The 68,886-nt window shown below is 44.0% G+C and overlaps 2 protein-coding genes across 4 annotated transcripts; one reads left to right on the top strand and one right to left on the bottom strand.

Moving 5' to 3' along the window:
* The first annotated feature begins 8,261 nt into the window (after nucleotides 1-8,261).
* dok7b (docking protein 7b) lies at nucleotides 8,262-34,785 on the top strand. Of its 3 annotated transcripts, none has more exons than XM_018737951.2 (14): nucleotides 8,262-9,131; nucleotides 9,239-9,284; nucleotides 11,742-11,972; nucleotides 13,782-13,982; nucleotides 19,903-20,022; nucleotides 24,105-24,212; nucleotides 24,316-25,124; nucleotides 29,000-29,048; nucleotides 29,925-30,013; nucleotides 30,478-30,547; nucleotides 32,369-32,431; nucleotides 32,878-32,955; nucleotides 33,405-33,560; nucleotides 34,600-34,785. In XM_018737951.2, the coding sequence occupies exons 1-14, from the start codon at nucleotides 9,078-9,080 to the stop codon at nucleotides 34,725-34,727; spliced, it is 2,202 nt and encodes a 733-aa protein (XP_018593467.2). In that variant the 5' UTR covers nucleotides 8,262-9,077; the 3' UTR covers nucleotides 34,728-34,785. The 3 variants fall into 3 exon arrangements, with proteins under 3 accessions (XP_018593467.2, XP_029114765.1, XP_018593466.2); XM_029258932.1 differs by lacking the exon at nucleotides 34,600-34,785 and adding an exon at nucleotides 27,442-27,516 and having other exon boundaries at nucleotides 33,405-33,912; XM_018737950.2 differs by lacking the exon at nucleotides 34,600-34,785 and having other exon boundaries at nucleotides 33,405-33,912.
* An 812-nt stretch (nucleotides 34,786-35,597) lies between these two features.
* lrpap1 (low density lipoprotein receptor-related protein associated protein 1) lies at nucleotides 35,598-42,244 on the bottom strand. The gene is made up of 8 exons (XM_018737952.2): nucleotides 41,968-42,244; nucleotides 40,414-40,558; nucleotides 40,118-40,248; nucleotides 39,030-39,150; nucleotides 38,664-38,819; nucleotides 37,875-37,957; nucleotides 37,054-37,230; nucleotides 35,598-36,947 (listed from the first exon to the last, which is right to left on the bottom strand). Exons 1-8 carry the CDS (start codon nucleotides 42,133-42,135, stop codon nucleotides 36,879-36,881), a joined length of 1,050 nt encoding a protein of 349 aa, XP_018593468.1. The 5' UTR covers nucleotides 42,136-42,244; the 3' UTR covers nucleotides 35,598-36,878.
* Between the last annotated feature and the right edge of the window lie 26,642 nt (nucleotides 42,245-68,886).

Raw genomic sequence — 68,886 nt, 5'->3', positions numbered from 1 at the left:
GCGTTGCGTACGACAGATGAACCCAATTTAACACTCGCCGCAAATATTAGCGCATCTTCATTCATTTGAAATTCCCACAACCGCAGGGCCAGGTGTTGGGCCAGGCTGCTCCTCAGGAATGGGTGATGAGAGAAGGTCAGAAAACAGCGCGGAGGTTAATGCCAGAAAGGCATCACTAAGGGCTGAGCTGCATCCCAGGCCGTGGGCTCCAGACACTTGCGGTGAGTTACGTGGCGTACGACTCTATCGCTTCTTCATCCGTTTTACGCGTGGCTCCGCTGTGGCCTCGTAGCACAGGTGTACGCCGAAATATGCTCGCTGGTATGATGTCGACTTTTGAGAACTTGACGTTCCTCATCGTTGCGTTTCAGACCGATCGTCTGCGCTCCGAGATGCGTCTCTCTCCCGCTCGGACACGGAGGTTAGCGGACTGGGGCTCGTACGATGTCCTTCGCAACGGGGTCACGGGTCTCCCCTCGCTATGACGTAGGAATCGTGCAAAAGTCTCGTGTCAGGCAAGTCAGTTCTTCACGTTTGAAGCGCAGGTTGGAAAATGTCCTAGGTGCAATAAAATTAGCTGCGACGTTTTCTACAAGTTATTGCTGGTATCGCGATGATGAATGCCCCTTTTGCTCGTAGGGAAATTCGAAAGTACACTGCTGAAATTCACATTTGTTTGACAGCGTGTTTATGCAGCAGGTCTGTGACGTTTATTGTATATTGAAAAGTGTACATGGGCCAGGAGTAAAATGGAAAAAAACGCCCACAAAGGGGAGCTTTTACGATTCGACAGGCATTTCTAAACATAGATCGAAATGTAGATACAAGGAAGTAAAATTCATCCGCGGCAGTGCATCTCAAACAATTATACGAGCTGAAAGAGGAAAACGGAGCGCTGCGGAACACAATATACATTTGTACCGGTTCAGTTATGACTCTAACCCAGTTTTCATGTCCAGTAATTGAGTTATTCTGTATAGAGAATTGTTTTATTTATTTATTTTTTCCCTTGGGCTTTACGGCCTTGCTGTGGGCAAAAGCGTGACGAAAACTACAAGGTCCTGAAGAGGTGCATTGCAGTCCTCGGCTGTGTCTCTGTCCTCGATCCGGATGGCAGTAGGTACCAGAACTCTGACTACAGGGACACGCACTGCGGTGCCAAGAATCTCAGTCGTGTCCAAATGCAGCGGGAAATTGAGTGCCGCCGCAGGCCGTATTAATCTGCTCAAACCTCGGCAGATTCCCCTCACAACGAGGGACTGTGGTATATCAGCCCTTGTTTGTGTTACCGATCTGAAATTCGTCCATAATTAACCCTTCGGCTCCAGCGACGACCGTAACGGACCGGTGTCCCTGGAGGGTTATGGAAATCTCTTGGAACGCAAATTCATGTAGAAGTTCCCTTATTATTTATTGTACGTCGTGTCCCCCTCGCTCCCAGGACACCACTCCAACGTTGGTCCACCACCATGTGTGCAGATAGGAACGAGAAGACTTGAGGCGTATTGGAAATAAGTATTTATTTGAAGAAAGCCAATTACAACGTATGAGGCTGAACATGTGGGCTGCATTTTTATTTAATGCCCTGTGAGTCTTCCTGCATTAAATATTACATTCCTGTTCGCTTTGACCCGTGAACTTCCTTGTGCTCAGGTGCTGTAATTCCTCATTACACAGTCCTGCAACGCAAGACTTTGACGTTGAGCAAGTAAACACATGCAAAAATTTCTCATTGTGTGTATTTGTAACAAAGGTTACATATAGATCACAAGAGCAATATTTATTGTTTTCACTTTTTAGGGGAATGAAGTCATATGCATCCTGAATATCAGCTTACTTCACAAGCAGAAATACTTTGTCCCACTGCTGTCAGTAGCTCACTTATTTAGCTGCTCCACGTGGGCTGAAAATCAAACGATAAATTTACCCCATTTACTTCATATGCGACTTCAATAAACACAGAGATGGTATCGCTGCAGAAAAGATGGAACCCATTGAGTTGATGATCACGACTCATAAATATGGTGCACATCAAATCATTTCTCACCACGCCTTTGATAGCTCCTTAGGCGTATACGTAATAGCTTGCAAGAAGACTTTTGCTGTTGCCACAGACACATTCTATTTATTATTTTTGAAGGGTCAGTTTTGATCAAGTTTCGCCCTCCTCCAGTAATGTCTTGGACCAGCAGGAGATGTAAAGCAGGAGCCGCTGGTTATTGCTAAGAAAAAAAAAATTCCGGAGCAGTAATTTGTAGCTGTTGCTATTACTGTTGCTTATGCACGTTGCCAAGTTATCCGGGAGCCAGAAGAGTGAAAAGTGTACAAGTGTTCTGTCCACCACAGTGTAAATCGACATCTAGCCAGGAAAGCTCCAGACTGACACCAGCGAGGCACAAAAATGTTTTGGGTTCGAGAAGCAAACAGTGTATCTGTTCCAAAGTGGACGGTGTGTTGTACAGAATAGCGGCTGTGGAAGTAGAACGACCAGGTAACAGGCAACAGTTGTGCTGTACCGAGTAATAAGCGGCGGTGTGGAAAAGGGAACATGCTTCCATAGGCTGTCGAAGCAGTTTCGGGGCGTACGGGGAGGGGTGTGCAACTCAGCAAGTGTAATGGATATAGAAGCATAGTGGTATGGAAGGATGTTTTAGCACTTAAATGGAAGAACCTTTTAATGGTTACATTTTACATTCTGAAATCCAAGAAAATACAGTTATATTGTTTAGCATTTTATCACAGTGGACTAGAATAGCGACTCGTTTTTGACTGGGGTGGAGTAGCGGGTTTGACCGGGTCCTGCTCTCCGGTGGGTCTGGGGTTCGCATCCTACTTGGGGTGCCTTGCGATGGACTGGCGTCCCGTCCTGGGCGTGTCCCCTCCCCCTCCAACCTTGTGCCCTGTGTTGCCGGGTTAGGCACCAGCTCGCCGCGACCCCACTCGGGACAAGCAGTCTCAGACAGCGTGTGTGTGTTTTTGACCAGGCTGAAGGACAGCTTTAAACTGGAAGATCTGAACGAGAAAAGGCTGTTTTGTGAGTGTCATGAAAGAGTGAAGGTCACAAGACCACGCAGGACATCTTGTTATAGTTGTGATAAGAAAAAGAAGCTTACCTGTATTACTCCATTATAGCTACAGGAGAATATCTGTCAGAACAGAGTATCACACAGTAAAAATCCAGTGTTAAATGAGAATGTAGATGATGGGATCTCGGTAGGGTTTGTAGGGACAGACTGTTCATACTCATCATGAATAAGTTTCTAGCCGTCAAAATGTACACTTCCAGTTAAACCTTTAATTAATGAGCAATAACTGTCACGTCAGACTCCTGCATCTCCAGCGAGCTGAAACTCCAGCTCACAGAGTTAATTAACCAAATTATGGCAAAAAAATTTAAACTGATTTCCAGAAAAATTGCTTCTTACAAAATTTTCCGCTTGCGCCGTCAGCCAAATTACAGTTAATTACAAGACATCTGCATTAATACCTTTCATATTTTAACAGCGACATTATACGTTGAACAGAGGGCGAAGCGGTAAGTAATTTAAGGTAAAGTAATTAGTGCGGCAATTTAAGATAAAAACGGTCGTACTAGTAAAACTGAGAGAAGCCTGTCGAACAGAGAGAAGTCTGTCGGGGGAAGTTAAGTCAGGATTTATCTGGTGGTTTGGCAACGTGAGGCGCGGAATCAGCATGCACAACCACGGGTTCGGCGCAGTGAAGACATCATTGCCGCACGCTGATTGCACCGGCTGCAGCCCATCATTTCTCATAAAGAGAGCGATATAGCAGCCAGGGAAAAGGTGTCCCACTGGGGCAGAAACACAGAGGGCTCACAGGACACGGTATCCCGTGGCTCCTGTGGCTGGGGTTAATCGGACGCACTAGGAACCAACAATACGGAGCATAATTTTGAGCAGGCTGCGCCGGAAGTCACCGAGCACCAATTTAAATCGAGTCAATAAAGAGCATGTCACGCCACTAGACTTGATGTGTATTGATCAGCAAGCAAGAACTGAACATACTCTTTCTCCCAGGTACACATCTAGGAGAACCAGGTGCAGAAAGAGTCCAGTCGGCGTACCTGCCGTTGCCTACAAACCCTAACAACTATGGAGGGACGTGCTTGTTATTTACTTGTTTGTTTCTGAACCGTTCTGCTGGTTCGAGTATCTGATGAAAGATCTCACGGTTACAGAGAAGCGCGTATCTACAGACGTGGTCCGGGGTTTCGCTGAACACCCCAGAGGACGGCGTCGTTCTTTAATCAGTAAGACACATGCTGAGAGAGCGTACTGCAGGGTGTCAGTAATATCCGGCGCAAAACACCTCTTGCTCATTAACTAAAAACTGGCGATGTAACGGGCACGGCTGCTCTCAGACCGATTCTTACATTTCCGAGTAGAAAACGACAAGGTTGGAGGCGTCCGCAAATGGAGAAATAGCGGTTCGGATAAAACGTGGCCTCTCTGTTCCACATTTCATTCCACATTGAAGGCAGATACACTGATCCTTCTAAATCTGGGAAAGTGCTATGAGGTTTGCACAACGTTCCCTCTGAATCATAGTATTAGAACAGAATTAGAGCTTCTGCTATGTGGACCAATTAATAAGTAGCCAACGTGCCAGTCAAGGCGATTCCTACGGCGCGGCTAGGATGCCGGATTTCTATAATTAAGTCGCTGGCACTTGTACCTGACAGTTGACTGACCGCAAGACCCCCATCCACGTGTGTGGTAGGAAGCAGAGTGTGGCGGTTGTGCACATTTCCCTCTTGCAATCCGCTTAGGCGCCCCAATCCTCCCCAACCAATCCGCTTACTGTTCTCGCTCGGAGTCAGGCAGCAGCGTGCTGCAAATTGTGCCCGTTTTTTGTTTCCCGGGAGCACAGGCGTGCCGCTCAACTGAGACACCCTGGCGCGATGAAACGTCACTCCCTTCCCAGGTACGACGAGGCCATCGTGTTATAGGTGATACTGCAGCACCGTCGGACGCCCGATCGCTCCCTGCTGCTCGGTCCGGGGTAAAGTCTGCAGCGCTCGTACTCAGCGGACGTGTTCACCGACGCTGCCAACCGGGGCTTTGCACGAAATGCTAATTCTCACCATTATTCTTGTCTGCGCTCATCTTTGTTTGTGGCTCCAAGGTACAGTTAAGCCAGGTTTTAAAAGGTTAGAGAGAACGGACATTTTCAGCAGCAGTGGGACTTGCTGAGGGGATTTACACATTTAATTATGATTTAGGTGTGCCACAGGAAACATGGTGCAGAATGAAATGCGCTTACGGTTTTCGCATGGTTTCCATCTGGTCCGTTTAAGTAGCCTCATTGCTTGACATATTTTTAGGACTATAGATTGAGAGACTTAAGATTGGTTACCTGTATATCCTTTCAGACATCAATGCAACATCATAATAGAATATTTTAAGAGATTAAATAACATGTTTTACAGGATTTTTGTTACATCTTAGCTGATGTGAGTGTAATTACCTTTTAATCCGGCACATTTGAAGCTGCTTTTTAATCCGTCCGAATCTGCGGCCTTCGCTGGCGTCTTGTCTCACAGTCATTTGCCATGCAGATTAATCACATCAATTACGGGAGCAGCGCTTGCCTGCGGGTGGTTCTCCGCCGGACGACAGCCGCACGTCGCTTGGCTCCGGAAGCGGTGGATGCTGGAACGAGAGAGAGACAGGCTCATTAATGACAGTTTGGAACTTTTCCCCTGTACTTCCGTGCCTAGAGATGAAGAAATCACAGGCTTCATACCTGCTGGAGTCACAGTTGCTGACAGATGAAATCAGCTTTGTTCACTGTGCAGGAAATTTTTCTTGAGACGGGAGACAGCGAGTACAGCGGCAGAACACGTCACAAGGATCTTCTTATCCTGAGCCGATTATACAGTCCATTTCACAAGTACCTCAATGAGTCTTTAGACTTTTTTGAAAAATGCAAAATAATGCAGCATTTTGTTTTTAACACATTTACTATCTTACATGTCCCTGGTGAAATGTATTCGGGGGGGGGGGGGGGGAACTACCATAACTGGATGAGTATTAAAACACTTTGGAGTTAATATTTCGAGGAAACACTTTTGGCAGCAGTTGTAACCACATGTCATTTTAGGTTGGACTCTGCACTCCAGCTTGGTGTGATTTTCCTCCATGCCCTGTGGCACGTTTTCTCAATCCTTCCCAAGTTGTTTGGGGATGATTTATGGCCAGTTTTCGAGTATCCCCACAGACTGTCGGAAGCACTGAAGTCCTGGCTGTCCAAGGATACCTGCTTTTCTTACAAAATACCTTATTGTCGCACCCAAGGAGGCCGATATCTCCCAGCGGGCCATTCAGCTTCTTTGTACGTTGCATTCAGTGAGCGCCAGAGCTTGGGCGGTGGGGTGCTGACCTGCTTATGCTCCATCGCTTTGAATAATACATACCTAGTTGTTAAAGGGCTCGACAAGTCTGCAAGCTGAGCAAAACAAAAACAGCACATGCACAAACGCTATTTTATCTTCCGGCAAACAGCAGTGCAAGGTGGACCCTGAGCTGAAGGAAATGCCATATAAAATACATTGTGGAGTAAGATGTCGTATTTATTTTTTATTAATAGGTTTGCTTTACGTTGGCTTATGAATTGAAGCACTCCTTTTTTCATTCTCCCTACAAGCTATACTTACTGGAAATCAGTGGAAAGCAAAAAAAAAAAAAACTGCTGCTATTTTGTCTTTTGGGGCCTTTTTTTTTTTTTTTTTATAAAGTTTATTGCATGCTATCCTGTCCAGGGACCAGGTATGCTCAGCGTGGTATTTTAATTAAAGCTCAAATTCCCCATGGTTTTTGTCAGTCTGAGCAAGGTAACAAGCCTCAAAAAGCATCGTTGAAGCCTGCGGGCGAGGGATTACACACCGATTTTTGAACAGTTTGCTGCGGTGTGCCCCAAATTTGAAGTAATGAAGAGAACTTGGTGGGAACTCACGCAAGAGAGATTCAGGAGGCACTAACACAGCGAAACATGCAGATCTGCTTCGTCAGCCATGAGGCTGTGCAACGACTACATCGCCTTGGTCTTTCTTCACATTCTACCATTATGTGAGAATACCGGTATTACGGGATCACGTAAACACAGAAAGGAAGCTGAAGTTTAAGAGCTGTGATGATACCTATCAGGAGGTGAGAGGTTGCCAGGCTGATAAATCATGGGACTTCTGGAACAACTTATTGCAATGCAGGGAGATCCTGCCATGCTGTGATGTATGAGAAATAAAAGGGCTTAGATCGTGGAATACTGAATAATCCGATATATACTGCATCGCCTTCACAGTCCCCACATTTCCTCTGCTCTACCAAGTCACTTTGCCACCTTTTAATTTCTGAGAGGCAACACGCCCCCAGTGATGGCCTGTCTTGCACAAAGGCGTGACAATACGGATTTTTAGATCTGCCAGCACTAAAGGGGACACGCTGCTTCAGCATAACAACCAGCCATAGGGACAGCTGGTAGCGTAGTGGTCAGAACTGCTGCTTTTAGACCCAAAGGTCAAAGGTTCAAATCTCCCCCCTGGCTGCAGTACCCTTGAGTAAGATATTAACCCTGAACTGCTCTAGTAAAAACTACCTAGAAGTATAAATGGGTAAGCAATTGTATGTTGCTTTGGAGAAAAGTGTCAGCTAAAAGAATAAATGTACATGTTAAGATGGGATGTGTCCTTCCAAGGTCTCTCACTATTTCAGTTGTGCCATCAGAGCTAAGTGCTGCACTTGTGACCCAGGCATAGCTTTGTCTCCTCTTCTGATGCCTTCAAACCACAGGCCTGTTTGCCAGCCAAAAAAAAGGGGGGGGGGGGAACTTTGGTAATCTTAGTAAAGAATCAATGCTGTTTTTAAGGTAGAAAATCACACTGAGCCAGGCAATGTGGTTTTTACCCCCGTCACAGAATTCTCCTTTGTTGTTTGAGATCAGCTGCCAAGTGCCTCATACTACAGGTATCCAAGACTAATCTTTAGTGGAAACTCTCCAGCTGATACTTTCACGCCCGCTCGTGTTCGGAAACCATGCGAGCGCCGACCGAGTCCCCACAATGTCTTCCACAATGTCCTCACATGTGTCCCTGTGGCAACAGCTGCACCGCTCAACTCACAAGGCAGTCACGGAACGGCATAGCGCCTTGGCGCCGATTCCATCTCAAGCGCTCTTGGACTCAGACATGTGAAAGTACACAATTTAACATTCACTCCCCGTGCTTTCAGGAGCTTCAGCTGGGATACCGTCCGTGTTCGGAACGAAGTGGACTTTCCAATGTTTTTTGTATCGTTGACGCTGGCGAATGACGGCCTCTGTATTGCTTACCTTTATGCGAATGGTGTCTGACCACACTGGGGAGGTCTCCATACATTGATAAGGAGCTTCACAAATTGGCATTGAATTTACATTTATGTATTTGGCAAAAGCTTTTCTCCAAAGCGATGTTACGGGTCAGAGTAAACAAAAGTGCATCAGCAGCAGAGAGCTTAGATATGCGCAGAATTATTGAAGTGCGGCTGTAGTCACGGCACGCGTATTCCAACAGGTAGATATTAAAGTGCCGTACTAGTGTAGGTGGATGAAAAGGAAGGTTTTCAGGAGCTCGGGAGAGAAATGGGTCTGAAAGAGAGGCATTTGGAGAAACTTCCTAAAAACATCGGGCGGGACTCAGCAGTCGTGAGGGACAGAGGGAGTTCAAAATGCAACACATCACTGAGAACTAGTAGGCCTTAGATTGTGGGTTCCTGACCCTGGGATTGAGTAAAAGCCCATGTGCACAGCAGGGCGCCTTTCCCGGAAGCCCCCTTACCACGATTTCTGGCTCCACTTAAGAGGACAAGAGGGTATCTCTATCCGCGCGCCTAGACGCGAGCCCCGTGCTGGCTGCGCCGGACAGCAGTGACCCCGCGAACGGAGCGACCCGGGGCGGGGGCCGCGTGTCCAGCAGCAGCCCAGCAGCGGCGCTCCAAGCCCATAAAGCTATTTTGAACGCGACCCCCCCCCCCCTGCGGCGCGGGGGCAGAGTCCGGAGCAGCTGTCCGTAATCATGACCCAAGATGACGGATACGGTCGTCGTGGAGGGACAAGCCAAGCTGAGGGATGGCAAAAAGGTGCGTTAAACGCATTAAAGTCCGCCGTGGCGCGTCCGCTAAGTGTGCGCGCGGCGACGGCCCCGTGACCCGGTGTGTTTCTCACGCTTTGCCTCTCTCTGTGGCAGTGGAAGAGCAGGTGGGTGGCTCTGCGCAAACCTTCCCCGGTAGCAGGTAAGTGTCCCCCTTCACGCCTGGCTCGGGGTTAAAAAACACACACACACACACAGACAGACAGAGACACACACACACACACACACACACACGTGGTGGCGTTAATGACACGCGGTGCGAAGGAAACGGCGTATTCCTGGACACTCCAGCGATACCGCGCGCAGAAATCTTCGGACTTCGCTCCGGCGTTTGTGAATGAAGCAGACCGCGCGGAGCACGGCCGGCGGCGTGCGCCTCGAGCTCGAGCTCGGGGGACTGTGGCGCGAAAGCTACCACGGCTGACGTAACTAACATAACTAACCGAGTAGCATAACTAATACACACTTTTAATGCTCGTTACATTGCGAACTTTCCGATATGCAGCGCTGGGGGTACTTTTGAAAATAGTCCAGCTTGACTGCGGCTTTTTGGAGGCCGGGGCTCAAATTTCATCTTGCTCATTGAGAATTTTAGCCCTGCTGAGACCCCATGTCCCGTTATACATGTATTTAAAATTACATTTCAGGGAAGACTAAATAATAATATTCATAGTGGGACCGTAATTTTAGATTAAAAAGAGTCGTCATCCCGAGGGACAAATGAAATGTGCATTTACAACCGTTCCAGTATATCTTTGAAAATATTGCAGTTGAAAACCCATTTGTTCATAAGGTAGTTTTCAGTGCTTCCCTTTATCAATCGTTTTTGTACAGTTTCTGAGGTAAAGCAGTCTGTAAAAGAGACTGGGTCCCCTCGAGACATATAGCCAAGTTCATACTTCTACAATGTAGGGTAGTTTTTACTCAGGAATTCTTATATATACCAGTTTTATGTTCTCACCTTTGCCTTTGCTTCCTTGCTGTTCTCCGTATGTCCATGAGCTACAGCTTTCATCTAATTTTCCGCGATGACGCCAAACTCGTGACATGTATTGACATGGCGCATTTGCCTCGCTTGTGCTTCTTACGTGTGGGGGGAACCATCATGTTTGTGAGTTTTGCTGTTTAGTTTTCAAGCACTGCTCCTGGCGGTTGTGCACCTGTCTCTCTCGGCACATATTCCCCTCTCGTACAGCTCCGTTTCCACCTAGTAAGTTTGCCCGATGGCCGTCCGCGTGCTCTGCAGAGGTACAGTTAAGCCGCGAGGCAGAGCCGTGCCCGTGCTTTCTAAGACTGGCTGTCTTTGCCCCGGGAGATTGCTTAATGAGTTAGTCCCCCAGCTGCGGGCCACGGATCGCTCGGCCCTTTGAAGATGCCCCCCGGCCCCCCAACACGTCCTGAGCCGCTCGTGGCTGCGGGACGCTGTTTGTTTAGGTGCTCGGTTGAGACCTCGGACAACTGAAAAAGCAGGAGCGGCGTGGCACTCTTTGCCCCTTTAACAGTAGCGAGAGGTGCCCAACGCGTTGGCGTTATTTATAGGCGACGTTTATAGAGCCTTGCGTACCGCTGTCTGCTCGGCAGCCGTATCTGAGTAAGCGAAGGGGTCTTTGAAACGGACGTCTTGCTGCGATTCTCACGCGTGCCATTGCTTTCGTGCGAACTGGCTAGAGCTTGCAGCCGTAAGATGTTTCCGGAACGGGCCCATGGGTTTGGGTGGTCGGTAGTTGGGCTGGAGCAATGAGCCGTATGCTTATTCCCGCTGTAGTCAGGACTGTAGGAAGCAGGTAACACTGAGGTTAAGGACTCTTGGACTTAGAGCCTGAAGGGGCTCTGTTGTAGTACCCTTGAGCGATGCACTTTACATAAATCGCTCTAGGGAAGTATCTAACTGTATAAATGGGTATACGTGAGTTGCTTATGGAAGTGTATAATGACTAATAAAATAAGGATAGTAACATAGGGCAGGAATTAGCTTTTTTATCAGAAATTAATGTTTTTTGGATAAATGACAACATTCATGTTGAAATTATCATGGAGTATCATTTAAAATGAACTTTCTGACCACCGAAGACGCGATGGCGCAGCGGGCTTCGCTGGGTCCTGCTCTATGGTGGTTCTGGGATTCGAGTCCTGCTTTGGGTGCCTTGTCATGGACTGGCATCCCGTCCTGGCTGTCCTCCCCCCCTCCCCCTCCAGCCTTGCACCCTATGTTGCCGGGTTAGGCTCCGACTCGCCGTGACCCTACTCGGGACAAGCAGTTCAGACGGCGTGTGTGTTTTTGACTACCAGTCCAAACACAGATACACTATTTTGACACGTAGTGTTATAGAACAGAACAGAATATGTATATTTGATGTGTGACCCTTTCATTGAAAAGAAGTATATAATTCTAATATTTATGCAGTTGAATATTTCAGTAAAGCAATACAGGTTAAGTACTGGTTTAAAGGTACTACAAAGGAGTCCTTTTCAACAACTGTAATCACTGTTTATACCACATTTTGCTCTGTTCTGGCCCTATGTGTCAATTAATATTGCACAGGAGGACCAGTTTGTCAGACAAGCCAGTGATTTATATGTGTATTGTCCCTTTTCCCAGATTGCCTTGTACTTTTGGTATACAAAGACAGAACAGAGAAGACCAAGGGCCACAAGGAGCGCTGCAGCATCACGCTGGAGGACATTTGTGGGCTGGACCCGGGCCTCTCCTTCGAGGGGGTCAGCTTTACTCTCACCATCCTCTGCCTCTCCCAGGCTGTCATGCTAGGCTTCGATAACAAGGAGACCCTTCTGGCCTGGGATGTCCGCATCCGCTACAGCCTGGGGGAAGGTAATCCTGAGTGGGCCCAGCCAAACCTTTCCCGTCTTCAACCCTCGTCCACTTCCGACACGAACCTCTAAAGCCTCCTGTCACGGAGAAGAGTGCATTTTGCATGCTGCTCTCGGAAGTTCTGGGGTTTATTCACCCAAACCTGCTGTGTAGTGCAAAAGTAAACTTTGGAAATGAGCACAAAAGTTTGTTTCCACTGAGAGGATAGAGGCATTACATTGTGTCAAATGCGTGGTTGTTTTGCACGCTAAGAAATATACAAAATATTTTTTTAGTTGTTGCAACTTGAATGGTTAAAATTTCAAGGTGGCCAATGTCTCTGGATGTTACCATTTTTTGTAGCTCCTCACTTGTATCACTCCCTACTGCCCCCTCACTTCCCGTAACCAAAAATACTGGGACTGTGCGTGCGTGCGCGCTACAGACTCTCTGCTCCTCTCTCACTCTATAAGATTCTGCATGACTATGGAGTGCGACTGAGCAATCCATCATGGGTGTAGAGTTAAATATAGGGCCAGAGAGGACAGATATCTTGGTGTAAACCACAGACTGGAGTTCCAGCATATCCATAAAAACAAATTAATTTTGTACTGTTATTTTGTTGCTTGGCTGAGACTTTCGTCCACACACAGAAGCTGCAGAATGCAGTAAAACTTAAAATTACTAAGCACTTTTTTTTTTCCCCAGCAGAAACTGTTGATTTTACTTGTGATTAACCTTTGAAGACTGTTTCTGGATGTTCTGGTTAGCTTTGGATTGTCTAGTTCAAGTTGCATTTATTTCATAGCTAAGCAGTGAAAGGTCTATATTTTGAGGCTTTCACTGTTACATCAGCATTTGATAAACAAAGCTGTTCATCCTCTTTGGTGTCTGCCAGTGGTGATGTCACAGTGTGTGCATGTACCACTGGGCTGAGAGAAGCAGAAGCAAGGTACCTGGGCTCCCCTGTGGAGCAGGTGGCTCGTGTGCGGAGGTGTCACCATGCCCTAAGCACAGTTCTCCTCTCTCCATGCATCATCTCGCTGGCACAGTGTTGACAAGCTGTGCCTGGTGCACCGGGAGCCAGTTTTCATTGTTATTATTAACGTCATCAATCTGGCACCTAACAGGAACACGCTACTTCTCCGCTCGTTTGTGTTTGATGAACGACAGGCGCCGGGGCGATATTGTAGTCTAGGGTCTAATTGACATCACCAAGCAGGGTCAGGAGACCCTCTAGCCAAGGCTCATTTTGCAGCGGATATGCTAATTAATTAATTTAGTTGCTTAGCAGATGCTTATCCAAAGTGACTTAAATAACACATGATATATCCAGGTACAGTGTATGTGTGTGTGTGTGTGTGTGTGTGTGTGTGTGTATATATAGCTGCACTTCACCCTGGTATAAAGTCATGCTCAGGTACCTTGTAGACAGCTGATGTAACAACCATTCCTTTTCTCTGCAGTGCTACCAGCTGCCTGTTAAAACGTGTATTCAGACAGTCATCCGAAAACACACAATACAGATTTTCCTGTGGTCTCCATGGTCATGATCTCCTTCTGTAGTTATAAATATCCACGGAACTCAGTAATAACTATAGATGATTACTGGATTGCCCTTGCAATGTTAATAAGTACACATAATGAGTAAAACTGTGGTGAAGCAAATGAAATTCTCTTTGTGTCTGTGAGCCTGTTGGAGCTACCCATCAGAGAATGTGCCAGGGTTTGTGCCCAGCTCTAATGAAATTGATGTTATTGTTTCTGTTTGCTTGAAATCTCTCCGAATGGGAAGCTGAATTCAGCACAACCATCTTTTCTTACCTCAAGTCCACAGGTTTGCAGTGGGAGTGCAGCCAGGCACCAAGCTGGAGAGCGGGCCTGCCATCCTGCACCTGTGCAACAACCTACTGGTGCTGGCGAGGGACGTGCCTCCAGCTGTCATCGGCCAGTGGAGGCTCTCGGACTTGCGACGCTATGGAGCCGTGCCCAATGGCTTTGTCTTTGAGGGGGGCACACGATGTGGCTACTGTGAGTCCTGTTTCACATTGCTCTAGGTTCTCTGATCAAGTTTGAAATTGGTAAAAACCTGAGGTCTGTGAGATGTTATGCTGTCATATGGCCAATGCCACTGTAGATTATTTTGGTTTTTTCCTTGTGGTTTCAATAAACACTATTCGTTAGCGACCACACCCCGCTATAATGGGACACTGCATCAGTATTTCCCAGTTTTATGACCTTTTATGTTTTGTGCTTTTGTGCCCTATGTAATTTGTATGGTTTTTTTTTTTTTTTTTGCTACTGCAAAGGTAGATTTGGTTAAATGTCTAATGTTAATTAGCTCTAAATATTATTTATTATTATTATTATTATTATTATTAGGAGGGGGTGCGATGGTGCAGTGGGCTTGGCTGGGTCTGGGGTTCGAGTCCTGCTTGGGGCGCCTTGTGACAGCCTAGCATCCCAATCTGGGTGTGTCCCCTCCCCCTCCAGTCTTGCGCCCTGTGCTGCTGGGTTAGGCTGCGGTTCGGCGCAACTCTGCTCAGGACAACTGGTTTCAGAGGAAGAGATGGAGGGCTGGTAGCATACTAGTTAGAGCTGCTGCCTTTGGACTCAAAGGTCGCAGGTTCGATTCCCCACCTCTGGCTCTAGTACCCTTGAGTAAGGTACTTGGCCTAAATTGCTGTAGTAAAATTCCTGGCTGTATAACTGGGTTAATAATTGTAACATTAACATTGTTAGTTGCTTTAGGGAGAAGTGTCAGCTAAATGTAATGTGTTTCTTAGATATTCATGCATTATGGTAACTTCACACAGACAGGTATTTTCTGTCATTGGAAGATATCGAAAACTCAGTTGCTGCTGACTTGTTTCAGCAGGCAAGCTTTAACGCATCGTCTGAACTATTTTCCTAATAGTATTTCTCCCCCCCCCCCGTGTTTGAGTAGTGGCTTGTTTAGGGATGCACATCCTTGTGCCATCTGTAGGTTGATAGCCTTACAATGAGCAATTTGAGAAATGCAGAGCCTCAGTGACTTAATGTGGCAGACTCTTGATTGTTGGGTTTTATGGGTTTGGGTACGGGATGCCATGTGCAGAACTCATGCCAACTGGCAGCATGGGAAAGCAACGGACGACTGGGCACTGAGTAAATGACCAGGCCAACTGGTTCATGTGGGCCTGGCCAAGACCTCAGTTGCCCAGAAGCTGTTCTCAGTTCTCAGTGAAGGGAAAATTGTGTGTTCCGTAATATTTTTTTTTTTTTTCCCCCCATTGTTTATATGCTGTACCTTAAATATATATGTACTATTACAAACTGAATTGACTGAAAATCCCTCAACGTGAAATCACAATTGTAATTTAATAAATGAGCCGGGGGTTTCCCAGTGGCACTGCCACCTCACAGGATCCAGACTGTTTGGGCATAGCTTCCAATTCAGATGTGTCTGGGTAGACTTTGTATGTTTTCCCCATTTTGCATGTGCTTCCATCCACATACGTTTCATGTATATTGGCAACGCTAAATTGTCCATAGTATTCATACGTGTCTACCCTGCACATGAACTGGCATGTCGCCCATTGTGTACCCCTCCTAGCCTACTGCCAACTTAACTCTGGGATAGGCTTTGGACTGGCATGACCCTGACAAGGATAAGCGGTTAATAAAACTCATTGAGTAAATGAGTGGAGTTGCTTTGACAGTCACAAAAGCAGATAAGTTAACAGTAGTACTATTCTGAAGAGTAGAGAAAAAGTTACCTATAATGATCTGCAATGAACAACAGCTTCTTATGCAGACAGGTAATTTACTGTAATTTTTTTTATTGACTCGTGTGTCTCCGTAACATTATATATTGCCTGTCTACTTTATCCTGTCCAACATTCAGTGCCCACTGTGACGGTGTTGTACATGTAGGTTTCAGTCATGCAGATGATGAGGACTGTTGCTCTGGAGCAAGGCTGGCCTCCACTGGTCCTGGAGGTGCACAGTGTATGCTGATTTTCTTCTGTACATATATATTCCTTCAAACATTGAAGATGAAGAGCATATCATTGTCTTTTGTGACTCTCCAGTGTCAGGACTCCCAGAGTGTTTTACCAGGACAGGAGCTTGTCATATCTGAACTGTTTTCAAAGCTGGACTGACTCCTGATCTGTTTAAGGATGCCACCTTTAATTTTGAAACTCTTCTGAAAAACAGCCACAGAGGAACTGTTTTTTAAAAAAAAAAAAAAAAAAAAAGAAAAAAATACTTTTGATGACAGCACCCCCAACATTTAAAAAAAAAATCTTGTTTTTTTAATCATGATTGATGATCGGAATTACCTTCCCTCTTATTTTGTACAATTTAAATAGGCCTTAGTAATCTCCCAGTCTATCTTTAAGACACCATGTGATTGAGAAGTAACGCTGGTTTACAGAAATAACTTTTAGACCCGTGGGATTCCATTTCACAATTCAGGAGTATACTGTCTAAATATGCAAGCTACGTTCTCGTTGCGTTTGCTGCGAATAGCAATTAATTTTTCCTGTCCAAACATTTACAAAACGTGACACTCTATACAAAGAGAAGTAAAAGGGTGTTCTGCATGAATAACTATAGTGTGTGGTATGGTGGCACGGCTGCCCAGCTGGTCTTTCGGAGCCAGGCTTTGTTTACGTCTGCTTTGAATTAGCTTGTGGCACAGGTCCTGAGTAAAGGTTCCGGGTAAAGGTCATCCATGGTTCAGTTTGGCATGCTGTCTGTACTCTTCCTTTTTAGCCTGCTCCAAGAGCACTGGTCAGATTCACTTACAATTCATTATATTTGTTTTGACACCAGAACGTATAATCAGATGAACAGGAAAATAAAACTTGTCTTTGTGTGACCTGTATGTAGGAGTAGGGGTGTCCATAGACATGCTGTCTTAACTGAGTAGACTGCAGGGGTGCGCAGTAAATATACAATCTGAGTTGAGCACAAGCAGTTCACCACTACTGGTTTCTCACTATTCAGGGGGAGCTAAAAATCAGGAGCAAATAAATGGAAGTTAACAGAAATCCATGCATCCATAAATCCATCCATGGATGATCAAAAACTGCTTGTCCAAAGCAGGGTTGCAGTGGTCTAAAGCCTGTCCCAGAAGCATAGAGCATACAGCAGGATATAATTACAAATTTGTCACGGGGCAGTCACACACACACCATGGATAGTTTGGATTCCATAATTCACCTAAAACTCAGGTTTTTGGACTGTGGGAGGAAACCAGGGATGCAAACTGCACAGGCTGAGCCCGACTTGAACCTACAACCCAAAATCTGTGTATAGGATAGACGCCAGTGCTAGCCACAGAAATGATATCTCTTTAATGTCTGAAGTGGCTAGACCTAAACATTGATGCGCCATTACTGTGGTATGCTGCTGTGTAAGAATAGCTTTTGAATAGAAAGAGTTCTGGAGACAACAGCTGGGTTGGATGGCTCCAGCTTTGGAATGATGAGAAGGCTTGGGTACTTCAGACTTTGTCTCTGCTGCCTGTGGAAGGCCTTCGTGATTGATGCACTCTCGGCATTGCCATCTCCTCACAGTGGTCGAAGTCAGAGAGAGCTGCCTGGGTGATCTCCAGACCCACGACCCTGGGCAGAAGCAGCTGAGTACCATGAGAAAGCCCCACCCTCAGTGTCTGACACGAAGCCTGTGCTGGCAGGACACCCACTGTGTGAGCTGCATGTCCACTCGATCCTTCACGACCTCTGCCTGGTTTACAGAGGGCTGAGGGCATGGCAGCAGTTAGCATGGGTGGTCTTTTGTCCCACCCGTGTTGTTAAGAGGTGACACTGATGATGGTTTTGAAGTCTCATCCTGCAGGGCGGTAGGGACAACTAGGTTATGGCATACAGCAGGACGTCTCTGTTTTTCAAAGTTTCTTTTCAAAATAACAGTGGAATAAATTTTTGATACTCTTGCCATCTGCACTGTTTTTTTGTGTGTGTGTGTGTGTGTGTGTGTGTGTGTATAAATACATACTGTATGTAATATATACTCATGGGTGTCTGTATATTTTGTTGACAAAAAGATATTGTACTTAGGAAATCTTAACTGTACCGCTGAGGTGAAATATATAAAGGGAACGCCATTATCTATGAAAACCTTTTGACATTTCCAGCAATTTCAGGCCTATAAACATTCAGAAGTGGCTGCAGTGTGTGTAATAAGTCTTCTTTATCAAGCATAAGTCCAGCTGCCAAGTTCAAGTTAAATTAATGACACCGGCTTACAGCTGTAAAGCAGCAGTGTAAACTCCATGAAGGGATCAATAAAACCGTTCTTCACTGATGAATGGCTGCAGTGCTGACTGGGTGCTGGCCATCTCCCACAGGGAGCACTAGTAGAGAGACATTTCTATTTAAATGTGTCACACCTCTGGTGAGCCCTGGGGGCCTGGTTTGGCTTTGCTGGACTAATGGCTCCATAACTGTGAGCAAACTGAATGCAGAGGAAGGTGTCCCTACACTGTTTCTAGGAAGTCGCAGTCACTTGATGTATTTGCTGATGTTGGCCTCCAGTGAAAGCACAGGGGCCGATCCAGCCTCCAGGTGAATGCAGCTCTGTGTCTGCCAAGGCCCCAGGCAGGACAGGATGTGAATGGTAATATGCAAAAGACGCAATGGGGCTGTACTCCCACAAGAAAGCAGAAGATGAATGAATGAGAAGTGATTTTGAGTTGTTTTCCTCAATTTCTTGTTGGGGTTTGGGGTGGTGGTGGTGGAACATGGAACAGGCATCTAGGGTCGAGTGCTGGAGCAGAGAGCACGGATGCCTGCCATTAAAGCTCCCCCATTCTGCATGCTCTGGACTGTCCAGCAAACTGCGAGCAGAGCTGGGCTGGACAGCAGCCATGGGTGTGGGTGGTTGGGGGTGGGCAGGTGGGCTTTGCATAGTTTAGCTTACCAGCAGTGGGAATCTGCCTTTAGCACTCTCATTTTGAACTCAAATGTGGAAGAAGTTTATTTAACCAGAGCAAAGAATGATTTTCATAGTAAAACTGCACTTGTTTCATTGATTTAATAAAAGAATCCCACATGGTTTTATTCTACGTTCATCCCACATCTAAAACAAAAATTCAAATAGAAAAGGAGGCTGATTCATAAAATATTGTTTTGAAAAAAATGGTAGCAGAGATGTTAGTGATGGATGTGGATGCTAATGTTGCAGTTTAAGGTTATGTAAGCTGCAGCTGGGACCTCATCTTGCGTAGGTTTGAAATAGCTGGCCAATGCCGGGGTCATTACCATCTCTCAATCTGAAAACAGACCTCACACTAGTACAGTATGTTTGGACTGTGCAATGTGAAACCCCAGGGCTATTCTGCTTTTGCTGTGTTTGTCAGTTGACTGCAAGAAAACATTTAGAGGCTGTGGTACAGAATTGCGCTGGAAAAAAAAAACAGTTTTGGTTAAAACTCCCCTGGCCTGCATTTCAACTGAATTAGTCATTTAATTTACTTTTGCTTTGTTGGCTAGCTGAATGTTGGGGGGGTGTGCTGGTGCAGCAGGTTCAGCCAGTGCCTGCTGTGTGGCAGGTCTGGCGTTCGTGTCCTGCTTTGGAGTGCCTTGCAATGGACTGGCGTCCTATCCAGGGTGTTTCCCCTCCCCCTTGTGACCTGTGTTTCTGGGATAGGCTCCCCCCACCCGGGACAAATGGTTGTTGACATTGGTTGGCTTAGCTGAATCGCTTATCCATTTGAACATTTTTATCAATTTTTCGAGCTGGACATTTTACTGGAGCGGTTCAGTTTAAGTACACTTCTTGAGGTTACAATAGCAGGGTTTCTTGCGGTACTCGAACCTAGCACCACCAGCATGCGTATCCTACGTCACAGAGTAGACCGTGGTCTGCTTGTCAGTGACGTATGGACAGGTCTCGTGCAGCACGTGCCTCACAGCCTTTTCCTATGTCTCTTCTCTTGCAGGGGCTGGCGTGTTCTTTTTGTCCTGTGTGGAGGGGGAGCAGATCAGCTTTCTGTTCGACTGCATCGTCCGAGGCATCTCTCCGACCCGCGGGCCCTTTGGACTGCGCCCAGTCCTGCCAGGTTAATATAGGAAGTCTAGGGTGTCTGTGCTGGACTCCAGAAGCTGCCATGTCTAGCACTTACTGTTCCAGTTCGAGTTACAATGTGGGCAGTAGGGAGGTGGAGTGCGTAGGTGGGTGGAGGGGGGGGCAGCAGGCTAAGGAACAGCTCCTCTTCTGGGATGTCACCTGACGGCCTTCCTCTCTGCTAAATGAAAGCTGTTTTCCATCCATTCATCAGGCTGTCTCCTGGCTCATTCACAAGAGCTTGCAATGATGCCACCATGGTGTGCAGGGGTGGGGGGTTCACGATAAGAAGCTGCCCTGTTGTGATCATGCCATCGACACATGAATACGCACTAGGGAGGTGTGTATAAAACAGGCCCCTCAGCCAGGCACAAACAGGACTGTGCAATTTTTAAACATATTTGTATATTTAAATAACTGAGAAGCAGTGACTCACTTTGGATCTTCATCCTTGCTGTTATTACATTATTCTTTAACATAATTTGCTGACATCATGATTATGAGATGACATCCACTGTTGTGGTACTTTATTAGTTTGTATTGCTAGGAGAAAAGTCAGGTTAGACTTGAGTGTCACAGCGTGATTAGTGCTGTTTTGTTTGGCTGTTGTGTTTTCCAAAGAACAGTTGTTAAGAAGGTACTCGTGGCTCTGTTATGTTTTATTCCTATGGTGACATCACATAGGAGGAGGAATTAATGGAACCCCATATAAGCAGTGTTCTGCCGCAAGGAAGAAGCCCCCGCTAATTCATCCTGTCCCATTGTGACTCAGATCACAGAACAACACTGAAATATGTGTCAACATGTGCATGTGGATTGATGATTAAGTACCTACATCTTGTCCTCACATTTGCGTAACCTTATGTTTCACAAGCAAATGTGATTCGTGTGGGGGCCACATGCTTAGCGAGCTCAGTGTCTATCATGCGGATTAGCTGGCTCCTTCATCTAAGTGTTGTCATTTAATTTACTTTGCTAAGAACACCTCACACGATGAGATTATGGTTCGGGGGAAAATGACTCCATTTAGGAAAGCTCCAGGAAGGCTGGTGTCCTTAAAACATGGCACCTGGTTACCCGCTGTTAACCATTGTGACTATGATGTGTGGTTATGTGTAAGTACAGCTGCACACCGTTGCACCGGTTTAATTCGCCCATGCAGAATGCATTATGTATTTTTTTTGGTGACGTCAGTACAGGTCTTTTTCCACAGAATTGCAGTGGGAGGTCGATTTTTAAATCCACAATAGTATATTATGGAATAGTAACAGTAATTTACTCAATCGTGGAGGAAAAAAAAAATCCTGTTTGTTGTGTTCTCATATCCAAATTTTGGTTACATATGCACAGAATAATGAATGGCCCTGATGATTTAGCAGTAGAAAATAAAAAGATTGTTTGCCTCTTGGATAATACCAACTGATTAATTTTTGTTGCTGAGCAGCTTGGAGATGGCACAACATTGCCTGTCTAGAAATCCCAGACCTTTCTGTAATGTATATCAGCTATAAACCCTTTAGTACTCCTGCCTTTTTAAACTGAGACATTCATTGCTGTAAATGTACTATAATTAGCATCATGGATCCGCAGCCCAAGTCACACTGCACATAGTGAGCACGCTTCCCCCCTCTTTGAAGGGTGCAAATAGTCGGGACAGTGTCCCACACACATCCACCAGGAAACTCCCCCCCCCAGAAGGTGCCATTTCCCATCAGGATGAAGTTCTAGAGTAGATTTTTTTTTTTTTTTTTTTTTCCCCCCCCCCCAGAAAAACATGTCCTCCATGTTGCTAGTGGGTGCAACAGAGGCATGTGAAACCAGAACCTGGAAGCTGTAAATTCAAGGTCCACTGCAAACCTGACACTGAGGATGACGCGTTGCTAATTTAAAGCGGCCAAACGAGTGGCTCAGTAATATCAACAGTCAGTGGCATTTTACGAAATTTGGAGGGAGGCAACAGTTACAAACCTGCATGTTCAATTGTTATTGCTGGACCTTTTGAAGATTGAGCTGGGTGGAAAAATATGGTCTGTCTGTTCCACTGTGCAAACTTGACACTGATTTTTTGCATGAACCTTCTGTTTGGGTCATTGCTGTGCTGATGAGAAGTAGTTTGCCTGTGTTTGTGGCATGTCACTGCTACTGTTCCAATCAATAGCTCATTTTCACTGTATTCCGCTTTATACAAACATTGTTATGTAATCTCTGGACCCTTTGTTTTTGTTGGGGGAAAAAAAAAAAACTATAATCAAAAGTGCACTGCAGTCTTTTTCAATTCCATGGTACTGAAAATGAGCTAGGGTGTGGTAGCACAGTGGCATGGCAGGTTTGGTCAGTTCCCACTGTCTCATGCATCTGGGGTTTGAGCTCTGCTTATGGTGCCATGTGATGGACTGGCGTCCTGTTCTGGGTGTGTCCCCTCCCCCTTTGGCCTTGCACCCTCTGTTGCTGGGTTAGGCTCCGGCTTGCTGCGACCCCACTCGGGACAAGAGGTTGTTGACAATGGATGGATGAAAATGAGCTTGAAGTGTGACAGCGTCAGTTTTTCCCAAGATCACTGCAAAACAAAACACTTGAAAACTTAATATTGCTATTCAACCCACAATAATGATTTTTCTTCATCGGTACTATTTTACGTCTTCCTTCCTTTCTAAGGTTTCCTTTCTCAAGCTTAATATTCAGGTTAATGATACTAAGCTTAGTGGTACAAATGTAAAGCAAACTTGTAAGTATGCAGTCCAGTGGATTAAGTGTTAACATTCCATCTAAAACTCTTGGAGGTGAATGTCTTTGATGCGTGACGACGGATGAGAGATGCTGTGGATAGTCCAGAGTGCTGCTGTCGACACACATTGGCTCACTGCATCGGCGGCTCGGATCATGGGCTATTAATAAACCTCAAGGTGGAGTAAATAGGAGCGAATACAACCGAGGGGCCCATGCGACAAAGTCACAGTGGTCGACGCGGTGTTTTCAAGTGCCGATAATCACCACAAGAATGCGTGTGACCTTACTGCGGTATTTTGGAACCCCGCCCCCAATGTCACTGCACCCTGTGGGGCCCCACCATCCCTTGCACTCTGAAGACAGCTTTGTAGGGAGTGGGCCCTGTGCTCGTAATAGAGAAAGGTATCAAAGAAGGCAGTGGCTTTCTTAGTAAGAGCTGCTGGAGATCTTCTGATCTTCTGCAAGTTTCTTTGACTGCTTGTTGTGTCTTGCCAGAACCTTTGACAGGAGCTACCAACGTATCAAACAGTTCTGATCACTTATAATGACATGATCTCCTCTGTCCCTGGGCCTGGCACACACTCTCTGTTGCTTTTCTCTCTCACACTTCACTTTGCTCCCGGACCTTTCGCTGGAATAACAATTGGTTTGTGTTTCTGAAATGTACCGTGGCAGCAATAAAATGTAGTAGCTGTGGCGGGCTGTGCCCATTGAGCCTTTGGTTTCACAGTGTATTTTTAATGTTGTACAATGTGGCCAGATACCTCTCCTGTGCCTCACTCACCCATCCCCTGCCCCTCCGCTGTCTTTCTCTTCCACCATCTGTCACAAAGCACATTGTTTTCAGTGTCGTGTGATGACTGACCCTGCACACAACAGTGGTCCCCTGCAGGGGTTTTGTGCTCTTGCAGGACACACGTTGAAGCCAGGTAGTCTTTATTACCTTTCAGGAGCCGGTGAGCAATGAGTGCAGGATTGGGGAGCGAAGGCCATGCTTGCTACCTGATACAGTGCTGACTCGGTCGAGCGTCAAATTGACAAAACGGCACTTCCTGATGTTGCCATAATGAACACGGGGAAGAAGCTTTGTTTCATTTTTTGGGTTGTTCCTTAGCAGGTCACTCTGAGGAAACTTGACTGAGTAGTTTTACAAATTACCCACCTGCATGAGTGTGGCAAATCAGTGCTTTCAGCCAAGAAAAGGTTTAGGCTCGCTTGTGTTCTGGGTTATGCAGTTCTGCAGTTTTATATCTGTTAGACTGAGAGGTAAATACAGATGTAGTGGTTTTACTGTATTACTGTGATTATTACTTCTTCCTGTGGTCCAATGGCCAGTCTGCTGTGTTGCAGACCCTAGCGTTACGCCGTCTTCCATGGAGGACCGTGTGAAGCATGAGGCCCAGGAACTGGAGAAACGACTCAGTCTCCTGTCTCACTGCAGCCGTCAGAGCAGCACAGGTATGGCTCTGCCCCCTGCCCCGAGTGCGTTTTGCCCCTTGACCACAGCCTCACGCTGTCACGGCAGTCATTTGTTCTGATTTTGTCCCTTTGCTGCTTGCAGCCTCTACCTCCAGCTATGGTCCGTCAGTAGCGAGCGATGAACGCAGTGTCTCCAGCTCTTCCTCGGAGACCAGCCACTCCGACACCAGTCTGGGAAGCCGCCTTGCTCTGTGGGCGGAGCCTGGTCCTGTGAGTGGTGCCAAGACCCCTGCACCCCAAGAGGCCATGGGCCCACCCCCTGGTAAAGGCCCACCACCGAGCGAGGAGAGCCTCTGCGCAGCAGTGGCGGTAGTGACGCGACCTCCACCCAAGCCGGTTCGCACCCGTGGCCTGCAAGAGATTGGCCGGCAGAGCTCCTCGGACAGCGGCATTGCCACTGGGAGTCACTCCTCCTACTCGGGCAGTTTCTCCTCTTACACAGGGAGCCTGGACATTGGCCAGGGGGATGAATTTGGCTCTCTTCTCAGTCTGCCAGAGCAGAACCTGTGCACCTGTCCGCCCTACGAGTACCAGGTGCCTGGTTCGCTGAAGCACCGCTATGACACGCCCAGGAACCTGCTGCAGGCCTCCCAGCTGCCTAGGGACCAGGTTGCTGCAGGAGGGGATATGAGGGGAGGGCCCCCAGAGATGGCTGTGCCCAGGTGGCCCCCAACACCCTCGAGACCTGAGCTGACAGAGGAGGGCGAGGTTTCTGTAGACACCATTTGGAAGTGGCCACCTCTGCAGACACTTGGGCTGAACCTGGACTCGCAGGGCAGTGAGGGGGCGCCCCCTTATGGTGCATTCGCAGAACCCCGAGAGACCTTCAGCCCTCAGGCTGGAGTACCAAGGTCACTCTTCACAGCCTGCTCCATCTGTGGAAGGCTGAAGGTAATATGACATTCAGTGATATCAACACTCTGAATAAATGTGACAAGAACTTTTAAATGAGCTAATAATTTAATGTGAAGACCATGTATACATTTGTAATTGGAGCCCTAATGTAAAACAAGTCATATATAACCTTGAGCAAAAGCATGGTCTAAATACAGCAGTAATAATGATGATGATGATCAATCATACAGGAAACGCTGTCTAAACATTAAAAAAAAAAATGCAGATACAAAGAAATGAGTCAGACAGGGCTGTGGTAATGGCACCAACAGAAAAAACTTTTATTCCCTCAGGCAGTTTGGTTTAAACACTGTCTTGGGCATTATGCGGTACAGAGATTGAGGAAAAGGTCTTGTGATCTGATGGTTGCTAGTTTGAATGCCACCCACACCACTGCTGTAGTACCCTTGAAAACAGTTCTTTTTCTTTGTTGCTCCAGAAAAAATATTCAGCTTTATAAATAGGTATAAAGGTTAAGTCACTTTGGATGTCTGTCAGCTAAGTAAGCTTATTAATTGTTTTATTTTACAAAGCTTAAAATTTTAATAGCAGCATGTTCACATTTTAAGCTTGCAAAATTTATCCATTCTGAGTGAATCAGACGCATCTGAAATCTGGAGTTACTCTGCACTTTACTACTGGTCTTCATGCGCTGTCTCATTAACACACTTGGCCATTGTGTGTCTTGTGGAATTAAGGTCCTGTGCTCATGACTAAGAGTTTTACTTTGTGCCACATTAGAAATGTTTCATCCATGCCCCCTTTTCTTGGGGAGGTATTTCAATAATTAGGGAGCGAAAAGAACCTCACAATGTTATGTGCTGGAGGCCAAGAGGTCCTGATAGCGTGAAGATTTTGTACTTTCAGGCCAATTAAACCTGCCACAGACGTCCGTCTCAGATATGGAGGGCATGCCAGCTTGTGTCTCATCTTGCTGTTGAGCCACCAAGACGTACCCTCATTAATCCTCTACATAGCGTTAGGGTCACTCTTGCATGTCTGATTGTGTCTTCTGTCTGCATTTATGTTTGATGTTAACTGGGTGACCTGAGGCAGTTCCAGTGCTGGTGTGTCACACCACAGGAGGACGCCACACACAGGTTGGACGAATGCTTGACTTCAGTTTAACGAGGCTTTTTCAGATTGTAGAAGATTTCGCAGCAAGTCCAGTTTTTGCTTACTTATGCTTCTCAGTGCCACGTTACCATAGCAATACTACCTGGATTGCTAAGGAGACGGTTTCCAGAGGAAGTGCAACGCAGCTGCCGAAGGCACATTTAGGCCATTGAAATCCCATGAGCGCACCACCATGAGTGTACAAATCCCATTTTAAGAAGCTAGAAAAACATCATTCTTGATGGCTTTGTTTACAGTGTAGAAGAACAGGAGCGCAACATTTTTTTGCTGCTTTAATAGTGTTTTACTTTTAGATGGAAATTCACACAGAAATGAGTTGCAGTACTTGCTGTTCAGTATGATCATTCTGAGCATGAAAAATGTTGGCAGCACTGAAACCCTTGCCATGGAAGAAAGACTTTCTCATTTGAAATGGTGCTGAAATGTGCCCTGTATATGATATTTATTACTGTTTTCTCCCCTCCTTATTTTGTGCTTCTCTTATTTCAGTTTTCCTTCCAGGGCTATTTTGCAGTTTTTTTCCCCCTGTAAAAACAAATCAATCTTATTACTCTGTGACATACTCTAATACATACAGGATAAAGTATATATGGCATGATGATGGTGTGATGATTACCACTCATCTGTACATGGCTTGGGGGCAGCAGTCTGACACTGACAGGCATCTAAATTATTGTGGCACTGTCCCCAGAGGAGGACGTTTTAATTTCCGTTACTTTGTAGGCCATTCTTTCCATCCACGTTGCAGAGCCTCTAGCCCTCTCTCATGGGATTTCCTCTGCAGGTGTCCTAAGGGCTTATCTCTACAGGGGTCCAGGCTGTCATCTGCAGAACCCCCAGTTGATCTCTCTCTGCCCTCTTTCTTCTTGTCCTTCTAACTGTCACTAACTCAGCAGATTTACAGCGGGTATATGAAGTCATTCCTTCCATGTGTTCTACTGAATAATATCTTCTTGACTGCTAAAGTTTGCAGCTCTGAAGGAACATTTGAGTGGTGGCAGGTGAAGAATACTCAGAGGTGCTGATTGGACTGCTTGGATATGAAATATGTTGGACAGGGTTGAGTTTTGATGTCTGTATAAAATGTACTTTTGTTTTAGTATCATTTTAATTGCGTTGTTTGTGGATGATTTCCATACTGTCTTAAAGCAACCAACCAACCTTTTTCTCCATCCAGTGCAATCATACATTTAATCTAAACTACATTACCCACGAGCAATGGTGCTCATCAAAGAAAAAATGTAGTGCCCAGGTAAGAGATGTCCTGTCATATACATTTTTTATGTGAATTTACAATCAGTTTAAAAATTCTGTTGCTTAACTGAGCTTTTCCTAATTGTCATTCGTTTCACATTTTTCTTTTTTCCTCCTCTTACATTAAAGCACCCGAGGATCTCTGCATGAATAACTAAATATGTTAAATGTTTTCTGTTGGTAAACTAATTTCTAGGTGTTAATGAACTATTGAACTGTTTCTCTTTGCTGTTCGTATATCTCTATTGTCTTAGTTATAAGTGGTTTTGTGCTGATGGATTTCAGCTCTGCATATCAGGAACTTGTCCAGCTTTCACTCTAAAATTGTTTGTAGTGTAAATAAACTCACTTCACCAAAGGATGCAAAAACATTGCTTTTTCTAGAAAGCACCTTGCAGTGGGTTATCGGAAGGTTTTTTGCGGTCACCAGTGGAGTCATTTACATTTATTCATTTATCAGACACTTTTCTCCAAAGCGACTTACATCTCACAGAAAATTCAATGTGTGCATTACATTAGCAGAAAGAGAGACTTAGATGTAGACTTGTGATTCTAAAGCACAGTTAATTTACTTTCCACCGTATGAACCAATGTACATCACATGAGTCGCTGCATAAAGGGTCATCCAAATAATCAACAATTCATGATCACAATTTTTTTTAAACAAACATTTACATCAGACGGGTAGCTGCATGAAAGTTTATTCGTTATTCAACAGTTATGAACTGAAAGTTTTCGAACATGAAAATTGACACGTACTTAGTAGATCGTGGGCGAAGTGAGTCCGGAAGAGGTGAGTTTTAAGACCCTTTTTAAATGAGGAGAGAATCCTGTGTTCTTTTGAGCTCAACAGTTACCAGGACCCCAAGGTTCTACACAGCAGACCTGTAGAAAGTTCACGAGTGCTTATCGTTCTGAAATCAAAGGGTTTTAAATGAGATTTTCCAAAATGTCAGAATGTGCTGCATGGTGTACTGTTCCTTTCTTGGATAAAGCATGAGACTGCTCATTTTTTGAAATAGTCCCTAGCAGGGGAGCTAGAGCCGCTGGGAAGGAAGCTTTACTGCAGCTTATGGAGCCCTCCACCTGTGACCCTGTTTACCGACTGCAGTTCCTTACAAATCAATCTCTTCAATGTTTCCTTTCACCCTGCAGATTAAACTCTGTGCGATGGCCGTTTCACATACGGCCTGGGTAGAGTGTGGTGTAATGCTAATAGAATTTACCGAGTGATTGCAATAAGCAGTGTGCTCAGACTGCCCCCCCCTTTTTTTTTTTTTTTGGGACCTCCACTCTGTCCATTGTATAAAAGGATTGTTCTAATTTAAACATACTCAGAATTGTGTAATGGCAAACCATTTTTTACCTCTTGAGGAATGCTCTCAGATTTACTCCAGAAATGTTCGATATTGATCAGACTGCTGTTTCGGGAAGGCTGTGGGCATTTGTTCTTTCCACTAATCACCTCTGGTCTGCTCTAGGGAACAACACTTCTGCACACAGGGATCGCACCCATGCCAGCTGTCCCAGGTAAGCTCTTCTGCGCATGTACAGTGCAAGCCATGTGGTATCAGCACTGTCCATATCCACAATTTTTGTGTCCTCTTTATTGCCATATATATACACACACACACACACACACACACACACACACACTTACTTTCTGAACCACTTGTCCCATATGGGGTCACGGGGAACCGGAGCCTAACCCGCCAACTCAGGGCGTAAGGCTGGAGGGGGAGGGGACACACCTAGGACGGGACGCTAGTCCGTCGCAAGGCACCCCAAGCAGGACTTGAACCCCAGACCCACTGGAGAGCAGGACCCGGTCCAATCCACTGCGCCACTGCACCACCACACCCCCTATCTCCATTCAGTGCTTCTAATTTCTGCTGGGTATCAGATTGTCTTGCATTTTTTTAATTTTTTTATTTTTTAATAAATTATTTTTTATATTTAGGGGAACTATAAACTTATTTAGTGTTTACATTGATAGTATTTTTGCCTTTACGTATTTAATGCAACTCAGTGTCCCTTGTGTAATTTTGTCACCCTCTATTATGCCTTTTAGACATTCTGCATAAACTTCACACTAGACTCTCAGGAATGATTTCATAACCAAACAATGCTCCCTATTCATGTTTTACAAGTTCAGGGGATGGTGCATACTCTGTTCCTCCTTCTGATATCTCCTGTATATTGTTAAATGTCTTTGGGCTCCATATGTAATCCATCCCCACCAGATGCCAGCCTACACCAGGACTGACAGTTTTGACAAGAATGTTACGATGGAGCCGAGTAGTATGGTGTCACAGCATGTCTTGTCTGTTGGATTCCTGGTCAAGTAAGACCAGTGTGACCTGGGGTCATTGTCTTCATAAGATATGTAATGTTCCCTCTTCCCAGACAAGAAACCAGTGAGGAAAGAGGAGAGGGTCAAGGGAGGTATGGCCTATGAAACCATGGAAGGACGAGGACTGGAGAGGACCGCTGAGGTAACAGGACTGTTCAACATATCACACAAGTGTTGTCAACAGCGATTCTACATGAGCTTGGCAAATTTTCATGTAAAAGTCCAAAAAAATGGTTTTTGTCAGTAAGGGGTTGAAGTCTACCGACATGAGCAGAAGCCCATTTAGCAATAGCTTTCAGGCTGTCCACTGTAGCTTGTTTGGAAATGGCTGCAGGGCTCCTGAGATAGGTTTATACTCCTTAGTAATGGAGATGTTCTCTGAAAGCAGCCTGTAATATCTGGTGTGTGGGTTCATTTTGGTTTCACATTACAACCCTCTAAAAAGAGCTCTTGAGTCTATGTGTAGGGAGGGGCCTATTGGGGGATGATGATGTATATATTTAGTATGTTTCTGCGTGATGCGGCGTTCTAATGAAGATGAATACTGACAAAAATTACTACTGGGATCAAAGTAACTCCTCTAAATGTGTCTATGATACCTTTCAGACAGAGGAGAGAAGTAGCTACGAGTTGATGGGCAGCTGTGGGCAGCAGAGGTTCTACACTGACACAGAAGGTAAGAAGCACTTTGATGCATTCCACCTTTCTCTCTCTGATGGCTGACCAGTGATCTCTCACCTGTGGCTTCCTCTTTTCTCTGTTGCACTCATCTCACCAAAGCATGTGTATGCCAGTTGAGTGACTAACAGGGAACATGTGTAGGTGTCCACAAAAGTCTGGCCTGATGTTGCTCTCAAGTTGCATGTTACATTAAGTGAGAGTGTAACTTAATGTCTGTCAGAGACAACCTTTTGAAGGCAGATAATTTCTGTTGTGAATATTACAGATACCATTCAGTTATATTTTTGTTTCTAGTTTTTCATTCAGTAATATACAGGCTTACCTCACATAAGCGTTCTTGTTACTGGAATTTGCACTAACCTGAAATTCACATAACAAGCTATAAACTAAAATGTGCTAGAAATGCCTTAAAAGAGCAAAAATTTTAATTTAAAATGTCAGCCTTGGTGACTTCAGGCACTGCACAAGGAACAAAACCTCCTCCCTTCCATTTCAATATTCTTGAAGCTGAGTGCCCACTCACAACCATCTATCCAAAATCTTATGACTTCTTATTACAGTGTAAACCCATCACAGAGTATAGTAACAAGCCTGAAAGCAAAAAAGTTTTAAAGTTCCAGAGAAATTGAAAAGAAAAGAAACTAAGGCTTTCCTTACTTTTTGACTAAAGTGGGAGAAGAAAACAGCATTTACTATTATGAATCACTTTGTGTGATTTACTATTCATTTATTGCAAAAGATTCTTTACCCATAGCACAGCCAAGAGGGGTTATTAGTATTATGAATGATTATTGTAATTATAAAAATTTCCTCTCGGTGATGTTTTGATAATCTTTATTTTTTACTAGTGCATGTAAAAGCAGTCTCTCAGTGTGGTTCACAGGAAATTATATGGGTTACAAATCTAAAGCAATTTACAAAACATTTTTTAAAAAAAAATTAAATGGTGTTCAGAGTAGTTTTGAGTACTCTGTACTTGGCGTTTAATTATATTTTCTCCATGTTCATTTTGCATGTTTGGAGAAAAAAATGTGAATCTTTTATGGCTAAGAAAGCATTGTTTTCCCTTTTAAATTAATGGTAGTGAAAAGTTTGAGAATTCACATTGAGCAGATTTTCACGACTGAATTATGCTCATGATGTGAGGGAAGCCTGTGTTTGCTTATCAGATGCCATTAGATTTGGGGCAGATCATGCCTTTCATTTGCCCTTGTAGAACAGTGCAGATACTGATATTAGATATAAAGCTATTGTACAGTATTTGGCCTACAACCATCAGCCTACAACCACTGAGTCAAAGGAGCATTTCTGTAATTGTAACTCCACACTGCCACCCACCTGAGAACCATTACTCACATCAATTTACATTTTCCTTGCGCCCTTTACCATTGCAAAAGGGTGCTGAGAATAAGTCACCACCAGTGGTCTAATTGGATGTTGTTCTTTAAAGAACCACAGGACAGCTCTTTAAAGTACACCACCGATTCTCTGTGGCAATTACTGGGTATGTTGCGCAATACAGTGTAATGTGAACTGCACAGCTGCGACAGCATCGTGTCCGTGTGTGGAGCCAGGAAGGCGGGATGGTGGGAAATTAACAGATGAGACTGGATGTGAGTCCACAGCTGGTGATGTTGGGTGCCACCCATTTTCCCAATCTGAGTGGCTGGCAGACAGGCAGAAGTGCTGCTTTATGCGACGCCTCCCACCCCTGCCCAACAACTGTCAAGTATTGAGGTGGGATGGGTATTTTCGCCACTTCATTGTGCAGTCACAGTTTCATGGCTGACTCAGCTGGCTTTTTTCCTTTCTGAAGGTGGGGTTGCTGCATTAGGACTGTCAGGCACAGGGAAGATCCACAGACCGAGTTTGGCCACAGGTAAGCCTGTATGTACACATTGTGCTATCCAGTGCCATCTATTGTGGGGCTATCTTGTGGTCTGTCTCCCTTGAGTTTGCTGCCATGTTCAAAGGGGTCATTCAGGCTGAGTGAACCAAAGGCATTCGTTTGGCCTTCCTGCCTATCAGTGAAACCCGAGTGGGCCATTTTCGGGCTAATGGCTTCTAATTGCCATGATATACTGTAGCATTGACATGTTTATCATGCTTTTCATTATACATTTAGAAGTCAAAATTACTTTTTGCTAATTTGTTGCCATACTTACTGTATAATCATTGGATAAAATAGAGGGAGGATGAGTACAACAGAGAAAGTCTCAGCTTTGGCTTCAGCACCAGTTTCCCTACTTTTTAACAGTGCTACTTTACATTCATCAGTGAGGCTGAAGGTTCCATCATTGATTCTAGAGGTTTCTAACTTTTTAGATCCCAAAGGAGGCTATGAATTGATGGCCTCTGCCGTTGACACACCAAAGAGAGGGGATCTGAGTCCAGGAGAGTACGGTTAGTCAATGCCCAGTATTGTTCTCTATCCAGTGAATCACACTGCATAAATCTAGACTAGTGCTTATCAATATCAACACTCCTCTGTATTTGGTTGGACTGTGTGTCTTAGCAAGTTATACTATTGAGCTGCTCAGCAAACACTCCAATTTTCAATCTGACATTTTTTTTTTTTTTTTTGGAATAAAAAGTTCTGAACCTGCCCTCAAGTTTAGTTCCTTACTGACTGCACAACAAACCTGTAAAGCAGCTATGCTCTTGATATTATTGAATCATATTTCTTTTAAGCTAAATACAAAGAAACACTCTTGTGGCTCTCAACTTTTAATAAAAGTTTCTTTGGATTGTATTCTTATTGGGAATTTTCATTTGCACTGAAGTCAAATTTAAACGTTCAAGTTCATTCACCATGACAAAGTCCCAATAGCCCTCTTGGTTGTTCCTCACAGGGGGTATGTTTGTGTTCCCGCCGGACATGGCAGCATTGTTGGACAGGCCCCGCGGAGACGGTGTAACTTATGTCAACATTCCCATCAGCCCTGCGTCCAAGAAACAGCTTCACTACATGGAGCTGGAGCTGCAGGAGCCCAGCTGTGGAGTTCGAGGTAACAGCACCCCCTGTCCCTTCACAAGTGCTGCCTTGCCGTATGCTATAGGGCGGCAACATCGTTTGACACAGAAGTCAAGACGTGCAGTTTGTGCCATGATTTGTCTGCTTGTGATGCAGGTAATGAATCTCTAATTGCACTTAATTATCGCACACGGGATCACATCCAGCCCTTCTCATTGGCCACGTGGCACTGCCCCGGAGATAAGCGAGTGCCCAAAGGCCTTATGTCACTAAAATTGCGTTGACAGAAAATCTTTCGTTAACATAATTGCTTTTCTTGATATGAATACACACACACACACACACACATTTTCAGAACCGCTCGTCCCATACGGGGTCACGGGGAACCGGAGCCAACCTGGTAACACAGGGCGTAAGGCCGGAGGGGGAGGGGACACACCCAGGACGGGACGCCAGTCCTTCGCAAGGCACCCCAAGCGGAACCCGAACCCCAGACCCACCGGAGAGCAGGACTGCGGTCCAACCCACTGCACCCCTGATATGAATACATTTTTACACAATTTTAAAGAATTTCCAGTTTATTCTATCTAATGTGAACGTTTTTAGGAACAGTACTTCTGTTAAAGACGAGTAATATTTTAGTGGCACTCTTGGCTTTTACTGGATCTGATAATCATGGGCAATTATCTCATGGAAATGTTCTCATTCCTCTTCCTTTGCTGTTTTTTTGTAATATTTTCATGCTGTTGTGCTAAAAGTGTGTTGGAGCTCATCTGATGCTTCAAAAATAATGGTGAAATTTTTTTTTTCTTTCGATTGGTAAAAAGCAAGACGATTGATATTAGTAAAAAGATCCAGGAAATGAATGTTTTTCATTATGCATTAGTTATGCTTTCACATATGTAATTATTCTTTTGGACTATTAAGTTTGCATGTGGAATTTTCTAGCAGGGTGCCTACGGGTAGTAGTAATTGGGCTCATTAAAAACATACTTGTGGAATGTAAAGACAAGAGCAGTTGAAGGAAAGGGACACATTTAAAGTTTGCTGTGTGTTTTTCTGTCCTGTGCCAGGAGGGGGCTCCACTAAGTACGCCCAGATCGACATCACGGCCACAGAGACGGCCCACAAGGTGGGCTCCCAGCATGCCCAAGAGCGCTTACAGGAGCTGGAGCAGAAGAGGAAGGGGACACAACAGTGACCCCTCCCTGAACTCTCTCCCTGTATGCTTTTCTCTGGAAAAGGACACCCTAGCAGAGAGACTTGCCCTCACAGCCCTGTCTCTGCTACAATTACTGAGAAAGGCCGTGACCCTTATCCTATAAAATTTTTTCTTGCTCAGCTTCGGAAATACGTGGGGACTGTTTTCGCCTTTGGGTTTTCTTGAGGTGGAAGAACAAGCCAGCCTGTTCTTCCTTTTCCAGTGGATACTGGGGCCTGGAGCAGGAAGTACTACAGATGATACAGGAAGGCCTCAGTGAGACTTGACCAACCTATGGTTGCAATGGAGTGTCTGAAATCTGCTCTCATGGAATGGACTGTGGTTCAAACCACAGAGCTGCAATTCACAGTATTTTTTAAATCAATATCTACTTCCTTTTGCTAAAAAATTCTCAAAGTATTAAGCAAACTTGTATACACTGATTTTTAGTAATGTCTAGCATGCCATGTAGTAGTGATCCTTTTTATATAAAGGAATCCATTTAGTGTTTTGCATTTACTCACACGTACACCTGTTAAATACCTGTGTAAAATCAGTCTTACTCAAAGGTGACTTGCTGCAAGCTCCAATGGATTATGCAAAGTGAGAACTTCTACCATCAGTGATGGCAAAGAAGTGGAGTGTAATGAGTGGGAGAAAAATGCTTCACTGAATACTGTAACAAATGAGGTTTGTATGAAGGTCAGTAATAGCCAGTTCTTACACCATTCCCACTGTTTACATCTTTTCTCTTAGTACCAGTCTGGTTAGGAAACTAAATGATTAGAACTCAAAAATACTTTTGAGATATTTGCTTCTCTAAAGAGCATAGCAGAACAGGTGACTGGTCCTCCTCATTCATAAAGGGCACGATTTTAGAAATTAGATTTCATGAAACTAGGTTCAAGCCTCTTTTTGTTCTGTTTTGCAGGAAGCATGGAAGTGTGTAACAATACACATAGATAGGGTCAAGGTTAATTTGAGTATTTAGTATATAGTTGGTTTTATATATTTTTTAAACCAACAGGAAAAAAAAAAAATTTGTGAGCTCATTTACATGCAAGCACAGAAAAACAGCTAGTGCTTTCCCAGCTCTTGTTCTGGCTGTTTAGATGCCCTGTAAATAATCTTCTGTGCTGTAAGTGATGTGTGTTCCTTTAATTTGTACATACAAGGATTTTATGTAAACAGTGGAATGGATCTGTTTTCTTGGAACTTTGTAATAAAGATCATATACAAGTTTAAAACTTTACTTTTGATCTCCTGAACTAATAAGTCACAATGCAGCCCTATCTTTGCCTACAATTTTGCTGACCAATTGCATTTTTTTGGAACAGTTCAGACAGGTATTTAAATTAAGGTTCTCAGTGTACTGTCGGGGGTAAACATTTTATTGAAGGTACTGCATGAGGTATTACATGAAAGCTATATTTTGATGCATTTTATAAAAACCAGACCCTACAAACAGTGTCACATTTTTAAAGGGCAGATTAAAGAAAATCTGTTGATGCAACTGAATGAATTGACTCTGCATGTCTACAAGTGTTCAATATTTGCACCTAAAGGTGTGCGACGCTCATCCTAAGCTCAGTGGAACTGAATACCTTAATTACGGCTGTTATAGGAGCAGTAATAAATGATTTACATTAAGTGCACATGAGGAGGGAATAGCCAAATGTGGCAGCTGACCTGACTTCAGCTGCTGGATGATCCCCTGAAAACTCCAGTCTGCGACAGAGCACTTCCGTTACTGCAGCTGCTTTTGTGAAAAACGGTCCACTGTGCAGGGCGACGACTTATTCCCATCCATCCAGCTTCCAAGCACACTGATCTGTCTTCTACACATTAATACTCATGTGATGCACAAGTAATCAAAGTTAATAGGCAAGGGAAGCATTAATAATAAAACATATGCTTGCGTGCCAGGATCTTCAAATAAACAGTAGTTTCCAGCTCTGTGATTTGATTTTCCGCAGCCACTGATTTCTACATCCTAGAGAATCCAACAACTGCTTTAAATCAAATACATAAAAACACATCACACTGACTCCTTAATGACAGTATACTGGACCATAAAGTGTTGAAAGGGAATTGTTCTATAACTATTTCTTTATAAGATGCCAAAAAACTGGCAGGTGGTCAGCTCTGACTTCAGAGTTCATTGTGATGGAGTCCATTGCGCATGATCTTACTGGTCAGGTCCTGCATGTGCTTCTTCATCTGTGCAGATGACACATATCCATACTTTCACTTTGATATGCAAGCAGACCAAAAAATTCCCAGTTAGATGTAAAAAGTCATGCTGAAGGTCCTAAAACACTCCTACCTTGTAGCCCATCTCCCTGGTCTTCTCTGCCAGGTTGTTGTACTTCTCCCTGTTCCTCAGGATGTGCTCCTTGTCCCCCAAGGACTCCACGTGCTTCAGCTTCTGATGGGACAGCTCCAGCTGCTCCTGGTAGTGCTGGTGTTTCTCCACCTTGGTCTCAAAGTGCTTCAGCTCTTCCTGTCAGATGGAGGATGATACACATCTTCCACAGACCCATCTTGTACATGGTCATCAATAATTTCCCCCTCATATTCTTTCTGGTTAGTGTTGCTTAAATTTGTTTAAACATTTCAATTAAATGCTATTAAATCAAATATTTTTAAGCCATAGAAACAAGGTAAAAAGTAAGGGCAGAAGATAGCATAGTGGGTGATGCCATCACCTTACAATCTGAGCTGTTGCTATAAGACCCTTGATCAAGGTATTTACCCAAAACTACTCCAGTAAAAATTACACTACCTTTAACGGGTAGATGTGAGCAGCTTAGCATACAAACCTAACATTGCAGGTATGTTTAAAGAAAGGTATCAGCTAAATGAATAAGTGGTCAATTAAGGACGGGGCTCGCCTTCAAAGAGGTCCTGCTGCAATACACTTGCCTCGTGTACTTCACCTAAGTGCTCCGAAAACAATCCACCTGTTAAACAGCTAAAATTGTTGTTAAACTTTTTCTGTTATGTTTAATATTCCTGAGAGATAATTCGCTACATCATGTACTGTTCACACGCTCGGTTCAAAATACCGCATTAGCACATCCAATGAGCACTTTCTTAGAATAGCTCTTAGCTCCTGGAGAATCTGAAAATTGAATATAAACTTACCTTGAGTGATTCCAGCTCATCGTCACTGAGGTTCGCCTGCTTGGCCATATCCCACAGCTCGATGACTCTTGGCTCCTTAAACTCTTCCGGTCAACAAATTAAAATCAGCCAGGTTAGTGCATGTACTCATGTGAGGAGAACAAAGTCTGAACCTTAAGTTTCTTCACACGCTTAGAATTCTTAAGTTTCTTTGCCTAATTTTATTGCCAAAGCAGAATCAGGGTTTAGGAACAGAGTTTCCGCCAAGGATGGCCCCAAGCCTGGCTGCAAAAAGAGGAGGGTTGGGTGTGGGGCTAGTAACCCCACCCTGTAAAAATTTTATCACTACAATAACCAACACTGCAAAACTCAATTTTATGACCCCAAGGCACTATGCTCCAACTGGAGTGAAGATGGTTAAAAAGAGAACCAGAATTCGTTTTTTTTTTGGTCATGGTATTTTCACACTGTGAAGATCCAATCACACTGCAGGTCATTTTGACATTGTGGGTTGCGTCCATGTTTCGTCTGCTGCTTTTTGTGAGCTGCCCTTAATGTTGTAGCCTTTTTAGAAGCACAGCAATGGAAAGCACTAGGTACCAAGGTGCTCCACCAAGCTCACATGCTCACATTGTGCCATTACCTAGCAAAAACATCCAAATATAATGAACAAATTTCACAAGTTCAACAGCCCTCAGCGACAGTTCCTGCCCAGCTGAAGCAAATGAGAAAGCGAGCTGAAGAAAATGAGTACACTGTGTTAAGGTCTTATCTACAAGTGTGAGAGTGCAGCGAAGCAGAAGGACCCACCACTGTCTTCACTGTAACCTTCATGGCTCAGCTTGCGCAAGCGCTCAAAGCCCTGGTTGAGACTTCGCATCTTCTCCTTCAAGTCCATGTGCTTCTGGTGGAGGACGTTCTCCTTGTTGTCCCCCTCCGAAGGAGAGATGACATTCTTGTGGATTTCTAAGGTGGGAGGAGAAGAAGCGGAGAGGTTCAATGGCCATTAAACTGAGCCACGTTGGTCGTGTGCAACGGTCAACGTCTGAGGTTTCCTAGAAGAAACAGGGTTACTGTAAAAACGAGCCTAACTCTGAAGGCAGGAAGCTGACCTTTAATGTTATGAGGATTAAAAAGGTGCGTTATCTATTAGTGCATGAGGATCAGAGCGGCCACCTTCTGTCCTGCTGATGGTGTCCATTACAATGTTATACTCATGGATCTTGTCCTTGTGGTGTTGAAACTCCCGCCGCAGACTTATTAGCTCCTCCTCAGTGAACTTTCCAGATGTCTTAGCCTGTAAAATGACCAATGTTTGAGAGCTTCCATTTTCTTCAAAATATCAGGTGGAACTACAGTAAATTTCTGTTTCAAAAATGACAATCAACATTTTCACAAATTAAAACTAGTGCACTGTGTTTATTAGTAAATACAAGACTTATTTACACACATACCAACAAATCTGTTGAGTTAAGCACAGCCAGTGTTAGTCTCACTTGTAGTTATTCTAGTTTTGTTTTAAAAGTCTTAGCATACTAGATATTAACTGGTCTCAGAAATACAAAGTGCATAAATAATGTCTATGTGGTTAAATAACAACAGCCCTATTAAAAAGTTAACAATTACCAAAAGCAGCACTGAGCTTTATGGATTATAAGAATTGCTGGCATTATAAACTGCCACGGGCTAAGGTTTCAGTCATTCATAAATAAATAAAGTGCATACATAAATACACACACACACACACACCTCATATTACCCTTGTTGTCCAAAAGGAACGGACAAACAAACATCAGATTTAAAAGTTTTGGATCAATCTGCAGTTAAACTCTGAAAGCAACAACGTGCAACAAACATTTACTAAAACCGCATTACATGAGTGTTAGCACCTCGATTCTAATTAACCTACTCTGTAGTTAAAAGCTAACTTGTGCGTGGAAATTAGCCAGACCGAACTAGCTAATTATTTTGTATTTAGGAACCCTTTTTGTTTAATTTGTTTCAGCCATACGCAGTGACAGTCATGGCTCTGTACAGGCAAATCAAGAAAATAATGTTTAGACTGGGGAAATTTATATTTGTTCAAGTGCAGCAGAAGGGCAAGTGTGTGGAAAAATAATAGAAGAAAAGCATTATGTGCAGCACACAAAAACAGATCAACAGTGTAGCAACACGTCGAGTTCCATCTCCTAGGAACCACTTAAACCATTCTTTAACCCAACACGGTCACTACTGAAATAGGAAGCCCAACAATATAATCTCACCTTGTTCCAGAGTTTGTCCAGTCGGGGATCATCAAAGGTATCCCCTTCCTGTCTCTCATGGTCTTTCAGACTGTTGCTTTCCAAATGCCTGGTGTCCTTCTTCCCATCCATTCCATATTTGGCAAGAATGACTAAAAAGACAAGTTAATGATGAACTGTTGCCAGAGCTGCCAGATATGCTGAGTTGACAAAATTTTGTACTTTGTGTTGAAACCTATGACAACACATACTTCCCTGTTTTAACAATGTGAGTGGATTTTATTGAATAAAAAATTAAAAAAAAAAGCACTACTCACCACTGAAGCTCCGCCTGAGCTTGGCTTCCTTTTCTCCATTCTCATCCATACCCTCTGCCTTCAGCTTCTTCCACTGGAGCTCATCCTTCTCTTGGATCTTCAGGTCGCTGTGGAGCTCTGCCAACCTCACTGGAGGCAGCTGCATCTGTGGCGAACGTGGAGATGTGACCCAGGTGGCATCGTGTGTCCGATGGCCCCACATGCGTTCCCCCGATAGCTCTGAGCTCTTTACATTTCATACACAGAGGCTGGTTGAACTTCCACCACCGTTTTCTTTCTGCAGTCTTTGTACAGCAACACTGGACATGTTCTTCCACAGCTACATCATAAAAATAAGCATTTGACAAAATATTTAGTGGGAGCAAAGTCAAAACGTGCAGCCCATGCCCAGGAGCACTAGTCAAAATTGCACAGTATTGCCTACATGCAGCCAATATTTCATTTCAGTACAACCAGATGCCGACATTTATTATTAAGTTGACGCCTTTGTCCGAGATAACTTAAACGTTCAGGACTGTTACATGTTTTATTGCTTTGGGATCAGCAATCACTTTTACTTTACAGTTTTATGTGAAATACAGTACAGAACTAGATGTAACAAAAATAAACCTATCAGGATTAAGCTAAAAGCATCATAATCAGATTTAACACAAATTAATAAACAACAATTACAAAATGAATTATTTACAGTTCCATTATACAGAAATGAAATGATAAAGAGAAAACAATTTATGCCTAAAATTTTCAGCAATTACAAGGGGAGTTATTTTTATTCACTAGCAATGAAATCAGTTTAGGAATTTTATAGATCAGTTGTTCAATGTTGTTGTAGGTCTCTTTTGTTTTTAAATTTTATATTACATGATATATACCACTTTTGGAACAGGTCAGCTCTGTAATGCTTTTCCATCAGTTGTGAACATTTCAGAATCAGTATGTATTTTTGAAGGAACCAGTTCTGGAATGTTTTGGGGGAATTCCATTTAAATAAGTGATGGAATGTTGTAGATGAGTTACATAAATTTCATAAATCATTTAGGAGTGTTTTGTGTCGCATCAGTGTTTACAGGTCAGTTCCGCAATGTTTCGAACAGTCAGTGAGTGTCAGTGACGGACTTTTACAAACAAATAATAAAAAAAAAATACATGATAGTAATAATAAACTACACATATTTTGTATCCTACTTTATTTTTTCTTTCCTGTGTTTTCATATATTTCTCGTATTCCTGGAGCGCGTTCCTACTTTGTATCGTCTAGTATCCAGAGTCCGACCCCACACGCACGACACGTGCAGCAGGGGGTCCCCTCGGCGAGTCTCGCTCTCGCGACCCCACACGGCACGCAGCCGCGACGCACGCGCTCAGTCGCTCACTCACTCACTGCAGCTCAGTCGAGTCGCTAACGCGTCAAGCTCCATTTCTCCTCCACGCATCACAGGCTGAGAGGGCTAAGACTAAGAGGAGCCAGAAGGCGAACCATCCACTTGAGACACTCGACAAGACCTTACACTAAGGCTTAGTAGACGGAACAATGACACTGACTGAGTGACTTACCCTGAGCGCTTTCTCCCACACCTGGTTCAGTTTGGCAATTCTGAACTCTACCGTCTTTTTCTCTTCAGCAGGCGGCTCGTGCTCATTCATTTCCCTGGAATATTTACTTCCCATTGCCCCATAACATAAAAACGGAATGAAGGCCACGCACAGCCGAGAAGTCTTCATGTTCCCTTGCTGAACAGCTAATTTGGGTATGGGAAAACTAGCCACCAAGGGTGTTAATGCAAAGGTGATTGAATAGCTAGCCTAATGTTAGGTAGACTAGTCATGTGATTTTTTTGAAGACAAGCATTAAAGAGACGGAAGCGACTGCACATGGGATTTGTAGTTCACTCTGCACTGTTACGGAAGTAGTTTTCCAGAGTGAAGAGCGCCTTTTACACTACGACTCCCACAAGTCTCTGAATTACTGTTTCCTGGTTACAGCGGCTACACAACGCTCGGAAGCAAATGAGGATCATCCACGACGAAAGGGACGTATAAACATTCAGGAGGGGGAGGTTTATTTTATTATTTTCACCCTTTTGATGTAATAAAGGGTGGAGTATTTAATATTAGCGCCCTTCACCACACCACCGTCCAAAACACTTGAAGTGTCGTCAAGCGACATTACAAGTAGACTTCAAAACATTAACTCAGTCTTAGCACCCCTCAAATTAATCATGTCACATCATCATCATGTCAGTGGATGTTACTGGACGGTTTCACAAGCATGGACTGCTGTAATTTGTAAAGCGGTTATTATTAATGGGTTACGATAGTTAATTTGTAAAAAAAAGTATTTAATTCATGAATCATGCCAATTTCCTCCTGACGAAATGGACTAAAATTTACTTTATATTAATTTTCAGCAAAACAGGTTAACGCTTTGTGGAGCGCAGTGAGCGCACCAGAGACGGAGGCTCGCGGACGCCGCTCGCCTTCCCAAACCATTTCTCTGCCAAATGTGTAAATCATGTATCTTTGTACACTTCAAAACGCGAGAACCGAATGTCGAATACAGCTAAGAAAGACACAATTACGACGTCTCATAACCCTAACCACAGATTTTTTACAGACATTATTGGTACTATACTGCATTCTATATACATACAGAAATCGCAGAATGTGTAGTATAGTAATGATAATGTCTGTAATAATTTTTTTGCCCTGCTGCTAACCTTTCTCATGTTCGCGGCTCAATAGTTATAATATGATACATATGTTTAGCGTGATTTGCTGCGAACGTGCTGCACAGTACCGCCGGAGCGCATCCTCTGCGTTGCTGAGCTCTTCCCCTCCAGGCAGCATCCCGCGCGCACAGCGCTGAGCCGTAACTAAGCAACGGAGATGTAAACACTGCTGCTTTCTCCGCTTTGCACCTCACTTGAACTCTTCACGCCTAATTACTTTCCATTACAGCTTTGTGGCTGCTGCGCTGCACTTCTTGGCGGGACGCAGGAGCTCCGCAGCCCCGGTCGGCAGTGCCGTGTCAGCGGTCATCTCTACCCCGACTCCCCTGCCCGGCTCCCAGCGCGGCTCACGGGGGGTGGGCGCCGCTTCTTCCTCTTAACACTTCTCATTCTTTACATTGTGATTCCACTTTGTCCTCCTTTCTTCTGTTTAGTCATTTTGTGTATCCTTTCATGAGTTTCAAAAGTTTTATGCGTGATATATAATTAGCTGAAATCACAGCTGCTCTTAATGTTACATTATTACTGTCCTTTAATCATATGAACGATGAGGAATCATAGTAAGTAGCTTAACATGAAATTCAGCTTTGGAGAGAAGTGTCAGCAAATGAAAGTGGATGTTTAACTGCAATGTGTTAAGGCTTTATAGGTAAGGACCCTGCTGTTGTACCACCGAGACGGGTATTCAGCTGAACTTTCATTAAAAAATTCCCACCTGTAAACATGTATGAAGCGTTAAACAGAATTTTGTGAACAGAAGGACTCCTGATGAACTAAATGGAAATGTGAGCAATTTGTATTGCAGTTTTGGACACATGCTCTTGTCTCTCCTGGTAAAAAAAAAAAAGAAAACAGAAAAGAACCCATCCAGATCATGTCTTGGACCAGAAGCAAGGTGGGAAGTGCTATACCAAGGGTCCAGCTGTCATCTGCAGCCCTTTTCTAGAAGAATCTGAGCTACGAAAGAAAAGATTGTGAGGCTGGGAGAAACCTGTCTATGTCTGAGAAGAAGGACCATAGACATGCCGACGAAAAACCAGTGCTGCAGGCTCTTCCAGCAGAAGTGGAGCTCTGAGAGACAGTATCTACCACTGCTGCTGCACCTTGGCCCTATAGATGGCACCAGCCAAATAAACACATTTTTAACCCTCACCAAAGATATTGCAATATTTTTGCTTTCCCCTCATTCCTACAGTCTCTGCTAGACCCCCTGTGGGTGACTCAGGTGTCACAAGCAGTGATGTGGTTCAACCAGATAAGTTTTGGGGGAATTCTGTCTGGTATAAATTGGAATTTATGGGAAGGGGAAAATCTTCTCCAGAATCTACTGCCATATGGTGAGCTACAGGTCCTCATATATGGTTACTGCCCCACAGAGGAGTCTGAAGACTTCTTCCCATGACAGTGCAATCAATTTTCAGATGATAGACAGCCCTCAGAGACAGTTTAACCTTTCTTGCCATGTACGATGAAATCTTCGGTTTTGCTTCACCTCAGAATAGCTGATAAAACCCACAAAAGTGGTTTAAAACATCAGATATCAGATTCCCTCATAATCTACACCTCAGAACAAGGTGTTCCTCTGACTGGAGCAGATGGGTACATTTTCTTCACTGTGAGAGTGAAATCATTAGGGTTACATCAGTAACTGTCACCCTGAGCAGAGCTGGGAAACACTAAAGCTGGAGCCTCACAGTGCCTGGGTTCAGATCTGGCTCAGTCTATGTGGAGTTTGTGTGTCCTCTCCATATTCTGACATGTGTTTCAGGTGACTTGGTGACTCTGGATTGTCCATAGTGTGTCTATGTGTGTGAGATTGCCAATACCCTGGTGTCTCAATCAGGATTTACCTTGCCTCACACCCTATGCATAGGCTTTGGACCACTGTGAAACTGTGACATTTTGGGACTAGAAAAGAACCTCAGTATGTAGATGAAAAAGAAACGACAAATATCTACGTAGTGTAAGGTTTCCTAGACATAAACATGAAGGCTAAGATCCTTTGGGGGCCCTTCATCTGTTTTCCACACCAGTGGTTCAGAGCGTCCTGCAGTACTGTTTTACAAGTTGGTATCAGAGTCTTTCTAGTACACTTAAGGCCAGGCTGTTCAGAGTAATTTGCTCTAAGGCTGTGTACCAGACACTTGAGCAGTGCTGCCTGGCAGCTTACAGAAGAGCATGAAGAGTCTCACGTGCAGCATCTCCTCTGATTCCTCGCATATAGCGAATACCTGGTCATGGCCTTCCAATAGATTGTTTAGAGCTCCAAGGTCTAGATGTAAAAGGTCCAAGAATTCTTTTATTCCCCAATCAATTACACTTATCCAAGAGAATGAATAAGTGCATTTCTAGTCCGTGTGCAATAACCATTGTTCGTGACAGGGTCAGTGTAGCTACAAGTGTGGTAGTTGCGGTGTAGCAAGATCCTGACCAGTGCAATGTGTGCGCTGCAATGTTTCTTCCTAATATGTGAGTTTATTAGTGCAACATTGGATGTCCATTTGAAATTTGTTTGCATTTTTTTTCCATTCTTCATGTTTCTGCCCTTGATGTATGATATGTCATTGTCTTTGATGGATGCAGCATCACCGAAGGCGAAGACATTTCAGAAGGATCTGCCAATAAAATTCAGTTTTATGTTAATGTATTCCGACGTATCTGCATGTTTTCATTCTCCCCGAGCTCGATCAAAGGAATGATTAATCTTACACTTAGCAAAGTAGCTCAGCCTTCATTCTCAGACATGTAGTGTGTCAGTGGATTAAGTAGAACAGGAAGTTCTGCATGTGCAGATGCCTTCCACACCAGGATTGGATCAACTTATGGGCTACCCTTTGGGCATCCACAATAAAATGCAAAGTGACCAGCTGGTGAGATTGTTTGTGTAGTTGCTCTTGGCACCAGAACTCGACACCAAGCATCACTTAGCCTCACGCCTGCTGCCTGTTCCCAGCCAGATCGATCCTCCTGAGGAGGACAAGGAGACTCTTTCACAGCTGATCAGACTTTGCCTTTTTATTTAAAACTTGAAGAAATGTATGGTGCAGTTCTGACTGGTGTGTGTGTCTTGTAATAGTGCATTTTAGTAGCCAGTGGTAAGAACACCTTCTATCTTGTATTGATACTGACTTCACAAAGTGCTATTAAAAAAAAAATAATACTATTCCTTCTAATTTACTGTACTTTGTACTTTTACTCTGAATAAAGCATTGTGTACTCTGAAAGAAAGCCAGGTCTGGCAACAATTAAAATTGCTAAACAAAAAAATCTAAATGAGAAACTCTCCTTTTCGACTTGTAAAATTAAAAACTATTTAGTAAAAGCATTTTACAAGCTTTTCAGGCAGAAAAGTGTTTCATTTAATTAACAGCCCATTTTTCATTACTTAGAGCAACTGTATTCTTTTGTAAGCCTGGTGAAAATAAATTTAAAATAAACTTAAATTTAAAAAACTGTGCCATAGAAGCAGAGCTTGATCATTGTGGTTCAGGGTGACTAGCAATGGATGCAGAGTCAGAATCAACGATGAACTTAGACACACGAAGGGCCTGTAAAGGTATGGATGTCTTCTACAGCCTGATGAAAGCCCATGGAAACTGGACCCTACCTGGACAATGATCTGATTTAATTTGTCAAAAAAGAAAAGAGTTCTAAGCCTGAAGTAGAGCCACAGTATCCTCATCTGGGATGGCAACACACATTTTCCGTGGCAGCTCTAACACTTCTGCAGCCCAGATCCTTCACCGTCCGCTACATTCCACTTTCTGAGCTTCATCGAACTCTGTGATCACCAACAGCATCATCACACCACCCTTAGGAACACACCGATTACACAGATGTATTTGAAGGATTTGTTACCCATTTTTTCTAAGCTGAATGATGTAAAAAGACAACACGGGATGTGGACAAAAATTTATACTGGGAACTCACACACATTTTCAGAACTGCTTGCCCCATACTGGGTCGCGGGGAACCGGAGCCTACCCGGTAACACAGGGCGTAAGGCCGGAGGGGGAGGGGACACAGCCAGGACGGGACGCCAGTCCGTCGCAAGGCACCCCAAGCGGGACTCGAACCCCAGACCCACTGGAGAGCAGGACCGTGGTCCAAGCTACTGCACCACCCCACCCCCTGGCACTAGGAACTCACTCATTATAAATAACAGTGCAGTATTACATATTGTTTTTGTTCATAGTCTGTGGAGAAGCTTTCAAGAAGAATTTCACGATACTTGTACCTACGACAATAAACTTGAAACTTGACCACATAACCTACTGGGTCACAATGGCCTTAGAAGCAAAGGGTGCTATGCCAGGCCACAAGCTACAGCTGTTTAACCAGTGATAATTGTAGCTGATCTTTATTACAGCCCCATAATATACTCATTTAAATGATTGTTTCCAAAACATACAGAAGAGCTCATTTCCTCAAGATCAGTTCACACGTGCACTTTATACTTAATTCTGATTTGATTGCTCATTCAAAATGATAACTTTTACTTATGTCTGTGCAGTTGAAACAATTTTTGAAAACAGAATTTACTTTCTGCTTAATTTACATTGAGGGGAAGAATTTATCATTCCTACTGCTACAAATACTATTAACTGTAAATGTGTTCAAAAAAATTCTGAAAGTGGAAAAAAGGTTAAAAAAACCAGAGAATCTCCTTGATGAAGAATTAAATCTAATTTCCTATTTCATAAAACTGAGGATCCCTGCATGCCATACATTTAAATTACTGCCCTTTTCTTTGAAAAAAAGGGATTTACCCAGCATTTACATAATCATTATTCTGGGAAAAACATCTCTATTACATCTGTGAGATACAGCAATTTATTGAAGCGACACCACTTTATAAGCTTTGATTATGATTTACATTTATTTAGATGCTTTTCTCCAAAGCAACTTCCAATGGACACTATGTAGCATTATCAGTCCACACACCTTATTCACCAAGGTGACTTACACTGCTAGATACACTACTTACAATGGGTCCCTCATCCATACATCAGTGGAACACACACACTCTCTGTCACTCATACACTATGGGGGAACCTGAACAGCATGTATTTGGACTGTGGGAGGAAACCAGAGCACCCAGAGGAAACCCACACAGACACAGGGGAACATGCAAACTCCACACAGACTGAGTGGGGATCAAACCTACGTCCTCCTGCACCACCCAGGTGCTGTGAGACAGCAGCACTACTCACTGTGCCACCATGCCAATTTATTTTGCCAGTGTTGTGACAAATTTATTAGTGCGTGCTGTGCATTTTCTGCCCACTTGTCTGTCTATAAGCTCAGATTGGGTAAGTAAATGTTACGCTTCCATAAATAACAGCTAATCTGTTTAGCTATTGGAAGTGCTCAGGGGAAAGCTGTCAAGGCCTTGAGTGGCCATATACTTTTTAAAAAGACCTCATTGATCTCAGTCCAGCCATTATTATATTTTAGTCCATGTCTTTCCATACAGTGAAACGCACTCAGTGAAATCATGTAATCTCACGTAATCTTGTAATGACTTGCTTAATAACAAGACCTGATTTTAGAAAACATCTGCGGAAAATATCCCAAAGGCATTTCTAAAAAGTTATTTTAGTCACGTTTAATGGATTCTGCTGTTAGTGTATGTATAGAGAGCAGCGGAGTCCGCATTTCTCAGGTAGAGCCCAATAAATGGGACTTGGGGAAGATGGGGCCATTAACGGGTGATGCGAACAACAGGGACCACTTGCTTGGGATGGTGTGCAAAATGATAAAAGGAAGTGATGCACCGCAGCCAACAGTTGCTACATAAACAAAACACTTGAAATACAAGAAAGTGCTAACACGAGAGCCCTTCTCTGCTCAGAATTCCCAGAATGCAAGGCACAGGTGACCACCAGCATTGTGACACTTTCACCATATGAGAAAGTGGATGCATAGTAGGAAGGATGGATAAGGCAGCCACAAAGATCCCATTAATTATACTTATTTGTTGTGTCTGCAGGCCTACGAGGTAATTAAATCCTCTGCAAGAATGTAACACGTGGCCTTAAATCACAGCACCAGATTAATTTCACACAACTTCATTAAGATATTTTTGGAATTTTAATTCTGAAGCACGAGAAGTACAACTTTAACTACAAACACATAAGATGTTACACCCCATGCACATGTTGCAACAACTGTACTCAAGGACCCAGTCCAACCGAATTTGCCACGAAGCCACAGAGAAAGACATCTGCCATTAGCGTCTTACATCTTCATGACTCAAGACCAAGCAGCTTAATTTCCTCCCCAACCACCACATCAACCACAGGGTGCCAACGGGGGTATTTCATTGAGGTTGTCAAGTGGGCGCCTCCTTCGTCTGTGTTCCATTAAATCAGGCCCACGACACCTCAGGAAGGCTCAACAGTGCAGTCTGGTGCCCCAGACCCACCCGCCTCCCCAAACGTTACATGCCCTTGACCCTCAGCAGTACCATACCTCCATACATACTAAATACTGTAAATGCACCAACCTCACAAACTCAAACCATCCGAGATAATACTGTACCTCCATACATACCAACGAAAGTGGCAAATGCTCCACTCCACAAACTTAAACCAACCCTATTAACAAGGCCACGTCTCCTTACATACCAACAGCTGCATCCCATTACTAGCCATCTGCCACTAAGTTTACGGACCGCTACACATCTCCCTCCGACTCGTAACCCCATCTTCCCTGCTCTCTTCTCACCCATATCCACTGCCTTGCCCCCTCAGCATCTCAGACAGCTCCTGCACCACCATCCTTATCGAACAGCCTCTAACACCAAATTCCCCCAGTAACGACCTAACTGATTTAGGCACAAACTCCCTAAAACCTACCTCTACCGCTCTCACATGAGCCCGCCACCCACGGTCTCTTGCCTCTGCCACCAGATCTGGTACTTTAACATTCTCCACTCGTATGCCTCCCGACAGGATCCTCGAACGGCACCGTTAACTCTACAAAGCACAACATCCGCTAACACTCTGAATATAACACCATGTCCAGACGCAATGAAGTAACCGCGATGACCTGTGGCACCTGGAGCTGCTTGCCCACATCAGCCAGCAGCTTCCAATATAACATGTATGCATATATTTGCTGTACAGACAGCACACAGATGCACACTATGTGGAACTCTGAACAAGTTTGTAAAAAAAAAAAAAGCAGCACTTTTAAAGCTGAGATTTCCCTCAAATGGAAGCGAAGAGCTGCAGGTTTCACTTTGGACAGAAGAAGCATCTCCCGCTCCCTTTCTCTCCATCACTCCTCAAGTCTTGCTGTACGTCTAAGGTCTGAGTGACTCGACTCCATTAGTTTGCTCCTGCTCTGACAGCCTGTTTCGCCGGCCTGTTCCGACCGAGTTTGGAATGCTCCGGTCTATTCCATTTTACCGCGGGCACTCAGGATGTGCACGCTGTGCTTGCAGATTATCTGGCACTACCGGAGGTCGACACGAGCGGTGGCTCTGTGCCATGCTGGAAGAGGAGCGCGCGGTTGGGCTCCGCTGCCGAGAGCTCGAGGAAATGCCGGTGTGTACGAAAACTGCATTAGGACAGTGATGAGGGGGAAGGAGACCAGGATGGTTTGATCATACAAACACAGAACGCCGCACTCCTATTGCTGCACAGACAGCAACTGGCGAGCAGTTCATGAGTTATTATGGGATAACATAACATGACATAATATACTAGAGAAGTGAAACAGGTGTGGTGCAGTGGCATAGTATGAAAATGCCAGGATTATTCCTCACAGTTTGTTTAAACTTTTGCATTTCGATGTTCAGCTGTACTCATTTATGTGGTTGATAGTTGTACGCGAGCGGCAGAAGGGTGCTTTGGTAGGAGGCACTCTTGGAAGATCAAGTATGAACCTCTAGGTTACAAGACCACTTCACTACCTTTTACCTGCTTCCTGATTATGTTAAAAGTCCAGAACTGTACCGAAATTAAATTATTTATAGGTGATATGAGAATCCATTTAAGGCTTGTTCATGGAACATTTAGTTCATTTGCAGGCAGCACAGCAAGTGTTAGAAGGCTGCAGGAGGATTCTGTGGAATGTGGACTCATAAATCTCTTTGAAAACGCACACACCGAAAGACGCGGCGTTGTTGGGAAATTTTAGACTCCGCACAAGCATTCGCTCCAATGTGTTCTGCTTAACCCAACGACAGCCACAGAAAAGCCCATTTCGTTAATGAGGCGACGGCTATCATAACGCTCGGAAATCATTTAAGAAAAGCACTTGTTTTCTGTCAAGCCGGTAGCTCCCGATGATTGGTTTTTATGTAGTAAAGTCCCAGAATTAGCATTATTTCTGAATATTTGAATATAAATTCTATCCCAGATGCACTGTGATGCATGTTAATAGGAATAATTATTTATACAGCTTATTTAATGGCCACTTTAATCCCGACTTGTGCTGAGGCTACGCTGGGTGAACTGAACTCTGAGCAGATTGTTTACTGAGTTGCTGAGGATTATAAACAGCCAGTTCCTCTAAACCCTAATGGCACCGTTGGATTATTTAGTCGCTAAGGATCAGTTATGGATGCCAGTGCTGCACGGACAGCGGCAGGGAGCTGTGCCCGCGCACACTATTAGTTACAGCTTTCCGAAAGCGTCCACGTGGCCCTCTTAAAGACCGCAGAACATTCAACTTTTCGGCTGACATGAAACTGCCGCTGCCTGTAAAACTGTCTTTCCCATTATGAGACCAAAATAGTTTTTTTTTTTTTTTTTTTTTTGCTTAATTTGGACGTAATTAGTGGATGTACTTCATGCATATACGGCACAATTCAAGGAAAGTTAGATACTACGTATTCCTGGCATCATGCGATAAGGATTGTATCTCTGTCCAATTTTCTGCTCCACATCTACATGAGTAAGTGCTGTTCCTGCATAAAAGCTTTTCTAATTTCTTTGAGATGAGCACAGCTGCAAGACCCTCTGAAAGTCTAGATGAGCCATCACTTAAGACGTAGTACATTTGCAGAACATTATTTGCAGATTTGACAGCTGGCGCAGAAGATTGAAAGTTTGGGCCTTTTTTTTTTTTTGCATTTCTGGAGTGCGGCACTGGGACCGCAGCTTTACAGACAATTCTTATTATACTAGCACTTTGTGATAGGATTAATTAAAATGCCTTTAATAATTTAAGTAAAAAAAAAAAAAACTTCCATTGAATGATAAGTGATGAGAACATGTTAAATGGGTCGGAGAAAGACGAAGGGATCGTCCATTTTATTTTCACGGTAAAAATGACAAACTGTAGTGGCCGCAGGTACCGGTGAATTATTCATCTCTGTTCAGCTGTACGCTGACTCTTAGGTTGCAAACACACCAGGCGTAGCCTTGGATTTGCTTCGCCGAATTACTGACCTGTAAAGAGGTCCTTGGTCAGCTGAACAGAGAGCAGCAGGTTTGCCGCAGTGGCGAAACACGGTACACAAGGGTTCCCGTTACCTAATCCGGGAGGCCTGGTTAATTAATTAATACATTAATAAATGTCCAAATTGCTACCTGGTAGAGCATCCGCTCTCTATTTCATATTCTTCAAAGCTGGAGGAAGCAGGGTCACACCACGGGCAGCTGTTTCCTCTCCTCGGGAGCCGAGAGTGCGGCGAGATGCCGTGAGCCGGAGGGACATTCATAATGAGGAAGACAGTCACATTAGAGACGCCACGACAAGGCTCGGTGACCTGGCCCGTATGAGCAGCGCGTCCGTGTGTCAACGTCCTCTCGGTGCGCTCTACGCCGGGGGACGTGACTCATCTCACAATGCAGCTGGACTGGAGGCAACGGCAGAGTGGGCATGCGTGTGTCTCTCTCCCTGTTGGTGTGAAGGCAAGTGTGGGAGTGTTTTTGCATATGCGTGAGTGTATGCAGGTCTGTGGAGAGCTAGGAAGAGTGTGTGTGTGTGTATGAGCATGCGGGTCTTAACGCAAGCATGTGCACAGATTTAAATGGCAGCAGGGAATGTGAAGAAAGTCAAAGCATCCACCTTTTTAAGTGATTAAGGACAGAGGAGAACAGTACTGGGTCGGAGCAACACAGACAGGAACAGTACACCGAGAGACTGCGACCGGGTGTACACACACACACACACACACACACACACACACACACACACACACACACACACACACACACACACACGGCGGAAACCATCCCCTTTTAAAAACACTGGGCCACATAACCCTATTTCCTCATTTTAAAATGAAGCCTTTTGCCTTGCCTCCAACAGTTTGTGAACGCCCGCATATTTTCCGTGTGCGTGTGACTTCTTCACGTATCGTGCGAGTGTGTATCTTTCCGACAGTCCGTGGCTGCCGGTACATTGGTGACTCCGTGCATGAAGCAGCACAGTTGTTGTTTATATCTAACCCTTGCTAAATAACTTCACATGGAGAAGTCCCCCGTGGTAACTGTGAGGGAACAAGCAGAACATAAAACCCCCAATGTTTCATTCTGTTTCATTCTCCAGCTGCATGAAATTATTCACCTCCTGCCAAGACTGAGACATTTAAACAGCCAGAATATGCTGGGCTGCGAAAACAAAAACTCACCTGTTGTCCGCCAAGCAAACAGCCCCAGGAACCATGTATTGTACCACGAATGAGAGCAAGATTTCGGTTTTGCAGTCGCGATACATAGCATGCAATTCTCGTGAGAGTCGTTTACATGAGAGGGATCTCTCTCACGCTTCCTGCGAAGGACTAACGTTTAAGTGTAAAGTCCAAAAATTCCACGTTACCGTATTTCCCATCCTATTTCCCATAGAGAATATTATCCACACAAATTTCGTCATCAGTTTGAAACGCTGCGTTTCAGCATTGTCAGTGTCTCATTCTTGCCCTGCCAGCAAAATCACTGTGCATGTAAACATTGCAGAATGTTCCAGAAATCAAGCAGATGGGAACTGTTGTTTTTCACCTGCAGATTTCTCACGTTCCATGAAAGCATAGTGCTAGTGGTTATAATTAAGAGCGATGATGTTTACAGCCGAGCTGGAAAGCCAGAGACCTTGGATGTGGTGAAAATAGAAGTACAGCCATCCGCCAACCCTCTGTGCCCATAATGACTGTGGGCCGCTGAGCATAATGTCTTCAGGCAATATGCAGTGATACCGAGGCAGAGCCGGAACATCTGAGAGCGTTGCAAGTTGGGCGCAGTCATAAAGTGTCGGAGTCAATCACCGCTCATTAGTCACTTTGCCGTCGCAGGGCAGCGGGTCCTTTTTCCAAATGAGCGTGCGGTGCAAGATAGTTCTGATGTCGTCTCCATGGAAGTGTTTTGCTGATGCTGAGCACACATCACTCTGAGCGCAGAAACATTATTTCAGCCTGAGAAGTTGACACAGGAATACAAGTGCGCGCAAGGGCTCGGAGAGAGAACTCCGAAAGAAGTTTCTTGCAGAAACTTCACAATATCGTGTTCGCTGTGAACGGAATCGATAATGTTAATACGTTCACTCAGGGTGCAGTAGACAGCCTGGCTGATCTGGGGCTTGGGAGGAGCTGAGGGGAAGAACACTAATGGAAATGATCCCTGATCACACAGCCAGGTGTGGGAGAGTTGGGGGGACGATGTGTTTCTCTGGGTCTGCAAGGGCGAGTATGATCTGATGCAAAGTATGTGGGATTTTTGCAGCACTCTGATCGGAAATCACAGTTTAAAAGAAGTGAACTAAATATAATGCGCAGGATTGTACATTTATGTGAACTCTAAATCATTACATTTAGCAGACACTTTTCTCCAAAGTGACTTCCCACACACCTTATTCACCGCAGTGATTTACACTACTTACAATGGGTCACTCGTCCGTACATCAATGAGACGCACTCTCTCTGTGACACTCACACACTATGGAGGAACCTGAACAACATGTCTTGGGACTGTGGGATGAAACCAAAGAGGGACACGCGGAAAATACGCAAAGGGGATCGAACCCACGCCCTCTCACACCACCCAGCCACTGTGAGACAGCAACGCTGCTCGCTGTGCTGCTGTGCCACCTGTTACTCATTTTTATTCATTTAGCAAACATCTTTCTCCAAAATGATGTACAATGATTGCCTTATTTGACACCTTTATCCAGGGTAGTTTGCAATGTTTAATACGCTGCTCTAAACTCCTTATAGTCATTCACCCAGATATATAGTACAGCAATGTCACACACTCAGTCATACACACATTACAGGCAATGCAGAGTCACCATTCCACATGAAACAAAAGTCTTAGGACTGGGAGAAAACCAGTGCATGTGAGGAAAGGCACAGGAACGGGTGGAGGACATGCAAACTTCATGCAGACCAAGCTGCGATCAAACCCGTGTCCAGCTGCCCGGCTGCACGCCCCAGGAGCGGTGAAGCCCCGGCGCTGCCTGCTGCTCTGCTCTGCTCTGCCGCCGTACTACATGCAGGGAAACGTAACGATCCTACATGTTACCGAGGAATGCCGTTCAGTGCGAAATATTTTCTTTGATGGCATTGTTGTGTAAAGTTCCAGGCCTGTGTGAGCATAATTAAGGCACACATCCTCCCAAAGGAGATCATCAAAAGCTTGTGCGTCTTTTTCAGACGCTACGCCAACAAGCGGCCTGGAGGCTGCCCGTAAAATGAGGATGAACATCAGAGCTGCCTCGGCTTTGAATGCGGGGTTCAAGGCCGCGCCGCTTCGGAAAACCGAAGGGAAGCGTTTCTCCGGCTCGGAGCGGGAAGAGCCGGGGAAAAAGCTGACACGAAGAACTGCGAGAAACGTTTGCGTCTCTCATGCAGCCTGTCCCAAAGCGTGGGGAAGAGAAACAAAGTAAGCACACAAGATTCAACATTCTGTGGCCAGCCCCCATACCATTTCAGATGGAAGCATTTCGCCCGCGTTTGTCAGGGTGATGAATTCCGCTCTCACATTTGCCTCTCGCTGCTCTCTCCCGTCAGCCTAACGCACCTCATTTCTCACAAACGCTGCCTGTAACCACATGGCAGCGCAAGGAAATAAGGCGGCGAAAGATATGGAAAACGTAATAATCATTTAAATAGTTCTAAGTAAATGTGGAGCATTTTAAAAAAATGTTCTTTAGAGAGCAAGGGGGTGTGGTGGCGCAGTGGGTTGGGCCACGGTCCTGCTTTCCGGTGGGTCTGGGGTTTGAGTCCCGCTTGGGGTGCCTTGCAATGGACTGGCATCCCGTCCTGGGTGTGTCCCCTCCCCCTCCGGCCTTACGCCCTGTGTTACCGGGTAGGCTCCGTGACCCCGTATGGGACAAGCGGTTCTGAAAGTGTGTGTGTGTGTGTGTGTGTTCTTTGGAGAAAATATCTAAATGACTCTTTTGAGAAAAGACCAGCAAGACGCTCTCGATAACGCACTCATACGCACGTCGACGCCACCGCAAGATTTCGCTGCAATTGCCACTAATGACAAAACACTGAGCCATCAGATAGCGTTGTGGTTAAACAAAGGTAGTTTCAGCCTGAAGGTTGCTGGTTTGAAACCCACTCCTTACTATGCGTTCCTGCAGTACACACAGCCAGTTGTTTAAAGGGGTAACTGCCATGCTCTCCGCCTTACTTTTCCCAGCAAAAAAACGCATTAACATGGATAATGTATGAGAACTAGCATGAATTATGAACAAGAGTTGTGCATGTATAAATCTAAAAAAAACAAATTATAAGGAGGAATTTTTAAACAAATTATTAAGGAGCTCTGAGAAGCGAACAGGTTATGGTGATATATTACTCAGTTTGGGGCCGTGAATAAAATCCGAAAAATGTTATCACTCTGGAACTGTGAGAGAAACCCAGAGCCAGGGGGACACATCCCAAACCACGGTGGAACAGCTGTTCTTGTAAACAAGGCGCTATGGAGTGCGTACATCCACCGAAGCCCTGCTGAAAGACAACTTACAGGACAACATCTCGTTGTTCTAGCTCATTGCTTATACTCTTTTTGCCATGGCTAAGACTGTAGTTCAATCTAAAGGAAATGGCCTTTTAGAGCATACAGTAGAAATGCATACATACATACATGTATACATTGTCTGAACCGCTTGTCCCATATGGGGTCGTGGGGAACCGGAGCCTAACCCGGCATCTCAGGGCGTAAGGCCGGAGGGGGACGGTACGCACCCAGGACAGGACGCCAGTCCACCGCAAGGCACCCCAAGCGGGACTCAAACCACAGACCCACCAGAGAACAGGACAGAGTCCAACTCACTGCACCACCGCGCCCCCCAGTGTAGCAATGCATTTCTGGTAAACTTTCTATATCTTAACAACTTAATGTTCCTGCAATATTCTGTTTTTCTCGTAGTTTGAGGCAATAACTGGGAGATCTCTTCAGTTTTCATTGCGTTCAGCAAGCTCCGCTTTTTTAGGTGGGTCTAATGCAGCCTCCTCACGTATTTGTGGAGATCTGACCTGTTGATGGTTTGGGGTTTTCTGCTCATTTGTTGCCTCGACTACAAGGCTTCTCTTCTCGCAGCTGCCGACTCCTTCGCAGTCGTGCTCTTCTTCCAGCCCGTCGGTCGTTTGGGCGGATGCGGCAATCGTGCCGAATCACAGACAGCTTGAGCTAATTGGCGTAGGGGCAGGCTACACCTCGCAGCATCTTTTCTGATGTTCCTGTACTCTTTTACAGAACTGCAATGTGGTCAGTAGGATGTGTGGTCACAGCGTTTTCCTTATCATTGTTTAAACATGCTGCTACGCAATCAGTGCAACACGCCAATAGCTTGCTAACTACCATCTGCACCTGCTGCCTTCCCCTGACTCTGGCCCTACAACGCAACACCGACTCATTAAGTACACCAATCACTCCTCACTAGGAAGATCTGAAAGCGTTCTGTGTGGATTTACTGCTGCATTTTAAAAACAAACCAAGGGTAATAAGCCGGAAAGCAAACACTCTAATGTTTATTAGACTGAAGCTTATATTCTGCTAGCATTAGAAAGCTTATGCACTAATATATTATATGCAATTTACATTTAAAAATATCAAAATGTAGTTCATTTGAGATGTGGAGTCAGTACTTAAAACAAACATTTGCTGCAGGAGATAACAGAATCCCTCTATTCTTGTTGAGCTCCTACTATGTGACTAGGGCTATGAGTCATCGAAGGTAATCTGCACCGAAACATCTCATATGTATGTACTGGAATCAGCCATTCTCATATGTAATTGGGGACAGATGTATATAAAAAAAAAGAAAAAACAACAGTAAAATAGATGTTCTCGTTACATCCAGCAGTGACTGAACATGTCAGATGTTCTTTTCCTCTTTAATGTTGTGTGGAAGCAATATCATTGAGAGGACATTTTTCTTTTCCTTTTAGGCATGATGGTGAAAGGTGTTGGATGAGTTTTGAAACTGTCATAGGAGTTACAGTAACAGTTGGCTAAGCACACACACACACACACACACACACACACACACACACACACACACAAAAAAAAATCTCCCTTGGATACATTGCTGTTAAGCAAAACATATTTATGCATAGTTTTTTATATATTCCTCCTTGCAGGCTGGCTTTGTTGCACAATGATTGTGATTTTTTACCCATTTATTTTCAACAGTATCATTTACATTTCCACAAAATGTAAGAGGTACAATTTTGATGCAGTGTATTGGGAATATAAAGTATTGCACTGAAGAAGAAGCAACACCGGGTTGAAATGAAAGGAAAAACATTGCTATGAGATAGAAGATTAGTCCCTCCTGCCGACACACAGTCTTGCAAAGAAAGCTAATGGTCAACACCATGATGATCTACCATTACAGGTGTCATTTAGATAAGTACACATTTATGCAATGAGAAACTTGATTCGCTAATGAGAAATTAGTCACCCTATTAATTAAATTTGTCACATTAAATTAAATGTCACCCTAATTAAAATTTAAGAGCCTGCTTATTGCCTCCTAATGCATCAATAGAACTGCTCCCAGCTATTTACAAGACTTGATCAACTTCTACACCCCAACCAGACCGCTTCGCTCGTCTACTTCTGCTCGCTTGGTGGTTCTGCACACGAAAGGTAAAGCACGGAGCTTCTCAGTTCTGGCTCCATTGTGGTGGAATGACCTCCCCCTCTCACTCAGAAATGCTGAAGCTCTGTCTATATTCAAAAAGGGTCTTAAAACTCACCTTTTCCAGATTCACTTCGCCCATGATCTCTCAAGCTCATGTATGGTGTAAATGTTCATGCACCGTAACTTTACGAACATCCCTGATAAGCCTTTACACAGACACTACTCCTGTATTGTATGTAAATGTTTGTGTACCTTACAAAAGTGGATGGCATGGTGACACAGCAAGTAGTGCTGCTGTCTCACAGTGCCTGAGTGGTGTGAGAGGATCTGGCTTCGATCCCCACTCACTCTGTGTGGAGTTTGCATGTTCTCCCTGTGTCTGTGTGGGTTTCCTCCAGGTGCTCTGGTTTCCTCCCACAGTCCAGAGACATGCTGTTCAGGTTCCCCCATGGTGTGTGAATGACAGAGAGAGAGAGAGAGAGAGAGTGTGTGTGTGTGTTCCACTGATGTATGGATGAGTGACCCAGTGTAAGTAGTGTATCTAGCAGTGTAAGTCACCACGGTGAATAAGGTGTGTGGGTTACTAACACTATGCAGTATCCGTTGTAAGCCTCTTTGGGCAGAAGCATCTGCTAAGTGAATACATGTAAAAAAAGAAAAAATAATTGTAGGAAGGTGATCAGGATTCATCTCTCCTGAATTTTATGCACCTACTCGTGCAATGAACATAGGTGCATAAAGTGGAAACTAAGTTTACTTAAGAATCACATGTCTGCAACTATGTCTCTCTTTCTCCTAATGTAATACACAAATTGTATTTCTCTGAGCTGTATGTCGCTTTGGAGAAAAGCGTCTGCTATGTGAATAAATGTAAATGTAAAGCAAACAGCCTAGTCATCTATAAACATCATGCGTGTTCAGTATGTGCCAACACCGAATAAGGAAAACATGGCAACACATACTGACATTAAATAAAAAATGAATTCCACCAAATGAAAATGCTAAAAAAATGTTGCTTCCTTTTAGACATAAGGGTCAAAAGGCTTTTGATGACATTTCAGTGGGTTCCTAGTGTTTTTCTGAATGTAAGGCAGAGTGGATTACTACCGTCTACAGAGGGATGATAGAGAGCGTCCTGACCAGCTGTCTCACTGTGTGGTACGGGAACTGCACAGCCTCTGACCGCAAGACCCTACAGCGAGTTGTAGGAACATCTGAAAAGATCATCGAAGTCCCTCTACCCACCATCGACTCCTCATACAAAAACCGCTCCATCCGCAAAGCCACCAGCATTGTGGACAACGACCCCTCTCACCCCTTTCATGGACCCTTCGCCCTGTTGCCATCTGGCAGGAGGTACAGGAGCATCTGTGCCACCACCAGCAGACTCTGCAACAGTTTCTTCCCTGAGGCAGTCAGATTACTCAACACCCAGCTACCTCCCAACACTCACCTGCACAGTCAAACAACTAACCCAGCAGGACTCCTACACTACAACTGCCTACAGTTCACAGCCCATGTCCGCATCCATGTCCTGTCCTGTGTATTTCTTTACTGTCTTGTACTCCTGTTCTGTGTTGCACCGGAGAAACGACATTTCGTTTCACTGTATGCAAGCTATATAGAGGAATGACAATAAAAACAACTTGAACTTGAACCTGAGTGTGAACTTTTTCTGTGGGGTAGCGTAGTGGTTAGAGATGCTACCTTTGGACTCAGAGATCTCAGGTTCAAATCCAAGCTCCTGCTGCAGTACTCTTGAGCAAGGTACTCACTCTGAATTGCCCCATTACCCAGTGGTAGAGATGGGTGACTCACTGCAAGCAGCTTCACATTGTTTTGGAAACAAGTATCTGCTAAATGAATAAATTTATATTAATTCTAAGAGCAATTGCCCTCTGCAGTCCAGGAAAGCTATCTGGTGCACAGTGACAGTGTTGTCTCTTAATGACCAGCACAGAGGACTAGCTAAAGGCTGTTTGCGGTTCGCCATGATTGCATTCACTTTCTTTAACACTTGTCCAAGTCAGGGTCATGGTGGCCTGGAGCCTATCCATGAAGCACAGGGGTTATTAGGGAAGACTATGGATGGGATGCCACTCCATTGCAATAAGATGGGGCTTGGGCTTAAATCTTTGTTTTAAAGCATCCCTTATATAAAATGAAAAATAGGATCCCTGAATTGGTTTCTGGTGAAAATAAGAAAGCTTGATTCATATAGCATCCAGTTCCCCTCTGACAGATGGAGAGAGCTTGACCTGTACTGTGCTCTTGTCTTCCCTGATAGATTGGCCAGAGTTTGAACCTTTTACAACTTCAGAAGGGTCCTGGTCCTTGCATTTCAACTGAAAAAATAGTGCTACTTCTGCCACTGCTCCACGACAATTACGTTATTGCTTGTTCTAAGTGGGCAGAAGCTTTATGCCCTATCCTAAGGGTGGTGCAGGCAACAATAATAGTTCTGCCTCCAACGCCAGTTGCTCAGCATCTTGGTTGTGTAACTACACAACAGATTCTTTCCCTGAATGTAGCTTGTCATGGACTCTCTATGATGTGCTGAGCCCGTAGCTTTGAGTGCGAGCTTGACGAGTGCTGATGGAGATCCCTGGGAAGGACTCCTCTAAGTGGGGTATTCTTGCTTCATGATTGCCAGCCTGTGAGACATGTCCTGTCTTGCCATAGTAGCTTTCGTGACATTTATTTGGAATAATTCAGTGGCACACAAGGAAAAAATCAGTGAACGTGATCTGGAAAGAGACAGAAATGTCACGGCATGCGAGCCGTGAGTGATACGAGTTGTTGCAGGACTGACCGTTCAAATCAGCATGACGTAGACGTCTCCTCGGAGATTGCAATGACATTTCAGCAGGGAGCCGTTACCTGTCAGGTACCACTGACATGTCTTCTGCAGGAACAGATGGGGCAGATGGTGAGCCCGTTGGGTGCTGCCCGCTCACACGCCCCTCAGGCCACAGAGTACATCTTGAGGTATGTGCCATCGCTCTGGAGAGGGCATGTGCTAGTGTAAGAGGCTTTGGGAGTCTGGTGATCATCGCTGAGTGCTCCCTTGGGGGGTAGACCTGTGAAACCAGGAAATGAGTACAAAGCCAAATTTATTTTTTGATTCACTGGCCCCAGGCAATATGCTTGCATGAACATACAATAGCTCGGTGTAGAGTCATCAGTTTCTTTCGTGAAAATGAGAAACACAGCACAAGAATGGTTTGGGTTCCAAAGTCAAGAGTGAAGGGTTCAGCTGCACTTTGTTGTCTCTCTAACTGATTAACGTGTCATTGGACATCATCTTCTGCATTTCTTTTCGCTTTGAAACACAACCCTTCCTTCCTACCAGTACAAGACCCAAAAGACTCTACTTTCAATTCTGCCTTCCTGCACTGGCTGGTTAAAAGCCAGATTGTCAGTAATACGGCTACAGATGATAATCTTGAAATATTTTTTTTTTCCCATTAATCTTCGTTCCCCAGTTAACTCTAACACAGCAAAGTATTAACTAGGGAAATCATTTTTGCCTTTTTCATAGTAGCCACTTTTTATTAAAAGCAGAGAGTGCAAAGAGAAAATAAGCCTGTGATCAATGGCTGCAGAGGCTTCTCTTCCAGACATTAATTTTAGTCCAGCGCAAAAATAAAGGGGCTTTGTCAAAACATCTCAGAGTGTAGTCCTTTTAAAATATTTTGTATCCACAAATCATGCTACTATGGTCTATATCTAATCTATGAGATTCTTTACAGTTTATTCAGGTCCTTCACAGTACCAAGTAAAAAAAAAATCAATGTGGTTTTGCTATAAAATAAGAAACAAATTTGAATCATTGCATTAATAATTAACCCCTGATGTAATACATGACCCAGGATGACTTAATGCCGTTATAATTTTACCTTTATTTGTAGAGCTGGATTTCTTTAAAAGGTGCAAAGCTGCAGTGTATTTATTGAAAAGCAATGCTAGACTTGTAAGAGGATAAAAATGCATGACATCACTGCCACTTAAAAATTTATGGAATGGTGTGAGCAATTAGCCTTTGGGTAACACAATTAATCAAGCAGTGCTGTCTAAGAAAAAAATCTCTTAATCTGCCAGATAAATGCCATTTTAGAGGAAACTCGCCGCTGTGTACCTTGTAGTGGATTCTGTTCATTAATTTATTTATTTCTTACGTGAATACAAATGACATAACGTCAGATGTCTCTTCACAGGGTGTAGTTGTTACCGAGGCCCGGAGAGAACCAGGAGAGGTCTTAGCTGAGCACTGAATTAAGTTATGTCAACAGCAGAGCAGCCCACATGAAGGCAGGAAAAACAAGACCAGCTTGAGAAATTTTGCCTTGAAATGTCATTAACACATTAATATTCTGCCTGCTTAGACTGGATGCTGGAGTGCGTCAGACTGAAAATGAATCTGATTGACAGAATCAAAAGTTGTAAATAATTCACACACCTTCCTTTGATGCTGTGGATGTTGAGCTGAGACACGTTACTACACAATTCTCTGCTAACAAACTGGGAAGCCGTGAAATTATTGAATGTACATATGCAGTGGGACTCAGGGACTCAGTTGAAGCAGCAGAACATTTTGAGTAGGTTTGTGTCTGAAAACTTGAGGGAAATTAGAGAGACCTTGCCGTTCATTAATTTCCCCAAAATTCATATGCAAAGGACGCTGCGCAAAAGGAAGAAAAGAAGTAAGCGATTTTCATTTTGGATAATTTCATCTTTGATTAAAACAAGTCCTACCGCAGCAATGGTAAGAAAGGTGGATAAATAGATGCTTTTCGGAGGAGAGCTCCATTTTTTGGATGCTGCAGACCCTCAAGTCTTATTGTAGTGTCATCGCCATTGTAGACATAATCAACAAACCTAGAGAAAGAAGCAAAACACGTTAAAAAGGTTTTCCCCCAGGGTCATTGTCTTATTTTGGAGGATTAACAGAACTGAAATGAAAGGCGCAAAATTAAATGAAAGTAGAAACACGTAACACAGGATAACAAGTTCATGTGCCTGGAAGCACGCAGAGGATACACTGCTAACAGGCTACACCCCATTAGCAAACATATCTCAACATGGGAAGTACAATTAATAAGTCATCACACTAACTAGTATAGTTCTATGAAAGGACTGTCCCTTGGGTATCTGTTTTAACTTTACCTGTTTTGAACTTTAATTTATTACTGTTTTTAATGTACTCTCAGAAACTCATGTATATTTGTTGGTCTTATTGAGAAGATTATGAAAATCAGCAGTGTTCAAAGTTGTTGTGTCTGCTCCAAAGATAAAAAAAGTGAGTGACAGTTACCCCATCATTAAGCATTTCCATCATTAGCTAAACTGCAGTGAAACTTCATTCTTGCTTGGAGCAAAATGGAATTAAGTGTTCCGGCTCGACACGAATCAAGCATGCTGGATGTTTGGATATCTTTGCTGATGTTTTGTGCCCCCTTGGGACATGTCGGGCACCCGTGAGCTGCCACATCCTCCCTCCTGGACGTGGAGAAATAGCCGGTGGCTAAAAAGAGTATGAAACATTTCTTTCCTTCTGTGACTCCTTGCAGGTAGACGGCTGTAAATAAGGGATATTTAGTTATTGTTTAAGAAAGACTAATACAGAACCATACATTGTAAAAAGGTGTCAGCTGCATAAATACAAATAAAAAAATAGGACAAATAAAACAAACTGAAGATCGACACAAAATAAAAGAATATGCAATGGGATAACATGCGTTACCAATTCATAGAACTGCTGCCAATACAGACAAATGAACCAAATTAAAGTATTGATTAAGCTAAAAATATTTGGTACAACTTAACACAACTTTGTTGTTTCACAACTAATTTAAGCTAGCAGTATAAACCAGGTTATATAGTTTTTTAACTTATCTTAAACTCATAAGAGTAAATGTTTTTGTGGCATAACTAGTCATAATGTTGCTTCCAGTGAGCATAATTTCTGCAAGAAGGACAAAAAGTGTCAGTGTTATTCATTTGGAATGATGTTGCAGTACGTATCAATACCGTAATGCCTTGTGCTACCGTATGTTTGGGTGAACGTCACGCGCCACAGTACTCAAGAACCTTTTTCCTGTAACGATGGACAAAGTTGAAAATAATACAAAAATAATCTGAACATTTAGCTTTTAACAGCTATACCCCATACTTTTGGGGAAGTTTCCAACAAATTGTGGAATAGATTCTGTCTCTGCCTGGAGTTCCATCCTGATTCCTCAATGTCAGGAGCAGCTCCAAAACTGTCTTTAGCCTGGCTGAGAAATGGCGACAGTAATTCAGTGGGGCCTGCAACTTCAGAGCTCTCTGACACGACCGATTTACCTCTCGGAGTCTTTGGCATTCAAAGCGGCACCATGCCTTTTCCGAGAATAAATTGAGTGTGATTGGACTGTCGTGAAGGCTCGGAGAAGGGAAGGCAACATGAACCCAGTGGCTGACCTGCTTGGACCCAATAAGGCACGCCATTGTTGTGGCACCGGAACTGAACTGGAAAATGGCATTAGAAACAAAGGAAATGTCACTTAATTACCTTGAGTTGCACTTTATGGACACAGCGTAGAATCGTTTATTGTTATACAGAAACATACATTCCAGGCGAGTTGAGTCTTGCTGAAATAATTCTAGATTCTTCAATATAACAGACACTGTACTCTAAATCTTACTCTTTTAATCTCTTGAATTTTCAGACTATTTTAGTTTAGTGGGTATATTAAATACACTCTTGTGGCATAAGATATATATATTTTGTCATCAGCAATGTGCCCAAACACTGAAAGCTAAGTGAACTTGAAGTTAGCTTAGATATGGTTATGTCTTCTAACTTTCCCCATAGCAGACCTGAAGGTCACTAGGGTAAAACTTGGCAAAACTGAAAAATAACTCAATTTTTTTCCTAAATTAGGCCTCTTATTCACCAGTTACAAACTTTCCAGCAGTGTCCTGTTGCCCAGCAATGGAAAGAAGGTTAAGTACAGAGGGAAGGCGCCAGAAGCTACACATGCGAAGGCGTGACACGCACACACACTTTCAGAACCGCTTGTCCCATACGGGGTCACGGAGCCTACCCGGTAACACAGGGCATAAGGCCGGAGGGGGAGGGGACACACCCAGGACGGGACACCAGTCCATCGCAAGGCACCCCAAGCAGGACTCGAACCCCAGACCCACCGGAGAGGAGGACTGTGGGCCAACCCATTGCGCCACCACACCCCTCTAAGGCATGACACCTTTTGCAAAATAGATGTTAAAGTTCCTTTGATAAGAGCTCACTAGTTGTACAATGACTGTCAAATCCTATCTGCAACTTTGTACGGTGCACACCACTACCTCTCAACATAAGCAGTACCAGTTGTGTGACAAGAGGAACATAGTGAAACACAGTTGTCAGAAAAAACTTTGTGAACCCTTTAAAAATTATCTGGATTTCTGCATGAGTGGCTCTTAAAATGTGATCTGATCTTCAGCTAACTCACACTAATATCATCATCCTTTATTTATCAGGCATTTTTCTCTAAAGTGACTTCCAATGAACTCTATGTAGAATCATCAGCCCACACACCTTATTCACCAAGATGACTTACACTGCTAATTAGAATGGGTCACTCATCCATACATTAGTAGAACACAGTCTCTGGCACTCACACACTATGGGTGAACATGAACAGTATGTCTTTGGAAGGAAATCAGAGTGTGTGGCAGAAACCCACACAGAGACAGGGAGAACATACAAACTCCACACAGACTGAGTGAGTGAGGATCGAACCCATGTCCTCTTCTACCACCAAAGTGCTGCAAGACAGCAGCGCTACATGCTGTGCCACCATGCCACCCTCATCAGACCTGTGCAGCAGTTAGGAGGTTTTTTTGCCCATTCTTTGCAAAACTGTATTTTTCAGATTTCTTGCTTGCTTCAGATCAGGCCACAGCAATTCAATGGGACTGAGGTCAGGGCACAGTCACATTTTATTTTTGACTGAGAGAAACCATGCAAGATTTTCAAAGTACTGTATTTGTAAATACAATGAGGTTCTTTATAGGATGAGCTTTCCCATCAGCAGCGGTGCTGAATCTCTCACTCACTTTTTTAAACCACTTTGACCTTTGTAGGGGTCATGGCAGTCCAGAGCCTATGCTGGAATCACTGACCATGGGGCAAAGGCGAACACATCCTGGACTGACACCAGTCCATCGCAACATAGTTAGACACACACCCACGGTCAGGAACTGCAGGAAGTTTTTTAGAGTGTTCGTTCGCTGTGGGGGGGAACCAGAGCACCTGGAGGAAACCCATGCAGACAAGGGAAGAACATGCAAACTCCACACAGACTGAGCTGGATTTGAACCTACAGCCAAAAAATCTCAGGTGCTGTGAGGTGGCAGGGCTACCACTGCATCAATATGCCACCCCTGCGCCTTCTTCCATTTGTAAAGTATCTGACTGCCTGTGGACTGACGGAGGCCCAAGTCATCAGAGATCTTTTTTGGAACCCTCTCCAGTCTTATGAAGTTCAACAACTCTTCTTCTGAGATTTTCTGAAATTTCTTTTCATCGGCTTATATTGCACTTCAACATAAGTATTGTGAAGAGCAGTTAACATAAATTGTGTGTTTTTATTTTTTATAGGGGAATGAAACTCAAACCTGAACTGATTAGAACACCTGACTCATTGACTGGAACCCCTGATTCCAATAACCCTTCTCAAGCTGTCCTTCTTCTGGAGGTTCAAATGCTTTTTCCACCAAAAACCGTCATTATTTGAACCATTTGATCAATAATTCTATGGAAATGTAAAATATCGTCTGTGTCATTTGTGAAATGAATACTCTTTATTATTATGAATTAGATAAATATTATGATTCATGTAGAAATATGTATAATTCCAAAGGGTTCACAAACGTCTTTTCACAATTATAGGCACTTATGTGAAAAATAAATAAACAAAATGTTAAAAAACAATAAAAGCTGCCAAGGCCCTTGTGCCAAAGAAATTGAAATATACCATTATCTGTTTTTTAGCACAAAAAATGGAACTAAATCAATCCCAAGTGAAGGCCATAGAAAAGTGTAGCTCTTCACTAAAATTTACCATTACAAAGCACTATAAAAAATAGGTTCTTCTCGGGCAAATTCAGCCACAAATCAACAGTGCATCTTCAGCTGTGGACATAAAGCCATCAAATGATTGTTCAAACTTTTCCTCTCTTCTGCCATTGAAAAAAGTTCTGGAGACTTTCAGCTGTCACAACAGTGTACGTTTTGTACTTTATTATCAAAGCCTAGCTTTTTTAGGATGGCCTTTTCTGAAAGATCTATCAGCAAAGTTAGATGTGTGTGGATGTATTAGCCAGGACATAATGCCTAAACTAAGTGGACAGATCAGAAACACAATATGCGCTTTAGTTACTGGAATACGCCCTATTGAACAGTGCACATAAAGAATAAACAGGAATAAATAAGAACAAATAATAAATAGACCAATGTCCTAGTATAAATAAAAAAGTTTCAAGGAGAGAAATGCAAGACATTTGCAGTACGTTCCTCACAGAAAGAAATCCATGGAACAGAAGCAGGAGCGTGTGAGACAACTTCTCTCTCCATTTGCATGGTCATTTTTTAACAGGATGGACTAAACTGAATCTTCACATCTATGTTTGTGACTAAGGGAATGAG

The sequence above is a fragment of the Scleropages formosus genome, chromosome 16, assembly GCF_900964775.1.
Source record: "Scleropages formosus chromosome 16, fSclFor1.1, whole genome shotgun sequence".
NCBI lineage: Eukaryota > Metazoa > Chordata > Actinopteri > Osteoglossiformes > Osteoglossidae > Scleropages > Scleropages formosus.
This window is presented reverse-complemented; position numbering and strand designations above follow the sequence as displayed.

Excerpts from the sequence above, each read along its gene's own strand:
- dok7b (XM_029258932.1), top strand. The coding sequence starts at position 9,078 with ATGACGGATACGGTCGTCGTGGAGGGACAAGCCAAGCTGAGGGATGGC. Across the intron at positions 9,132-9,238 it reads AGCTGAGGGATGGCAAAAAG|TGGAAGAGCAGGTGGGTGGC; the intron begins GTGCGTTAAACG and ends TCTCTGTGGCAG. Across the intron at positions 29,049-29,924 it reads ACCCATGCCAGCTGTCCCAG|ACAAGAAACCAGTGAGGAAA; the intron begins GTAAGCTCTTCT and ends CCCTCTTCCCAG.
- lrpap1 (XM_018737952.2), bottom strand. The coding sequence starts at position 42,135 with ATGAAGACTTCTCGGCTGTGCGTGGCCTTCATTCCGTTTTTATGTTAT. Across the intron at positions 40,559-41,967 it reads TGTGGGAGAAAGCGCTCAGG|ATGCAGCTGCCTCCAGTGAG; the intron begins GTAAGTCACTCA and ends CGTTCGCCACAG. Across the intron at positions 39,151-40,117 it reads TGGACAAACTCTGGAACAAG|GCTAAGACATCTGGAAAGTT; the intron begins GTGAGATTATAT and ends GTCATTTTACAG.